This window comes from Rhopalosiphum padi, chromosome 4 (assembly GCF_020882245.1).
Source record: "Rhopalosiphum padi isolate XX-2018 chromosome 4, ASM2088224v1, whole genome shotgun sequence".
Lineage (NCBI taxonomy): Eukaryota > Metazoa > Arthropoda > Insecta > Hemiptera > Aphididae > Rhopalosiphum > Rhopalosiphum padi.
In genome coordinates this window covers 25960445-26020768 of record NC_083600.1, presented here as the reverse complement: position 1 = coordinate 26020768, position 60324 = coordinate 25960445, and the positions used below count along the sequence as shown (strand labels likewise).

Sequence of the window (60324 nt, the reverse complement as noted above, 5' to 3'; positions counted from 1 at the left end):
TTATTTATCCCTTAAATTACAAAAATTCCTATTTAATTCTATAAGGAAATAGTCAAATATTGCATTCACAGTTGCTATCATTGCCAATCGCTATAACTCTTCTTTCAAGTAAAACACCGAAAAATCTCGATAGATTGATTATATAAAATTATGCTGTACCTAAAGTGAAAACAAATATTACCATGTATTAAAATAATATAAACAACCAAAAATATTAAATACAAACGAAAACATCGAAAAAAATATTATCTGACCTTACCTGATAGCTAATAAATAATGACAGTCTTTATATTTTATTAAAAAAATATTAAAAAAAAAAATATTAAATCATGTTTAAATAATTTGTTATTTTAATGATTATACATTTTTGTTTGTCAGTGCTTGATTCGAAAAGGAACTGCAGGAAAAATAATCAACAATATAATATTTTATAAGATTACAATTTTTTAAGGAGTTCTGTGTATACAACTCTGACGACATGCATGTGGAAAGCATAATAAAATCTGTATCTCATAAATCGAACGTTTTAGATTTAAACGATTGGCGTCGCATGAAATTTGTAAGTTTTATACTATTTAATATTTATACTATACACGACATATGTTTTTAATTTATGTTGATCACTCAAGATTAAACAAATAAAAATAATGATTAATGTTTTCAAGTTCTATTGTATAAAAATAATTAAATACAATTTTAAGTTCTTAGTGAAGAACTGAAGAAATGAATGCGTATTCTTTGATACCGTGCATTAACTCGTCACAAAAATTGAATGATCGATTTGATTTAATTTTACCTAACCATTTATGGTTAATTTCATTTATTCATTTTCTTTTGTGTTCAGTATTTTCTATCATAAATTGTGAGCACGGTCATATAGATCTATATGGGTGTGATTGTGGGTAAGAACTAAGAGTGATAAAATTAGTCGACCCGGCCAAAAAATATCTTTGGAATGAAATTTTTGGGCAAAACATCTTTTATACTAATTTTTATCAACTAATTATAAATAATTATATTTGCGTTAATTTTGCGATAATAGTTGATAGTTTACTAGGTATTTGCTATGTGTTTTATATTTAAACATATGTTGTATATACTTGTATAGAGTATACAAATATTTATTTTATTCTAAAGACTACATTTGTGTTTCTGTTCGTTAATTCGTTTCATTTCTTAGTATTTTTAATTTGTAATAAATTGCTTTGAAACACAATTATTTTAGAAATTTGTTTTACAATATTTAATAGTAGGTAAATACTAATTTTAATGTAATTTAAGTATTTTTATATAATGGTACATTTTTAATATATAATTATATATGTGTTTAAAATGTTTAAATTCTGAACTAAGATGTAGATATTAAATAGATTTTTAATAATAATACAACTTTTTAATGTATATAACCAGTGGCGTGAGCGGGGGGGGGGGTGTCAGGGAGATGACACCCTCCCTAAAAAATAAGTATCTGTTCAAATTATGAAACGATGATTAAAAAAAAGGTCAATTCGTGCATATAATTATGATTTATGACACCCCCCCCCCCCTTAAAAATCCTGAGTACGCCACTGTATATAACATGTGATTAAAGTTTAAATTGCGATAAATGGATTAGGTTTTTTAGTAATAATAATAATAATAAATATTTAATTTATACTATTACGTATATAGTAGTTAATATAGTTATAATATAATAATTTAACAATACAATATATACTGCGGGTATATTTATAATTTATTCATTTACATTTAAAACAACGAATTAAATTAAATACAATAAAACAGATTTTAAAATAATCGGTTAAAAGATAATTTGACATAATGAAACCATAAAATTAGCCATTATACGCAGAGCCGAACCGTGGGGGGGTCTAGGGGGCATGCGCCTCAAGCGCATGGTTTAAAAGGGCGCCAAAAAAATTGAAATGCATAATGATAAATAAAATAGGGGGCGAATATTTTTAATTTTGCCCTGGGCGCCAAATCTTAACGGCACGGTTCTGGTTATACGTATGATGAAAGGCAATTGAAAGCTTTCAAAACCATTATAGTTGTCCTATAAAATGTATTAGTTTTGTCATATATATATTATATAAGTAAATAATAGCCAGTACTCAGTAGGCAGTAGGTAATTATTTTAATTATTTATATGGTCACTTCGAATGGCTTTTTTGCCTACAATTTTGGTTAAAATACAATATCATTGAACACATATCTTACATCGTGGTTGAGAAAAATATTTATAAGTTCAGTGGACGCATCATTTATTTCATTTCATTCAACAAATGTTATGAAAGTGTAGTGTGATCATATTCGATTTGTTCCCAATTCACTGACTTACAATTTTCTAACATTAGGTTTTTCAACCAAAAAATCAGTTTTTAATAGTTTTTTTTAAAGAAGTCCAATAAGTGGCATACCTGGGTGTGTATGTGGAGAGGGTGGGTAATCGCCTTCTCCAAATGGACCGTATAAGTATAATATGTATGCATAGACATGTATTATACTATATTTAAATAAATAAAAAATTTGTATTTCATGTATTATACAAATTACAATGTTATATTTAAATATTTTACAAGAATAAAATAGCCCAATTCCTGTGTCTATAATTACACGAATTAAGATATAGGTATATATATATATGTGGTATATTAATAAAATTATTTTAGTTGTGACGTTACTTTTTTAAGTAATTTTCTATTTTAAGAGTGGGTGACTGTTGTAAATATATTTCGCCCCTCCCCCGTTAGAAAGGCCTAGCCTCCTAGATATGCCACTGAGCCTATTTCACTTACAACGATGATAATTTTTGCTGCATATACTTTTACTACTGACATAGCAATTTATACAACTATTATACTATATTTTATTAGTTTTTTTTTATTTTTATTAGTTATCTGAGTTATCTCATAATTATAACTTTATAAGTACCTACCACATGATTATTTGGGTATAGGTACTAAACATAGACCTATAAAGATTTTTATAGGTCTATGGTACTTAACTAAAATAAAAAGCTGTTTGTTTCATTTTTGAAATATATACAACAACATATTGTCGTAAGGACCCTGGCGGGGATCTAAAAATGAAATAAGCGGAGGAGGGGCTAGATGAAAAAATTTACATCAAGTAGGTACATAAAAGCAATGGGAATTAAGTTTAAATTTGAATAGTGAATAAAATATTCAAAATGTATGCATATTAAACTCAAGTAATGATAATATATTAACATAATTACTAACATAGTACCTACCTGGCTACCTCATAACTCGTACATTTATCATGACAAAATACAATAATGTATTTTGTCAATTTGTCATGCTGTATATATAAATGTAGGTACGTTATGTTCACAGTGCTGAAATTCCACCTAGGCAAACTAAGACGATGTCTAGAAATCCTTACATTTTCAGGGCCCAGGTATTCAAATAGGCCAAATACAAAAAAAAAATGCTCCACAAAATGAATAAGTATTTCATGTATAGAATATTATTTATAATTTATATATAAATAGACTTATATAAATATTATTATGAAGTAGGCAGTAACTTGGAAATTAATATTATGTTACACTATATTGTTATGGATCCGATGGATGTACATTGTACAGTGGTGGCTATCCTTAAAAATATAGGTGTAATGAAACATAAGAAGTAACCACCCACCCTCAATAATATTCATTCATATAACATTCCATCTACTGAATAGTTTGTACAAAAAGTTGAAAAAAAATATTTACTATTAAACTATTAAAATATTTCAAAGTATTATTGTATTATTCGCTTACGAAAAATTATATAGACAACCAACCCTATCTACCTTTAATTGAAGGTGTAGCGGGCACTACACCTTTACTACAGAATAGCCGCCACTGTGGATGTGTAAAGTGATAATGTATATCTGATACATTTTTAAAAGCAACAAATTAAGAGTACGTTATACCCATGACAAAATATATATTTTGTCATGTCCCGCAAGTGTTTTTTAAAAACGATACCTATAAATTACATTTTTTATTTTTTAAATTAAATGAGTATTATGCATCTTGGCTACACTGTACACGGAACGTTATTTTTTGAATTTTCAAAATGGACGAATTGAGAAATAGTTGATAACGATAACTGAAAAAAAACAAAAAACAACATTCTAAACAATTACAAAATAAGAAAAGTAAATACTAAATGCTATATTGTAATAACGTAAAACTGTAGAAAAATTATTAAATACTAAAAATTAAAATAATTTTAAAAAGAATAATAATATATTCTGTGATTATGCCTGTGTAAGAAAATAACCAAGTTAAATGCTTCTTTTATTTACTTTCATAACCGTACCAATATTATGAATTATGATATTGTGTTGATGCCAAATATAATTTAGGTATTAAATTAGTCAAATTATATTTTTGTGGATTCAAATTATAGTTTTTTTGAGGTAAGTTTTTATTTTTTGTACTTGTATGGCCATATCTAAATTATAATTGTGCAGAAGATACATCCTTTCTAATTGTAAATCATAAAAATTTTTATCAATTTATATGAATCACAAGATCTTTGGTTTTATTATTAAAAAAGATGTCTTAATAAAAATAATGATACCTATACCGTCATAATTGATTCAAATTTACTTTTTTATAATTATGAAAGTTGTCAAAGTTTTTTTAATGATCAGTAATTACATTTTTATTTTATAAGTAGTTAAGGAAAGTAGTGTCAATTGATACTCCATTTCATCATGTTGCTACATCTAGTAGGTACTCTATGTTATGTTATTTACTCATTGTATTATTTGTATTATTCTGTATATACAGATAGTAAGTATCTTTCTTATACATTATTGTAGACTTGCTATTTTTTAATAAGAATTTTTAAGATTTTCAAGATAATACTAATATTACTAATATGGTGTAGTTACATTCCGTCTCATATTAAAATCAGTCCAAGAAAAATTTATTTCGATTTGCTGGCTACACATTTGACATTTTAAACGCTCAATATTGAAACAAAATGTGTTGATTCTTTAATTTTTTTTTTTTTTATTATGTATATTTTACTTTGATTTTTATAATTTAGTCATTACACTTTTCTTAATATAATTTATACATCCTAAAATATAAAACTTAGCTCTTACTAATGCTTGGACTTGTGCTGCCGTGCTGGCTGTAACTAATTCTAATATTAGGAACTTTATTAGAATAGTATTTACATTATATTTACTTATTATATAAGTAGTTAAATATCAATTAAACAATAATAATGTATAGATAACAATTATAAATAGATCATGATTTGTATATAGTGGACTGTTTTGTATAAAATTTTAGTTGTATACAGATTATATTATTGTGTCTGAGCACTATTAAATTAAATTAAATTTTAAGTAGGGTATGATGAACCATAGTATAGAATCCAATTTCTACAATGTTGAAGAAAATGAAGGAGAGACTGATAATTATGTTACATGTCCATTATTGCAACTAAAATATTCTAGATCAAGAAAACCAATAACTAGGTAAGTTATTACTGTATTTATATAAAAAAAAATAAAAAAGAGATATGGATAGCTATTTTTCATATATTATGTATATTTAATTTTTAATCTGATATTATAAAATCCTTATTGTATATTTAATAATCTATAGTTCATTTTACAATAAATATTTAAGATGAATATATAGGTTTTGTTTTTTTTTCTAGTCGTTTGGGACAAAAGGGTAGATCTTTAAAACATATAAATGAGAATCGACCTTTATTTGAAAATAAAACTGCAGAAGCTGATTTGGGAGGTTCATTTCAAATACGTACACCTGAAAATTTAGTTGGTGGTTTTGAAAAACTTGACTTAGTTCATGATACTCCATTTGTCCGTCCAGCTATTAAAAATCAAAATGATAGTGATTTAGAAACTCCAAGTGACACACTAACTAATATAAAAAATGTAAGACCTAATATTGAATTAAGCACTAAACGCTCATTATACAGCAATAAGGAAAATTTACCAGAACAAATAAAAGAATTAAGAACACCTGAATCACAAAAATTAAACAAAAGCAATATTAGTACACCATCACTCACTATAAAAGAAATTTCAAATAAATCATCAGAGAGCGTGAAAGATGAGACATATTATGTGTCACCTGAAACTTCAAAATACAATTATGATACCAGTTTATATCATAGTATCAGAGAAACAACTGTTATACCAGAAACATCACAATCATCTTTTTCAATAAATAATTCTTTAACAACTAAGCAATTAGAATGTCAACCCCTAGATGATCAACCTAAACATACTGCACTTGAACTGTCTCCTGCAGCAAATCGTAACAATTTTGTAATAAGAGCTCGATCTCCTATTCGCCATATTCCAGTTGGATTTATTCAAGATGGAGAATTTAAACGGCCAATTAATTCATCAAGTAATGTGTGTGTTAAATGCGCCAATGAAAACTATATATCTGTTAAAGGAATTAATTATAGTATACTAAATACACTTGGCCATGGTGGTTCTAGTGTTGTGTACGAGGTAAATATATGTTTGTTAGGATATTTATACTATTATTTCTAATATATTTTTGAAATTTAATAAGGTTTTACATCCGGACACAAACCAAGTGGTTGCAATAAAAAAGGTAGATTTATCCGAAGTTGAAGATATTATTGCAAAAGGATATTTAAATGAAGTTACTTTGTTACAAAACCTGCAATCATGTGAAAGTGTTATACACCTATTTGACAGGTAAATTTAATGTATCTAATTAAATTCTCATTTCTATTTATCCAATTTATTTCATTATTTATTTTTTGTTCAAAATCTAAGTATACACATAGATATTATATTATTTCAGTCAATATACTACTAAAGAAAAAATACTTTACATGGTTATGGAAAAAGGTGATACGGATCTTTCAAAACTTATTCGTAACACAAAACATATGTCTGTTCATATGATAATGTACTATTGGTCAGAAATGTTAATTATTGTTAATGAAATACATGCTAAAGGTAAATATATTGTTATATAATCTGATATTCAAGCCAAGGTTGAAAACTTATCTATACTTTTGTCCACTATTATATTTTGAGGTTTTTTGTAGTGAGATATAATTAGTATGTGTACTGTAGTTTAAAAAAGAAAGCATGGTATATTTTACTATTAGACATAAAAATAAAATTTTAAATTTAAAAAAGTGAGATTATCAATCTTAATTCTCAAATTTTTTGTTATTTAATTAATTTTATTGGTATAATAAACTCTAAATAATCAATAAAAACACACAACCCTCCCCCCCTAAAAAAAAATATTTTACTTGGAATTAAATAATTTATTTTTCCAATAGGTGTCATACATTCAGATCTTAAACCTGCAAATTTTCTGCTAGTCAGTGGTCGTTTGAAATTGATAGATTTTGGTATAGCTTCAAAAATTCATGGAGATATGACAAGTGTGTTAAAAGATGTGACTACGGGAACTTGGAATTATATGAGCCCAGAATGTATAAGAAGTGGCGGTTCAAATTTTCAAGGACATAAAGTGAGTTGGTTGAATATTTTAGATTTAATAATAAATACTGATATTTTTTTTACACTCTATTTAGATAAATCAAAAATCAGATGTATGGTCACTAGGGTGCATATTGTATAGTTTAATTTATGGCAAGACTCCTTATTCACATTTGACAAACACTTGGCAAAAGTTACAAGCCATTGCAGAATCTACTCAAAATATTAGTTTCTTGAGTCACAGTAAAATATTTACTCAAGGTATACCTCCTGTACTAATGCAAACAATGAAGTTATGTTTGATTAAAGACGTGAAAGCCAGACCTAATGTAGTCGATTTACTGAAGCTTATTGAAAATACAGTATTTAAACCTATGACTTAAGTACTTTTTTTATATTATATGTACTAAAATGTTGTATTTATAATTCATATTGTTGTTTCAAACGTGTTCTTCAAATGTATATATTATTTTGAGTATTGATAAACATACAGTACCTTAAAATAAATTGTGATGTAATTATATAAATAATATATATAATTGTTTTATCTTAATGAATTATTGTTTACATTATACATTTTATATTGTTTTAGTGTTTTAACTTAAGTTATTTTAATTAAATTTAAAATTAATTTAACAAAATTGTATATAACTCGCATATTATTGGAATTATAGTAATAAATTAATAATGAATAATATGATGAAAATAATAATTTTTAATACACTTAATTACTTCCATACTGTCAATTTTCCATTTTCGAATATCAAACAATCAACAGGCCATGCTATTGATGATTTATCAAATGGTAATAAATCTTCAAAATCTTTGTCAGAGTCCTAAAAAATAATGTAATTTATATCAATATTATAGTAAAATAAATTTCATAGGAGTTATGTAAATATATATGCGGTTTTTTACTGCCATTATTTATAAAATTTATCAAAATAATTAAATTATAAAATTCATTAAGCGCATATAGGTGTATACAGTAATAACTGCAATACTGCATATTATATAAAAAATATAAAGAGATTTTTTAAATAAAGGAGATAATTGTATTGATATATAATGAATTTAGAAAAAAGAGTTAAGGTGATATGGAAATCAGGATAATTGGAAAGTATGTACTAATACGTGGCATTAACAAAGAAAACTAGAAAAGAGTAAATCATAGAAAGAATTACTAAGCGTTGAAATGATAGTGGTGATTAGGTATTAGAAGTTAAAAAGATGGTAATCAAGGTGTGACAGGAAAATAAATTATAAAGATATTAAAAGTTAAATACACAAAAATACTTAATATTGTATAAATATAAAGCAATTTTAAAAACTTTTAAATTTAAAAGGATGTATAAAAAAAATATGGTAATTTTAGCTGTGTAAATCAATTTCTTTTTTATAAAATAAAATATAAATACATCTTACCTTGTATAACTCAATAAAATTTAATAAATCTTTTGATAATAACTCATTTGATTCCACAAGTTTCATAACACTATTAATAAGAACAAAAAATTTAGAAAATTTCATTTACATACACTAATAACATGGTTTAAAAATATTATTTTTATATATAAGAATATTGTTTAAGTTACAAAATTATGTTTTATTTTATTTTATCAAGATAAATATTAAAATTAATTTTGAAATATTATTTTAAGAATATCCTGTAAATTTTGTGAAAGGTCTAAAGCTAATAATAAGCATTAATATTCAACAATTTCTTATTTGGTAGGCCGAGTAATGTTGGTAACCATTTCCAATGGTCTACGATTTATATTAATAAGTCTTGGGTCAGTGTTATTTAAGTTAAATTGTGTAGGTAAATTTTTGTTTTTTGTACAAGTAAAAATATGTAAAATTCTCTATTATTTTATAGGATTTTTAGTATTAAGTTGAATGATATAGAATTATAAACTTTTAAGGTTAACCCCAATAAACAGACACATATATATATATATATATATATATCATGTTGCATCATTTAATTGTTCAAGAAAAATCTTGTAAATTTACATTCAAAAGTTCCAATTTTGTATTATTAACTTAAATATTGGTTAAATTGATCTATTATCAAACTTATAAGAGAATATTATCTATGTTTTATAATTGTTTTTTTCACAATATTTTAATTTTTAAATGTAAAGATTAAAAAATTAAAATATAGTACAAATCCAAAAAGAGGACATGTATAATATACTTTTGTTTAAGTTTAATAATAATTAATAGTTCAATTCATTCCAATATAAAGTATAAAAAAATAGAATGATAACTGATGAAAATTTGTATTTGCTGTTGTCTTGTTACCTAATTCACAAACAAACATGATATTCTTTTAAATTTGTACGTGTTGATAATAAAAACAAAATGTGTCCCTATTTTTCCTGTAAGATGTGTCAATACATTTATTCCATTATCTAATTTGAACTATGCATTAATTTAAAAATTAAATATATAAATTTACTTTTCTTCATTCCACATTTGATTTTCTACAATATGTTTACAAATGTTTTGGTTGATATCTGAATTAAAAAGTGGCACACCAAAACAACAGTCTAACAAAGTCCACTCTGATGTATCATAAACAGGTTCTAATAGCAGTGTTTTCTTTATGCACGTTGCATCATTTAATTTATCTAATTCTTCTTTTAAGAGAGATACTCCATTTTTTTGAAAAACAGGTGAAACATCTATTAAAAATAAAAAAATAATAAATAATTAATTGATTGATTAATTAATTAATTAATTGTAAAATTTGCTAACCACTGGACTGTTCTGAAGTAAATTTCTTTTCATATTTAGTAGGTGTTGTTACACAAGTTATGTAACCACATGTATTTTCAATGTTTAAAACATTTGATAGACTTTTTAAAAAATTTTCTTCATATAAAAATGAGTGTTCTAAACAATAAATTATATTAATTAATGTAATAAATTCTATATTAAATGCTTAAAGGTCAATATGTCAATATTACTTACCATTTTGTAAATGGTTCATTTTTGGGAATGGTAATACACAAGTATTTGGATTACAAGCCTAAAAACATAAAACTAGTACTGACTTGGGATAAATATATATATTTTTTCAATTACTTGTATAAGAACTGGTGATTCTTTTAATGTGTCATTAATAATGGTTAATAAGTTCTCAATAGATATAAAATGTGGATCATGTCCCCAAGTAGTTATCATTACTTTAGAACAATGTCGAAACATTTTAGGAACATTCCACAAGCGTACACCTATTAAAACCATTCATTAAATAGTAATAACAAGTAACAATTTATTTTCTATATTTATTATTTACCTCTAATCAAAAGTAGTGATGGAGGTCCATAACATGTTTTATGATATAAATATAATTTAAACCAAACTGAATTAACTTCAGGTATAGGAGGACCAATATGTGGTAATTTTGGTGATGTTAAAAGAGGTGTTTCTTTGTTTAAAGGAGCCATTGACATTAATAAACTAAAAATAATTAAAATATATTTACTAAACAAATTTAATAAACCAAGATAATCTCACTTGTAATTTTTTTTCAAAAATCTAACACATGTATCTGCTGTTAAAGACTTAAGACTTTCCCATCGAATAAGATCCAGTTTACCGGAGCAATTTTCTGATCTCAATGCTTTCACAGTACTTCTGAGTGTTAATGCATGTTCAAAATATCGTCTAGCTTCACCTTCACTCTCACCTGCACTAGGAGTTTCACTTCCAAAAACACAACTACCAGAACTATAACCGTCTGCAACTTTATCAAGTTCATCCAAAAACACATTTAATGCTTCATCAGTTAATTTGCCAGCTTCAAATAATGTAACTGCATGATCTTTTAGACTCTAAATTTGAATGTTTATTTTAATGAAAATATAATTTAATAAAAAATGTTTAAAATAAAATTGTATACTTACAGGGGACAGATTACCCATCATTAAAAATGCTGTAAGAGTTGAATCAAACAAAAAAGCCATTCTTTTTTCAGCATTACTTTTATCTGGCGATGATTCAAGAATATCTGGTATTTCAGTGGGTAATATTATTGAAGAAGATACATCAGATACATTTTCTACATTTACTATTTCTAATTTTGGTATATTCTTTGAACCAGACCAGGATAAATGAGTAGAAAAACTTTTAGGACTTTTCTTTTGTGCAATTTTCAATCGGCAAAATAAGGAAACTGCATTTTTAACAGATTCCAAATCAATCTCTAATACTGTAGCCAACTTTTAAAAATAGATATTTTAAGTATATAAAAAATGTTATGTATTAGAAAAATAATTACCTCACTAACTGAAGTGTGTTCATCAATAGATACAAAAATTTTGTAAAGGAGATTTTCAAAATTATCACCAAGCACTCTGTTCATAACAAAACCACCAAGCGTTGATACTATTATATGGTCATCATCATATATTGGAACATCATAGTAAATTAAACCTTTTCTATAAATAAATTAAAATCATATTATATAAAATAATTAGTTTTAATATGTAGTAAAAATATTAATAATTATTTACTTGTAAAGACTATGGAGTATATTGTAATCTAAGCTTCCAGCCATTTGTTGTCCATTATCAATTATATGGTCAATAAATTTTTTTTCGTCTTCATTGATGGTCTTTAAAATAAATTATAAAAATTTAATTTTTAACTAAAATAAAATGATGTATATTCTTGTAGTGATTTAAATTATAGTAATTAAATTATAATATACTTTAATATCATCTTCAAACAAACATCCAACATCAACAGTCCACCAAGGATCTGGATTTATATCTATTGGTTGAGATGGTAACATTGGTCGTATCTCATTTTTCCTTCTAAAAAGTTTATTTTTTGTTCGGCATTGATTCATTAATTCAATATACTCGTTACGACCAATTCCTAGTATTCTAAGACCTAGAAATAGAAGTATAAATACAAAAATAAGTAAATTAAAAACAAAATATACATAGTTAAATTTTTGTGGCATATTTATAGTAAAGGAGTGATTAAATCTTTTATATTTCTAGAACTTATATAGGAAAAACAATTTTCACTGATTGTGTGATCATCTGTATATTTATAATTATTTTTAATTTATATTGTTAATAATATAATATATAATGACTTATAAAATTATTCTTTACATCCTTCTTCACTGTAACTAACAATCAAAAAACAATAAAATAAATACACCACTGAATCAATTTAATAAACTTCAATAAATAAAACTAATTTATTAGGTATAAATACAATCAACTGCTGTGAAATTTGGAATTGAATCATAGCTTTTGTCTGACTCCATAACATGTATAATCGTTGATATATAAAATTGAAATGGTGTTATTCTTAGTCCTTTAACAATTACATCAGATAGATGGTATGGATAAAGCATCAAATTTTCTCTACTATATGTCATCAAATCTTCATAGTAATTTTGTTCGTTTCTAACAACTGTTCTCACTGCAATAAAATAACAATTAAAACATACTAAAACTATTACTAATATTATAAGTGTAGTGTTACCTAAATTTGTTTTGTATCGAACTTGATTCCTTATGCTGTACACAGAAATACATTTTTTGTACTCTTTTAGAGAATTTCCAACTCCCTGAAAAATATAAATATACTTATTAACATTTAATATTTTGTAAGAATATTTAAAAGTTGAATATTCAGTTTAAAAAGTTATATATGCACAAAGCACCACAATAATGATACCAAAAAATTCTTGGAATTACAATTAGTTAGTTTAATCATTATTTTTCATGATTTTATAATAAGCAGGTAAGTAAATTGTGAGTGTTATTGGTTTTCAAGTGTCTGGTTTTAAGCAATACCCAAATTTTATTAAATCAAAATTATATGTAATATTTAAAAATTACTTGTTTTACGGCTGGTGGTAAATTAGCCCAAGGAATATTTTGAAGTACACATTTTTCCATTTCTTCGTTCATACTTGGCAAATTTAACATACAATTTACAAAAGCATTTTCGAATTTTTAATTCAAATTTCAACTATTTAGCATTTGCTATTTGTCAAATGTTATTTACTTTAACATATTGTATTGATATATTTATCACTTATCAGACTTCTAATCATTACAAACCACCAATGGACAATAATTATTACGGATTAAGGTATCTTATTCCGTGGCACAGTTTTAGATAGTACTATCTTATTTTTAGTATATAGATATAGCACAGAATAGATTATAGTTATAGTTATATAGATATAGTACTATATTCAGAGTCAATAGAAATTATGCAAGTAAATATATATTATTACTATATTAAAGTATATTACTCTATAGTCTATGGGTGAATGTAATGAACTAAATGAACTGGTGTCCAAAACTTTATCAATGAATTTCAAATGGTTCAGACAAGGTGGATTGTGAATATGATATATTATATCCACCTTGGATTCAGAAACAAGTTCAAATAGGAAATACTAAATTATTAACGCCGTCTAACGAAAACTTATATTATAATAATATAACTACTACTAATATTATCCTACAGCCGTAGCACAGAACAATAGTTAAATTTAAATATAATTTAGAATTAAACCACCGGGGCCGTTGCCCGTTGATATTCTAATAGGTAATTACAAAAGGATTATGTAAAGTCTCGGTAAAAATGTATTTTGTAAACAATCTTAAAGATATTTTCAAAGACCGTGATGTAAACTATTCTATTTATACAAAAAAAAAAGAGAAGCTGTTGATTATAATAATAAAATAAACTTTAAATGGGATAATAATAATACTAACAACTTGCTATACAGAGAAAAACGTTAAATTAGTATTATTATATATATTCTTATATTATATTATATTTTTATTTCAAAATTATATTTGTTTCCGGACAATTCTATCTATATTCTATAGTTCTGCTTTCTGCCATTCCTAATCACGAAAACTAAGAACGACATAAATATACATAGTGTAACAGGACTATTTAACAATTATAGAAACATTTGTAATGGAACTTTATTAAATAGTCATTAGTCTTGTTACACTTTATAATGTAGACGTTATTACGGTAATCACAAATCAGTAATCACCTTATGTCAGTTACACTTTACACACTTACACCACAGAATATAACAACCCTATTACACACCAGCACTTAGATCATATATATATATGTATATAGTATATGTATATTATGATCTAATTATCTAAGCACCAGCAATTTCATACTTTCATACATTGATTTGTATTTATAATTTATATATATATATATATATACATTACGGGCAATGTAAACCATACATTTGTTTAACCAACTAATATTATTTTTTATTTTTATTAAAAATTATAATTTGTTATTATCTATTTATAATAATTTATAGTATTGATTTTTTTTATTCATATCTCATAATATTATTACGATTATTTTTATGGAATAACAAAAAAAATAATAATTTAATGACTTTTTTGTTTTTGTTTGTTTTAGATTGTTATTAACAAAAATAAGTTTATACACAGAATTTCAAAAATTTTATAATTTATTGTAAAATTGCAATTATTTGAAAATTTAATTTAATTTATTTTAAAGATAAAATGATAATATTAGTTATTCCAACAAAATAATCGTAATATTATGACACACGATGAATAAAATTAATAATCATTGTTTTTAATAAAAAATCAATACTATAAATTATTATAAATAAAAAATAGATAATAATAGATAATAATTTTTAGTAAAAATAAAAAATTATTAGTTGGTTAAAAAAAAATTCATAGATTACATTGCCCGGGCAAATGTGTACCTACTACCTACTACCTACATTGCTCAGTATATTCCTGCAAATAGCCCTTTTATATACATATACATATTATTTTCCTACGGATGTGCCAAGAACGACAAGAAAATAATTTAGGATTTCGATTAGAACAATGATATAGTGACTTATGATGACTAATAATGACTTTGGGAATTAATAATCTGCACGTATATAATATTTTCAATTTTGGTCTACTTATATAAATAATTTCTAGGTTAACTTCATCTCCTCCTTGATGTCGACTATTTTTTACATAAATCGTGATAGTCAGGGCCGACGCCGGGGCGGAAGCCCCGGGGCCCTCTAAAGTACCAAAGTAAAAGGGGCCCAACAATTTAAGGTTTTGAAAAGCATATATTGTTAAAAGGGCCCAAATGAAATTTCAGCCCCGGGGCCCAATATGTTCTTAATCCGGCCTTGACTATCTGTCTATCTGGTAGTTCGAATTAGTGTGGTCGTCTTATACTGTTTATATAGGGTTAGGTGTACGATGCAGATGTCCGCGGCATCATGCCACATGGCTGAACCCATTCAACACAGGCACACAGCACGTACAATTTACGTTTAAAATAAGGATAATGTTGGTGTATATATTATAAAATATAGGGGAGACTGGCTTAATATGACATATTAGGGTAATATGACACATTGATGTTTTGATTAGAATTATTGACATTTAGGAACCAAAGACTCTTTAAATACTTGACATATAACCTCCTACTTATGATTGTATACAGTGACCACATGTTTTGATCTTATCAGAGAATTTGTTTACAAAAATGTGTTTTGTGTCTTATCAACTTTTTTTTTTATCATTTTTAAAAATTAATATAAAAATACAAATTTTTATGTTCCTTCATTTTTTTTTGCTAGAAGTTGAACATAAAAAGGTAAGCTATACTACTATTATTTTATAATTACGCTTATTATAATACTTTTACCATAAAAACTTTGAAAAAAACTTGTATGGTATCAGGCAAAATGACATAGCTGTGTGTCATTTTACCTATAGTATAATATATTATGACTATAGGTACATTTTTACCTATTATTTATATTTTAATTTTATTATAGCTCTTATAGATTATTATGGTTATAGGTATTATCATATTAATTAATTGTTTTTTAATTTATTCACTGTAGTTGAGAATGGTATCCCACTATGCAAGAAAAACTAAACGACAAACATGGTCGGAAGAAAGTATGAAGAAAGCTATATTGGCTGTACAAAATAAAGAAATGGGGTGGCTTAAAGCTTCCAAATATTTCAATATACCTCAAGCTACACTTCGTCGTCATTTTCATAATACAAATAAAATAGCAAAAGGAATAGTGAAACATCTTGGTCGACCAAGTTGTTTGCCATCTATGGTAGAAAAAAAATTGATTGACCATATTTTAAACTTGGAGTCTAGATTTTTTGGAATGACTGTCCAAGAAGTAAAGAAAATGGCTTATGATTTTGCCGAAGAAGCTCATATTCCACATAACTTTAATAAAGAAAAGAGAGAAGCAGGGTGGGACTGGTTAGCTGGGTTTCGTAAAAGAAATCCACAGCTATCATTACGTTCTCCGGAACCAACATCAGCTGCCAGAGCACAAGCTTTTAACAAGCCACAGGTACACAAATTTTTTAATCTTTTTTTTGACACTATGCGCAATGAAAACATATCAGTTGAAAAAATATATAATATGGATGAATCTGCATTGACAACGGTACAAAAGCCATCAAAGATATTTGCTCAAAAGGGCAAAAAACAAGTAGGTGTATTAACAAGTGCCGAACGTGGGCAGCATGTTACAGTGGTTTGTTGTATAGGTTCATCTGGGCAATGTGTACCCCCTGCTCTCATTTTTCCCAGAAAAACATTTAATGCTAATTTGTACGATGGAGCCCCTCCAGGTACTTTGAAAATGTATCAGGACACAGGTTATATGACTGGGGAATTATTTATTGAATGGATGAACCACTTTATAAGGAATGTTAAACCTAGTCTTGAAGAAAAAGTGTTATTACTTCTAGATGGCCATTCAAGTCACAAAACAGTAGATGCACTTGAACTTGCTAAAAAGTCAGGTGTTGTTTTACTTTGTCTACCTCCTCATTGCACGCACCGACTTCAACCTTTGGATGTTGGTATTTTTGGTCCTCTTGATGTATATTTTAACCAAGAAATAGAAATTTGGTTAAAGGCTAATGCAGGCCGAACAGTTGGACTCTATCAAATATCTAACATTTTTGGTCGTGCTTTTGTAAAAACAGTTACAATGAAGAATATTTTGTCATCATTTCAAGCCTGCGGTTTAAATCCATATAACCCAGATATCTTTCCAGATCATTTATTTGCTCCAAGTTTGACAACAAATAATTTGAATTTTGAAGAACCTACTAATAATACAAATATACTTTCTGAGGAACAAAATGAAGTCATTTTTCCAAGTACTGAAGATACTGAAGATAATGTGAATAATGTGACTGTTGTAGACATAGATACAAATTTTCAGACTTCTCCATTACTTTTGCCAATGCCTGCTTGTTCAAACACAGAAACAAACCTAAATACTGAAAATATTTCTAAAATAATACAAAAAATTTCACCTTTGCCTAGCTGTTCCTTTGCTGGCCCTAGAAAATCAAATAAAAATAGATCTACAGGAACTCAAGTGCTTACAAAAAGTCCACTCATAAAACAATTAAAAGAAAAACAAAATGAGAAAAAAGATAAAGAATTAAAAAAGTCTATGAAAATCAAATCTAAAAACACTCAGGCAGTTATGAAGAATCCACATATTAAGAATATAAAAAAGAAACAAGAAAAAGTAATTAGAAAATCAAAAAGACCAGTAAATCGCAAATTATTTTTAGATGTTCCAACTGAAAACGATGCTCAAAGTGAAGCTGATGATGTTGATAATGATGAAGATGAAGTTGCTTGTCTTTATTGTAATGATTTATACAAACATTCTAAATCTAATGAGACATGGATACGTTGTAATTTCTGTAAAAAATGGGCGCACACAGCCTGTGCAGGTATTGATTTTGGAGTAAAATATTTTGAATGTGAGTTATGTCAAGAAGACTGAATTTTAAAAAAAGACTGAATTTTAAAAATTAACTAAGACTGAAATTCTAAAGTTAGTCTAAGGAAGACTTATGTTTTATTACCAAACAGCATTTTATTTGTTGTTATTATGTTTTTATAGAATTAATCTAAGGAAGACTCATGTTTTATTTTTTATTACTAAACAGCATTTTATTTGTTTTTATTATGTTTTTATAGAATTTTATATATAACTAAAGTCTTGTTATTTATAATAATAATAAAAAAATTAAACTATTAAATAAACTATTGCATTCCAAAAAATTATAATTTATTTCTATTGCCAAGTATACAATGGTTGCTTATACAAATGGTGTATGCCATTTTATCCGACACTCCGGGTAAAATGACATAGTAGATACATTTTAAAAAAAATGAATTAAAATAATTTGTTTGTATTGAATGTACAATTAGACTTCAGAAATATGTGTATAATATAAATACAAATATGTTGCTCAAGTTTCATGTGTTAACTAACATTATTTCCTTCAGTATTTTTTAATTAAAAAATGGTATGTCATATTAAGCCAGTCTCCCCTAATATGTACGTAAATACGTAATTAATACTCTTATAAATGCATAATATACGCAATATTACGTGTATTATTGGGGTATTAGTAGTTGGTTGAACTTAAATCGATTTACGTGTAAGAATACATGAATATATTAGGTTTAAAAAAAGTTGATACATACCTATATTCGAATATTTTCCGTGGAAATATTGCATTTAATTAACGTCGATCATACGTGTATTTTTGGTTGGTCGTACTTTAGTACTTATTCTGGTTATAACTGAAATAAAAAATACCCTAATTTTCTTTCAAAAAACGTTGGGTTGATACTTATGAAGTTACAATAAATTACTTAATGAAAATTGGTCTTTGAGATAATGTTGATTGTTGAGTGCAAACATTTTATTTTTGATTGAGTATGTATGAGTTAAACCACTTTTTATTTTATCTTAAACATTTTTAAAATTAGAAGGTTAAGGTATCACATGTATGACTGTTGATTTTTTAATAATATTAGAGTAGTTGTGATAATTTGAATTTTTACAGTAGCCGATTTACTGCTTTGATGTTTACTTCTGTTCCAGTATGTTAGACTAAACATTCTAATAAATAAGCAAGCTAGAATACTAAATAGTCAAATTATTACGAGAGTAATGTAACTAGAGACCGAATTTCCGTACATTTGCATCTTTTAATGACGTGCTCTAAATCCTATAGAAACAAGCTACAAAACCAAATCAAGAAATGTAGATTATAGATTAATTTGTAGAAAGTTAGTACAAGTATTTTTGCTTCAAAATCTATTAAAACATTTATCTACTCTGTCATTGGTATATGATATATGAACTATGAAGTAGCAGATATAGTACTTTTCTATCCGTAAACTGCAGCAGCCGTAGTTAACTCGAATTTCACAATTAAAATACATTAGGTGACAGAAGCCATAATTTTACAGACAAATCTTGGAAATGTATACATGATAATAAATTTTAATCAAATATTGTAAATCAGATTACTATTATTTTATTAAAATTTTATATTTTAATATAATACTTAATAGTTAATACAAACTAATAAATAATAATATTATAAAAAATAAATAGCAATAAAAATAAAATTTGAAGTAGTTACCTATAATGAAAAAATTGACACAATTTCTAATAAAAATTTGTTTTTGGCGTTTTTGCACAATTTGTCATTTTATTGCATGTTTTTTTTAAGTGTTTCATGCACAAAAATCTGGTCTAACTAAAAATTATGATCTTTTGTTTTACAATTACCGTAATTTAGATAATTTCAGATCTATAGTGTTTTCGGTGAGACTGTAGAGTTAATATTTTCTTTAAATACTCTATTAATTTATTTAGCTCTTCAACATGTTTTAATGTTTTATACATGTAAGAGAAAGGGATGTTTGAAATATATTTTCTTCTCACAGGACAATCCCGAAAAAAATTTATAATATCTTTAATTGTTCCAACTGTAATACGAATATCTGAAACATCATTTAAGTTATTAATTCCTAGATTAAATTTCTGTAAATTATAACGAAAAAAATGGGCGTTTAGAAATTAATTTTTTTAGCTTAAGTCAATTTTTCAGCCATAGTAGAACAATTATTATACATGCTTGTCTTATAAATTTTGACAAATCAAGTTCAAAGGTTGTAAGAATAGACAAAATTATAATAAATAAAATATTATATTATATTACAAAACGTACATTTTGAGTAGGATAGTACATACATTATCAATTAAATATTATAAATAAATAAATATACAGTACAAAATTATACAGCAATTTAAATTATATTACTATCTATCCATTGTAATATGACTGGAGGTAGTCTGTAGTATATATTAGAAGCTGTCTTCACTTTATCTAGATTGACTGAACACTTGTACAGACGGTATTCTTTTAAAACATTTTTATTCTCTATAACTGCTACAGGTAGTATTAATTGCATTACCTAAATTAATAAACATAATTAAAAAATGTAATTATAGAAAATAAAAAAAAAATTATAACACTAACTGATAATCTTTCAAAAGCTTTTATAACAACTTGTCTTTTTGTTACAAGTAATGTTGAATTTCGTGATGCAAATTTACTATATCGATCATAAATCATTTCAAAATTAAATGGTTCTTGATCATAGATTTCTGAGTGATGGCAAATTGAAATCACTAAACAAAATTCTAGAACTGATAGTCCTGTGAAAAAAAAAGATTCTAAAACTGTATAAAACATTTTTTAAGATTTTAAATCTTAATGACAACATTTTACCTAATAAATTGACAAGAATCATATCTTTCTTAAACAATGTAGTGTAGCTATTTGTTAAATCTTCAACAGTTAACATTTTGTCTTTTGATAAATTTGAAAGTGCCATAAACTGAAAAAAATTAAACATTCCTTTTTTATTTTATGTATATTTATAGGAAATCCTTTTTTACAAATGAAAAATAAATATAAATATACATTAATTAATAATTTGAATACTTACAATGAGTAAATTTAGTTTTGTATTATTATTGCTTAATTTAAATAGATCTTTAATCAAATTTTCTATTCTTACATCTGATATTAACAAATCAATATTATTGTTCCAGTTTTTCAAAACATCAGCTTTTACTTTGCAATGTTTGCTAATTGTAAGAGAATGTTTAAATCTTTCTAACAGTTGAATAGTTTCTGATGGAGGTTTCAACATCATTATATTATGTGAAAACCTAGATTTAACTCGTTTCTCGAGTAATTCAATAACATCAATTCGTGATGTTAAGCCAATAATACACAATGGGTTCTAAAATACAAAATAATATATTAAATGCTACATAATTATCACAGTATAATTTATTTTTTTACTTGTTGAGATTGGACAGAGTCAAACAAATTATACAACAATGTTTGATTAGTATGAGAACAAAACATATCAAATTTATCTAATACCATAATAATTGATTTTGAAGCTGTTTTGTTCCCTGTTCGAAAGCTCTCCAATAAAAAACTTATATTATCTATAAAAATAATTATTTATTAATATTAGTATAATAATATTATTATAGTTAGTTTTATAAATACATATTGTTCTATGATTTAAATAATTTTTTTCTCTTTCTTCTTAAGGATTTGTCAGCTATCAAGACCATCTCGACAAACGTAATTTAAAATTTAGTTTTGAGTTAACAAAAAAATACTTAAGTATCTATTAGAAAACACGGTTAATATAAGATAGAGTCACATTAGTATTATCTAATTATATAACAAATTCAACAAGTTTTTAAATTTATTTTCTTTTAATTTTCAGTTTTGTTCAAATTGTGACTGTTGTTGTACCAACAATGATATTCTTAGGATTTTTTAGTAGAGGATAGAATTATTTTAAAATAATGAAAAACATCAAATATTTAAATACTGATCCTCTTACAATTTATACGTATATAATACAGATGTTAAATTAGATATAAATAAACTCATAACTTTGAAACTTTGTCTGACCTACAAGTTCTGACTTCACTATTTTACTTAGCACTAAAGTCTAAAAGGTACATTAAAAAAAACAAATGTTTGATTTTAGTGAAGGGGATGCTAAAGTGGATTTTCAACAAAATATACAAACCAGCATAAGATCCTTGAGCAAAAGTTCCATCCAAATTTTCCATTTGAAGTTGTTGTATAATACTTTTAAGAGCTAAATTATCATCAGTATGAATGAGACCATTTAATAATACTAGTGTATGAGATTCAGGTGAAAGAGATTTTATAACTGATTCCATTAACTGAAAGTGTAAATTTAAAAATAAAAATTTACATAATACATTATAAAATTAGAATGTATTAGATAATATCTAAATATAATATAAAATACACACCATTGATTTTCCACATCCACGAGACCCAAGTATAATGACTGAGTCGCTTTCTCCAAAATCAGTAGTTTTTTTAATAATCTGTAAGAGTTCATTTTGTTCTTTGTCAAATCCATAAAGTTGGTCATTCAAAATAAGTTTTTTTTTTATATCTTGAATACAAACACTAAAATCAAATCCCATGATCTAAAAATAAATAAATAATTTAAAGTTTGTATGAACAGAATTATTAAAACTTAGTTTGATATGAAAAATTGTATAGAAAGATACAAATTATAATGCATGTAGGCCACTGAAAATCTCAAAAATTAAATACTCTACTAGATTCTTAAAAGTTTACTGAGTTTACTTGTGAGTTAAGAATTGAAATTATAAACATAAGAAATAAAGTTGTTGGGAATGAATTCTAGAATAAATCTTTTAAAGAATAAAAATAACTATGGGAGCAACCATATCATAAAACTTAAGACTTACAATGGATTTTTTTCTATGAACCGTATTTTCTATTTATAATAGACAGGGAAATACGGATATGTTTAAAACGCTTGATCTGAAAAAGTTTGTAAATTAAAAATTATAGATCACAAATTGTTTTGTATAAGTGTTGGACATCATAAAAAATATATATTTATCGTTTATCTGCAATACTTCTCGAAATCTCGACTAAAACCAGTTTTAACTTATAAATATATTAGAATTGAGTGGTTGAGTTTACAACTGTACTATATTATTGACTATGACTATTATTGTGGTCTGAGAAGACATTTGATAAGGGAATGTTTGGCGGTAAACTGATGATACATTGATAACGGACAAAGATTGGCGTTATCAGCACACGATAGCCTTAGTAGTGGTTGGCGGCACTGGGTTCGCATGTCCATATGGTACTACGCAAAATGGCGTTTCCACGATACGCCATAGTCTATACTCCATACGCATAGTACGCGTACTACACCGATTGTACTACGTTCGCGTTCGGTACTTCGGTGGCAACCTATACCCTCGATTGCCACCACGGCCCCACATCATCAGTCGTGTTTCTGGCTTTTGGTGTTTTTTTTGCGTGCGTGAAATGTCATTTTGTTTTTCTTGACAAAAACAAAAAAAAAAAAAAATGAGCCGTACTAATAAGTTTAAATTTATCTCTTGAATTCGGTCGTCCTATCTGCGCCGCTCTTCACCCTCTCACTCACTCTATCTCACTCACTGTCATTATCTTTCTTTTGTTTTTCACCATCAACAATACATAGTACACACACGGAAGCAATCGGGCTGCCGTACTCTACAGGATGGATGCGGACGTATCGAAAAGGTAAAATAGATATTACCTAAGTGTTGTTGACTTGTTGTCAGTCGGACAAAACTGAATTGAAAAAACGTAGTACAATTACACGCGTCGCCTTTTGTGTTCGAGTTACGTTACATGTTTCGCCTAGGATTTCGTAACCAACCGGACCGAGAGTAAATTTATAACTCATCATTGCACATTACGGAAGCGTATCAACAATAACAATTATCGCTATCCATCTTTCTTCGACTGACGCAGTGACGCGGCACTTGCGATTTTGCATTTCTGTCTTCATGTATATTGTTTTTGATCGTTGCTCCGTTTTATTTCTTGAACACTTTAATTTCTCTCATCCCTATCCTTTATAAAAGCCATCACTTGTAATCTATCGAGCCTTTAATTTTGTCATCTTTTGGACACTAATCTTGTGTTCCACACGAACTGCTTAATTAAGATAACATAATGTCGAAATTCGTTCATCTATTATAAGTATAGGTAACTTTATATATATCTACTCCCTTTTTGCCCACTTAATTATAAGTTTTTTTAATAAATATTTACAATTGAGTCCTATTTGTAGTACAATGTTGGTACTTTGAATATACTACCAAACATGTATAAAATATTCTTATCAAATGGAATTCTTGCATATTAGTGTATTTAACTACAGAGAACACAGTGTCTACATTGTTTTACTTAGGTATGCTATTATGTGTCTGGAATTTCAATAATAACAGACCAAGATGTGTATTGTGTGATAAGTTTTGTTTTATCTTAATACTTCATATTGTGGTCATGGTTGTAGTTAATAGTACTTACCTGTCGGTAAAATGTCTAAAATTTCTTGTATTGTATATGAACGTTGTTATACTTTAATTAATAGCTAAATCTATTAAATATGTTTTTCCAAAAACATTTGATTTGAAAATGTTTGATTAGATAATAGGTACTATTACTCATTTGTCAATTAAATCTACAGTTTATCAATTGTTTTCACTATGATTAAGACCCATATAATATCTTTATAATATTTAGAATTTTGTATTGTAGATTTATTTTATAGTAAATAATTAGTAATCGACAGGTGATATGATGGTTAATGAGATAATGTATTTAAAAATATTTATCATCATCAAGGTTTATTTCATTAAATAGGTACTAATTGTTCTCTGAAAAATGTCTGTTTAGTATACAATATAATCTGTATTATACCTAAAAATATTTACTTACACAAGCTTTAACAAAGATTTAGAGCTAAGTGTATATAAAACTTTAATTATATAGAATCTTGTCAATACATTATTTTTGTTAAATATGGTAGTTAATAACAATTATTAAATGTTTACTATACTTTTGCTGAGTTACATGAACAATTAAACAATCACAAAACATCTTACAAACCAATAATGCGCTAATAGTCTGCAAAACATGATTTAGTGACCTATATTTGAACCATTAAATTATTCTATTTTTCATGCAGTCCAGTAATTGTATATATATTTTTTTAATCCATAATAATATTGATTTTTATCATTTTTATTGAGTTTAATTCTAATTATTGTTGTTTTGTTTTTAGGATGAAATAAATTGTTGATGGGTTTCCTGACCTGCTTTTTAAATCTGATGATAATTTCTGAAATTCTCTAATTTTTTGTTGTCATTAAGACCCAATTTTAAAACTTAAAAGTCCTGTTTGTTTTTAATTTTCATTTAATCAATTAAGTTATCCTTATCCAGTCTGCTCAATTAATTTTTATCAATGGCGGATCAGTTGAATGAAACTAGTACTACAACCACTGATCATGGGAATAATTGGCCAAACACAAAACTACCAGCAGATGGTGATGTTCCTGATGATGTTTCTAATGGCCAAGAAACTCATAGTTTTGCTGATATATTAAGCACTGCATTCACGGCCACTGGACCTGTGCCAAGCCCACCAGCAGATACAGAGTCAAATATGCAATTAGGTAAGTACAATGTTAATTTAATTGTTCTATATCATTTTCATTATCATAATATTTAATTTTATTCTTCCATTAAATTATTTACAAAAATATTTTTGGGTATATTATTTATTGTAAATTTTTATTGATGATTAACATTTTGGTGAATTCAGTAATTATGCTGGTATGCATCGATAGTGTCTATAATTAGTGTACTTGAATTTTACCCCTTTAGGATCGGTTTCCTGCTTAATAAACTTAACACTCATCCAATTTTCCTTACCCTGACCCCAAAAGGATAACATCCCCTCTAGTTAGATTATTTCTACTGCCCACTAGGGTTTGATAGTGAAAAGCTCTCAACTGAGAGGTCTGTAGGACTAGAACTGGTAGATATATGGAAGTGACTACTTGTTATACTTTAATTTTCCTTTTATAGATTAAGTCATTTAGTCAAAATTTCAATTGCTGTATTTTTAACACAGTTCATATCAAAGTTATATACGTTAAACGTAAACTTACTACTACACAACCATACATTTGAAAATTTGAAACTTCTGGAAAAAAAATTGTACTCATTAATTTAATAATTTCACCAAGAACTTCCTTTGTCAATGTTGAGTCACTTTAATATGTAAATGTTTGAAATAACTTCTTAATTTAAATTTATGTTTTTTATTAATATTAAAATTATCAAAAAAAGTAAGTATGATAGGTAATTTCTGATTTCACCAAAATGTTAAACATGAAAAAACAAATATTTACAAAAAATAAAATATCCAAAAATGTTAATTTTTTGGTATTTTAAATTTAAACTAACACAAATTTTGGAAAAATTAAACATTTTAAAGTTTTTTTGACTATAACTTTCGAAATAATTTTGAGACTGAAGCACCACCCATCTAATTAAGTAAGCAAAAACACACAATTTAAAAAGAAAGTTTCAAAAAAATCACTTAGGAATTAAATTTCATTTGTCTCAAAATGTTATAACTCGATATGGTCAAAAGATATAATATCCTCCTTGTAATTTTTAGTCATACAAGATAAATTCTACTTTTGTATGTCTTATGTAGTTACAATTATTTGTAAACTATCCAATTTCACATATAATATATTAATAATTATTCATTATTTTGTTTTATTCTCTTGCAGTTATATATTCTATTGTTACAACTAAAATCAAAATTCCACTTAAATATAAATGTCCAAATCTGAGTGAAAATATCTTATACTCAGTCAATACAGATGTTAAATGGTTTTTTGTTTCTTAAAAAGTAGTGATTTTGACTAATTCATTTTTATCATTTAATAAAAAGTAATACTAAAGTATAAATATAAAATATATGTTAAATTTTTATTAATAATAAAATTGCATGGTTATTCATTTTCACAATTGGTTGAATTATTATTATTATTTTTTTTTGGTTTCATTTAATTATTTTTGATAACTATCTTGATTAATCAGTTAAATGATAGAAGCACATTATATTATACCATATTCAATTAAATTAATATTAAATTATATTTTAATTCATATTATGTTTTCTTTGTTAATACAATTCTAAACTATGATTTATAAAATTCCTTAAATACCTATGTTTAAAGTATATAACAATTCTTGGTATTAATTTTAAAATTAAATTAAATATGTATTTATAATTCTTTGAATCATTTATTTAGCTTTAGTGGATACTAGATTGCCAATTTTTTAGCAAATATTGTCATTTGAACAATTTGGTTACAAAATGCATCATATAAAAAATTTTATTCGTATATTTAAGGCCGGGCGAGCAAAAAAAAATATCCTGGTATTCTAACCCATGTTTGTTCAAGTATAAAATATGTATTTTGTATAATATTTTTATTTATTATTCATGATTTTATAAAAAAATAACAATATCAGTTGATGCGTTGACATTATATTATTCTATAAAATCTGCCCAAATCCTCCTCGTAAAACTTTATGTCAACATTGATTATATACATGTTTGACACATTTATTAAGTATACTTTGATGACAATTCTCAATTATTATTTTAAAATAATAAAAGTGTTATAAAGTTAATAACATAATATTTTATTAAAAATTATTAAATTATATTTTTTAGGAAATGAAATGGATTATGATCCATTATTTGCGGATGGAAGTGATTTAGAGACTGAAGATACACCACAAGAATTTTCTCCATTAAACTCTGATATATGGCGATATGGAAATACGCTTATAGAAACACCTTGGTCTGTACCACGCACTGATGAATCGTCCAGTCGAACTGTTAACCATCCAGTTCCATCTACTCCAACATCATCTGAGATGGGAAGAAAGAGGTACTTAAGACATATTTGTTTTATCTGTTATTTGTTATTATTATTTTTTATTTATTATTTTGTTAGATCATTGCTGTCTGGTGATAACAACTTACGAATGAAAACTGGTAAACCTGATACAAATCGTCCGTTGACTTATCCCAGACATCCAATGTCTAATCGAATGTTTAGACCACATCGTTATGGTCAAGAACAAATGTCTTCATCAGCATATACATCCATGAGTAATCATGGAGGAAATTATAAATACACCCAGCGACCAAATTCTCAGGTTCATACTACTACAGCTCCAAGTGATCATTCAATACCAAGTTCTTCAAATCAAAATAGAATGATTAACCCTCAATCATCATCAAGTAAAATATACATTTTTTGTTAATTACACTTATAATAGTATAATTGCTTGTTTATTATAATATGATTATCAATTAGCTTGTAACTTACAATTTAATAAATAACTTATAGTCTATACATTAAAACCTCAAAAGTTAAAATAAAGAAAGTATTCTTTTTTATGAAGTATTTAATTATACTTGTTATGCAGAAGTTTATAAAAAATATAAATGTTCCTAAGATGTATTTATTATTATTCATGTAACATTAGTAATCTTGATTTTGGTAATGTTTTAAATGTTAACAAAGCTAAAGGAGAAAAAAATTAGTAATAATTGTTTTAGTATACCCACCCCTTTCTTAGACAAATATCAGGATAATAAAAATGTTTAGCTTTTCTTATAATTTTTTTTGTTTTAGCTGAAGAATACACAGTCTACGGAATGAATAATATGGGCGCCCCTCAACCCGGCCGTTTTAATAATGATCCACGTAGAGCAGAATGGACAAATGTGATGGATGCTGATGATGATGAAGACAGTGGGATAGAGTTAGTCACAGTCAACAATTTTCAACAACGAAATATAAATCAACTAGTAAGTTGACCACTATCTCAATTTATTTCATTTTAATTATATATTTAGTTGAATTATATAGTATACATTAAAAATTAAAATACAAATTATAATTTAACTCTTAAGAATATTATACTTGTTAAATATTATGAGTACCTAAAAGTATTAATATTTCAACAGCCAACTGGTCCACCTGTAGTAGATTTAACTCTAGAGTCTGAAGAAGTCAATGATCCTTTAATGAATCATTCAGGAAGAACACCTCAAGCTGACATATCTATGGGTCATACAATGTTTAGTAGTCGTTTCCCAATTATACAACCACAACGACAGTATGTCAGTCACTCTGCTATGCGTTCTATGCCTGGATACACTCAACAATTTCCTCCTAATCCGTCCCCTCTGTATCGAAATGATGTCATTTTCATGGATCAGCCTCCTCAAGCTCCTTGTATACACACAGCTCATCCACCTCCAGGTACTCCAGGTTGGCCGCCACCGTGTAGTCAGTGTCATAATACATCTAGGGTTGTATTTGGAATGGGTAGTCACATACATCCGGCACACCACCATCATCATGGTATGATGGCTACACATCCAATGACTCCATGTGTACCTTCAAATGTACCTTTATACCACCAAAGATTATGGTATAATCAACATAGAATACAAGAAATGCAAAGAAGAAGAATGGATATGATGAATGGGTAAGAAATTTGATTACTGTTTAAAATAAAATGTATACTTGCAATTAGTCGTTTAGATTATAAAAAAAAAAATGTTATGTTTAATATTAAAATAATCTTTCTTTTTAAAATCTCCTAATTAATATTATTTTTATTAGGTTATTAAATGATCTTGTGTAATAAGATGTTTTTGTTTTTGTGTAAAAACTGGTTTTAATATTTTTGTATTGACTTTTACAAATAATCTTATGCAGATAAGGCATTGTTACATTTTTCACTTTTTAGCAGTTCTGTACGTTCGTTAAGGAGTATACCGCCAGTGTCATGCATGCAGGGATATCAACAACCACCTCAACCAACACCTGTCCATCCATCTATTCAAGCAATTCATACAGTGTTACCTCCACCTCAGCAACCAAATGTGTTCAGCCGGCCAGAAGTAATCACTTCACGTAGAATTGGTCCTACTGCTGTCATTGTAAGTAAAAGTTTTTGCATCCTTTTTTATAGACAAGACTCGAAGTGTATTGAAATAATATTAATGTTCTGGTTCATAATATTAGTTTTTGCATCAGGTCCTGTTTGTTAAATTAGAATTTAAGGATTCTGGATCGAAAAAATATAAAAATTAAAGAAATTTGCTATTCTTTAAATATTTCCGAAAATATCACAATCAGGGATTAAAATTATTAATGATTATTTTTTTAAAAATGCAAGTACCTATGTAAAATTAAGCTTGTTACTGAAGTTAGTACATATTTTGAGAACTATATCTATTGATTATATATAACTATATATAATATATTATGGTTAATAATTTTGATTGTAACAGAAAAAAAATATACTAATTATAGTCATATTACAATCCTAGAATGAATTAAAGTTAAGAATGCAGTCGAAAAAAGTCTATTTTTAATTGTGCTGAAACATATTCAAGAAATTCTAAAAGACCACCCTGATAAACTTAATAATTTTATTATTTATCTAAAATAAAGTTTATCTGCATTTACCATTTTGTATTACTTAGATTTAAATTTTAAAGTTGCATGTAAATGTCATTAATACATCACTAATTTCAGTTAGTTACTGGTTTATAATAATATATTTTTTTTACATTTATAGACCTTATCTCCTCCTACCGATGGAATAGAACAAGTACCTACATCATCACTACAAACTGAAATTGTGGTTCAAAGTGGGTCTACGAGGTATTTATTCAACTTTTATTACATTTAAATATATAATATAATATACTTATTTTGTTTTTTTTTTTCAGTGATAGCGGTCATCCTCATATTCATCATTATTATAATTATCATCCTCCTGGACCACCAGGTCGAATGCATCATGTACGCATTAGTATTGGAGCTCCGTCAGGAACTATTGTTAATGTAATTTGGAATGTTTTTTTTCTCAACTAAACAATATATAATTATTTAAAAACATATATTTTTAATATAGACAACTCCGGGCTCAACAATTCCATCACAGCCAGGTACTGATATACCTACGATTCCTCCATTAGGATCAATACCCATGTTAACACGTCATTTGTCATATCGGCTAGAAGATTACTTACGATTAATGGAGCAACGCCGCATTCACATGATGAATCGTGGGGCCTCAAAAGACACAATAGAAAAGAATACTTTCCCTCATAAATATAAACGTGTAAGTATTTCAATTATTATAAGTATAATAGTACAATATTGTATAGTTAATTATTCATAAATTATGTGGTTATATGATAGATTAAGAGATCATCAGATGAAATGGAAGATAACACAGAAAAATGTACTATTTGTCTTTCAGACTTTGAGGATACAGAGGATGTTAGGTAAAAATTAAAAAGATAATAATAAACATAATTTAAAATAATAAAAATATTTGATTAATTTTCTAGGCGTTTACCATGCATGCATTTATTTCACATTGAGTGTATTGACCAATGGTTGTCATCTAACAAACGATGTCCTATATGTCGTGTGGACATAGAGACCAAAGAAACTAAAGATGCTGCTTCTGGCTCACCTTTGCCGTCTGAAACTCCATTCATTGTTCCAACATGACACGGAGAACTGGTGGTTTTACCACCAGCTAATTCGTGTTCAACCTCTTCTCGTTGAATTATGTGTAAGAGAAGAGGAACGAGAATGCATCATTGTTTTGCTGTAATAGTATTCCACTGCTAAATATTATACTTCTACAGGTTTTATTGTAACCATTTAATAAAATTTGTTACCCTCACTATATACTATAGGGTCTTGCGTGTGATAAAATTTAAAACAAAAAAACCAGTCACACTAGTGTGCGCGAGCTTTTCCATTCATATGTGATAACTTTTTTTTTAGCAATTTTGCATGTTTTCGTTTTAGTAGAACTTTTAACTTTTGTGTTTTATCCGTTGTGCAATTAGTTGTCCCTGCCCTGCCTTTAATAGTTATGGGTATTTTTTTTAAATGTTGAAGATTTTAAAAATGTGTCTTATACATTGTATTATAGATTATCCACAAAATAATACTTTTATTTTTTAAACATTTACATACAACAAATACCTAACATTTTTTGTTGATTTACTATGAGAAAGTTTATAGTTATTAGATTTCTTTTTTTTAACTATTCATTATTTTTTTTTAAATTTAATCTCTTAATGTTATATAAGAGTGCTTTTCTTTCCAACTTTGACAATATTTACCATTTATTTTTTACAACATTTGAATCAAGAAATCATTTTACTTTTGTGACTTGTTGGCAGTGTTGAACTTTAACTATTTTTAACTTAATCGCTCATTATTATTACTGAATCATGTAGTCTTAGGTATCATTATGTACGTATTATATATAATGATAATAAGCATTTAAATTTTATTTTTGTCCACGGTCCCCCTTATTTTCTGAAGCAACTGCACGTATCGAGTATGAAAATAATGTGCAAAAAACATATCCGAGTTTTTTTAAATTCATTGTTTTTACTTGATAATTATTGTTATCAGAATAAATATGTTGTGGTCGTGAGTAGTTATTATGTTATATGTAGTGATATATATTTATATATATATATATTAATAATTATTACATAATATTATAGTTTAGATATTATTTTTACTATTATTATTTTGTATTTTTAATTAATTGTGTCACACTTATCGAATTTACCTATACCCTAAGTACCTGCAATACAAATTATTTAAAATAAATAAATATTGAATATCAAGTTTAACTATTTAGTATCGGTCGCTTTATATAATATAATCTTTGGATATATATAATATATACATATATTTTTTGTCGTTTTAACAGATCATCGTGAATAATTTCTTATTAATAGATTTTTATCAGAAAATATTTATAACATGCATAATTTTAATATTAATATGTATAGTAAAATTTCTTTTAATTAAATTACCAATAAAATTATCGAAATATTCATGTTAAATTAAATGTTTCTACCACTACCATTACGTGCTCGTTAATATTTTAATTTATAACGCTATGTTTAGAGAATATCTGTTGTTTGCATAATAAATTACAGCTAAATGTTTAGCCATTTCGCATTAAGAAAAAATACTATTTTCTATCCAGAGTAACTTAATAATCATTGACTATACTATTGCTGTTTCTCGTCTTTTTTAATTGATCTCTTTAGTTTTTAAGCACATTTGGAATATATATTTTTAAAAAATAAAAAAAAACTTGCGGCGCAAAATCACAATAATTGTCAACAAAACCAACCTTTTCCCCAGAATATACTAATATTGTTTTTTTTTTCCCCCAAGTGTATTGTGATAATAATTGAAAACTTTTTAAAGAAATTTGTATGTTTTTTTTTCTTATTATTATGTAACATATTATTACTTTATTATGATAATTATTACCTCTTCCAGTTTCCATGTAAATGATGTTGCTTTATTATTATTATACATATTATTTTTTTTTTTATTATTAGTTATTTGTATGCATTTATTTTGTATAACTATATTGTTATATAATTATTTAAGAAAAAATGGAAAATCAATTAGATTTAAAGTCGCCTACTTATGTGTGACAGTTTTTTTTTAATGATCAAAACATAATTGAACATACGCACATTGAAAATAATTATACATCTTGTGTAGTGTATATATGCCAAATACAACATGAAAGGCAAAAAAAAATAATTATTAAAAAATAATTTTGTTTATTAAAAAAAAAAACAACACTTATAACAGCCATACACCACTGCAATTATTACATAAATATAATATAGAGACATTAACTGAGACATTTTTTGTTGCTATGTGACCATCTTGTGTAGGCACGATAATTATTATAATATAATCTTTGAATGACTAAATTGATTAAAACTATTTTTATTTGTTTGTTCATTACTATATTATGCTCAAAAAAAAATAATAATAATAAAATAATTATAACAAATCTTTGTTTTTCACCTATAAAAAATTTAATATAATCATATACCTTGGTGTTTTTATTTATTAAAAAAAGTAATGAAACAAGTTAATAGTAGAATCCTTGGTAAGTTATGATTTTGGTCGTTGGCTGACATCTTGTGTGTTAATGCTTCTTATTTTAATTGTTTTTTTTTCCTTATTTATTTTCAGGTTGTTTTGGTTCTTAAATTAATCCTCATCTTCACCAGACTCAGATTCTAAAACAAAAATGATTAACTTGTATAAGTACTAAATACTTTAAGCAAAATCTACCATTTATCTAGAAGAAAAAGAAGATTATTGTGTCATTGAAAGTTATTAATCTAGATTTTGATAATAATAACATATGTTAATGTTGTCATGTGCAATTATTAAAATATAATTTTTATAAATTAGAGTAGTTTATTATTTATATTAATATAAATTATAAGTAAAAATGTGATATAATGAAATTATATGAACACTAGAGGGTGGAACTCAGACGAAAATGTGTGAGCACCGAAGGCAACTGTTCATTTTCTATATAATATTCCTCTGTTAAGCATTTGATCCATTGCAATATTGAACATAGGCATCACCAAGACAGAGGTTATAATAACTATAACTTATGGAAAAATTGACAGTAATTAATTGAATAAAATGGTATGTTTATTGAGATTGTATGAACATAAGAGGGTGGAACTCAGACGAAGGTGTGTGAGCACCGAAGGCAACTGTTCATTTATTTAATAATATTCCTCTGTTAAGCATTTGATCCATTGCAATATTGAACATAGGCATCACCAAGACAGAGGTTACAATAACTATAACTTATGGAAAAATTGACAGTAATTAATTGAATAAAATGGTAGGTTTAATGAGATTGTATGAACATAAGAGGGTGGAACTCAGACGAAGGTGTGTGAGCACCGAAGGCAACTGTTCATTTATTTAATAATATTCCTCTGTTAAGCATTTGATCCATTGCAATATTGAACATAGGCATCACCAAGACAGAGGTTATAATAACTATAACTTATGGAAAAATTGACAGTAATTAATTGAATAAAATGGTAGGTTTAATGAGATTGTATGAACATAAGAGGGTGGAACTCAGACGAAGGTGTGTGAGCACCGAAGGCAACTGTTCATTTATTTAATAATATTCCTCTGTTAAGCATTTGATCCATTGCAATATTGAACATAGGCATCACCAAGACAGAGGTTATAATAACTATAACTTATGGAAAAATTGACAGTAATTATTTGAATAAAAATGGTATGTTTATTGATATTGTATGAACATAAGAGGGTGGAACTCAGACGAAGGTGTGTGAGCACCGAAGGCAACTGTTCATTTATTTAATAATATTCCTCTGTTAAGCATTTGATCCATTGCAATATTGAACATAGGCATCACCAAGACAGAGGTTCAAAAGACCAGTCTTGTTTTATTTAGATACTTAAAACAATTGCTGTTATTAATTCTACATTCAAAAACTTACAACTTAGTAAGTAGGGTTATTAACTGTGGCTTATAACATAATTTGCCTTTAATATCATTGAACAGATAGGCAGACATCACTATCAATGAGGGTGGTAGAAAAATAACTGTCATATTTAGTATGAAATTAGTTGTATTTGATATTTACCTTCCTCGGCATTCTGTAGCCATTCAATGAATTTTTTCATTTGTTCCAAAAATGTTGTTTTACCCTTAGAATGTCCTTCCTTGTACCATTTCAAAATTACTTCTTCAGTCAACACATCAGCTATAAAATAATATTATTTAAATTTAAAAAAAATAATTTTTAAATAATTATACAATTCAGTAACAATTAAATACTTTTATAGAAGAGTAAAATTATTTTTTGGAAGACTCTCATGAAATTCATATTTTCGTAGCAATATTCTTGAACCTTGAGCATGAGTGCCAATTCAGAACGTGCAGTAGTTGAGAAAGCAGAAAACAGTGGTGAATATTGCTTCAAATGTTTAAGTGCCTGGTCTGCTAGAAGTTCTTCTTTTTTGTTCCACTCAACTTGTGTCATTACAACTGTCCATACCTGTAAAACAAATAATTTCTTTCTTGGTTAAACTTAATTTAGCAAACAATAAACTAGACTTTTTTGATAAAAATATTAAAAGAAATCATTTGAAATTCCTGTCCTTAATTCAAAAGTCAATCTGTCTGGTCTATTAAACTTTCAGCTAAATCAATTTTTTTTTTTTTTTCGTATGGCGTATTCAGTTCGGGAGTAAGCCCGGCGCCTGATTGGCAGAATTTTTAATGGGGCACCCGTAGGTTTCTGCCATGCCCCGGGGTGGGGGGATGGCAGCACTTGTTCTCCGGACACCGTGACTTACCCGGAGAAAAATGCCGCCCAGTGGCCGAGGATCGAACCGGATCCAGCTGCTCCGCAGCCGACGAATTAGACCGCTCGGCCACCCCGTCCCCCGGCTAAATCAATGAACTAATTTTAATGAAATTTAATAGATAGATTAGACCAGTGATGCCCAACTTTTTTTGTTCGGCGTGTCACTTAGGTAAACAATATCTCCAAGCGGGCCACCAAATATAAAATAACAAATAATCCCAATCTTAATCTAATAATATAATTTTATTATACGTAATAAGTATACAATATATATATATATGGTGTATATCTAATCTTTTATTGACTATCGAAAAGATCATGGATTGAAGTATACATTATAATATATACATACAATGATAAATATATCAACAAATGAAAAAAAAAATAATTTATAAATTTGTGACAGCTACACAGACCACAGGTTGGGCACCACTAGGTTCATTAGAGAATGACTAGTTAGTCACAAAAAGAACTCAAACAGAACAAAAAGTTGTGACCTTGAAAGTTTGTAGTAGTGTGTTGTACATTTTACAAACAGTACTAATGTGTAGTGTTAATTTTACTCATATCAGATATTAAACTTAGAAATAAATAATAATTACCAAAACAATAATTTCATGTTCAGGAATGTCATGCTTAGAAGACAATTCTTTAATATTTGAAATAATCTCTTTCATATTTTTGTTGTCATTAAAGTCATCATTTAGCTGAATTTCCAAGTTGCGTTTAGCTTCCTGACTGGCCTGAGCTAAATGTAACTTAACCACATCACTCAATCCCTTTTCTTCAAACTGTGCACGGAGATTTTCTTCAGTACGTTTGTTGGGAGGCAAGAAATCCATCAACCGACCTTCGAGTCCTCCTTTTTTCAATACGGTTAGTAGATGGGCATTGCCTACCTCTTGTTTATATGTCACAAATAGTTCAATGAGAAACTCTAATGCCAACCCATCTTTAATCAAATGCTCCTAAAAAATGTATTTATATTATAATTATCAGTCAAATAAAATAATTATCTAGGTACATTATAATGAAAACATACATTAGTAAGTACTTGAAGAACAGTAGGTGGGATTGAACCATTAGAAATCCACAATGTAGTCATACGTGCAAGTTTAATACGTTCAATGTCACTAAAACCTTTAATGAACAGCAATATTTTTTTCATCTCCTCCTCGAACATTTTCTCCAAATATTTATATCGGCGCATGAGTTTGATGAACACCTGTTCATAGTTTCGCATAGATACCATGTCCTCGGGCGCCTCAAAAACACATGCATTGGTCTTCCATAATTTGTCTCCATCCTGAGATATTGATCCATCTTGTGATATGGATCCTCCCGGAACTAAAAAAAATTGTAATAAATAATGTGGTCAATGAAAACTTGAAACAGAAAATATTAAAATAATCTCACCTAAAAGACCTCCAGCAATCAGTATATCAAAGAGGACTTCACCGTAACGGCGATAATCAACTTTAGAACCAGCTTGATCAAGGAATTTCCAAATTGCTTCTAGGTCAGTGCCGGCACCATTGAGGCCCCCAAGGATGTAGTCCCGGAAGCCGAAAGGATCGTATTTTTCTTTTTCATCTTAAAAATAAATAAAATAAAATTAATAAATATTTAACCAAGTAATAAAAATGTTCAGTTTTTGTAACCAATAATTACACTACTTCCAGAAATATATCTTAGGTATATTAAATAAAAGCAATTAAAAATTAACCTAGAAAACATGTTTACCTCTTTTTCTGGTCTTGATGCGTTGACCTGACAGTACCGGTTTTTCTGTTTTTTGACTCATACAACAACTCGCTGAAAAATATTTATGTTTTAATGAAACAAATTATTATAACAATTATAACTAATTAAAAATCTAGTATATAGTGTATTATTCTTTTGCTGGTCAACAGCAGTATGTTGCATATAAGCTACTGTGTAGAGGATGAACAAAGAAATTTCAATTGAAAGGAAAAATGTATTTCATCCATATATGCATGGAATACAAAAGTATAAATCCAAATAGAAATAACTTTTAAAGTTTAAAAGATTAATAAAAGTATACATACATTTAAAAAGTGTTAAATTCAATGTTTAGAATATTTTGTGATAGCTTGTTTTTGTTTAATTACCTAGGCATTAAAAATTGGTAAATATTTTTTATTTATTCACAAGGACATTAGAAAAATGTGTTGATTGAAATGGAAATTAGATAATTATTGTTTCTAGTATACGAACAGATTGTTGATGATTGGTAATCAATTCATCAGAAAAAATAAGATTTTCATGTCATGATTTCATCTAAGTAACATTAAGCTTATACTATTTTTTTTTTTTGCATACATGACCCAACGATATAATTGCATATTGAAGTTAAATTATTAATATTTAATTACATTGAAAAAATTATTTGAGTTTCAGTAGTTACTAAATTAAGTGCTTAAGAATTTGAGCTCTACCTATAAGTAAAATAATAACTCATAATAAGCACCTATTCTTTCATGAATATGTGTTTAGTCATACAATATTTAAAATTTTTCTTTAAAAACCTAAATTTTTTAGCACATAGACAATTGTAAAAAAAAAGGTTATGCATCAAACACTTATAAAAAGTTAAATGAAATGTTTTACTCTTTGTACCTAATTTTAATAGAAAAAATAAATACCATCTTAATATTTTATAATTGATAAATACATTATAATGGTAAGGTTATACCAGAGAAATAAAATAGGAACACAAATCTATAACTTTCCTAATAAATATATCGATATTAATCCATATTATTAATACAGCACTTAAAGTACTAAAATTATACATTTAATTTAAATCAATTATAAATTTAAGTACAAGTAATGGAATACAACAATACTTTTAGTTTTATAATTAAATTAATTGTCACACATATGTGGGTCAATTTTTAATTATAATAAGTAGAAATATATTTTATAATTTAGTTTAAGTAAACAAAAATCATGGATAAATATTGAGTTATTTACTATGGGATATGAATTATTTCGTAAATTTGTTTTTTCATAGTCAAACTGCAAGTATTTATTTTAATATTAATATTATGTATATCATCTTAATTGTTTAGAATTGAAAATCCACAGAATGTTGATTAATATTTATACATTTATATCAGTTTTTTTTTTTGCACAACACTGTTTCATACCAATTAAATATTATTTTATTTATATGTGGGTATCTAAAATCTATTTATTGGCATATTTAACGTTTTTCATCAGGAAGAATATCAAATAAACAGTTGGTACTAACTGCGATAAAATGTTGAATGATTAACAAGTAAAATATAAATGTAGTTGAAAAATTTTCACTGATTAAACACAAAAAACAATGATAAATCTTTTTATTTTTGTTTTAAAACAAGAATAAAAGGTATATTATATAGTCTGTCTCACGAAAGAACGGTACTGTTTCGCGCATGTAGACTGAGGCACAATCTGGTGTCAAGTGTTTACTCCCTATCACGACTGCTGCCAAACGCCGACGATCGTGGTACTAGCGGAGTGGAGATGCGCAAGAAAAACTGAATTTTGTCAAGACACGGTACCGTTCTTTCGTAAGGCAGACTATAGAAATACATTTATTTAAACTAATGCATAACATAAATCAAAAATGTCTACTCTGAACTCGCTTCCACTTTATACAAAATTTTACTCAAACACGTTGGCCCACTCAAATCTATCCTCTCTTGCTATCCTAGATAGGACTTCTCAATGATTAAATCTTAATTAGTCAAGCGATATCTTAAAGGCATAGTTTTTGGTTTAAAGTACTAAAAAAATTTTAAATTAAAAAAACTCATTCAAGCTGAAGTAGCATTACTGAACTGAGCCCGCTTCACTCAAGCCATCAAGCCTTGTTAAAATATGTTATATATATTGCTTATTGTATTTTTGCTATATACAGATTGTAAATATTCGTTTTAATAAAAAAAAAAAAAAAAAACATAAAGCAAGCCTTTAGATAGTCAAACATTTTAATCAATGTTTTACTTAGAAATTTCAATAAACTAGGTGTAATCTATTTGTTTATAATTCGTAGGCATGTATCAACATATATGTATCTATACAAGCCAAACATAATCATACATGCCTAATTTAAAACAAAAGATTAGTCTAAAATACTTAAAAATCATGACTCATAGCAGTAAGTAATTATAAAAATACTCAAGATTTTAGAATGAATAATCTTATGCTATTATTCTATATATTGACTAAAAACTGATTATCATAACTGTGATTTCAAATTAAACCCATTATAATGGTATTTTAAGATTGCACATTGAAAGGACTCTGTAGTGAGGGTCAGCGAATAAGATTGGACAGTCAACAGGTAGGATGATATAATCAAGAATAAAAAGAGCACCTACACTATGAGTATGGGTAACGAAGTAACGGAATACAATAAGTTATTTTAGGCACATGCCATACCAGCGTCCAGCAAAATGGAGTGGAAAAATGATACCCATTGTTAGTGGGCACACACATTATGTCTGGAGATCAAAATGACGCTGCCGTAGAGTATCCGGCGCTTAGGACAGTAAGAGCAGTGAATCCCTCAAAATTGACCCGTTGAAAAACTGTGGGTACGACTAAGTAGGTTATACCTATGTTATAACCAGCCGGGGTAAAATTAAGCTTCATTGGGGTGGTCGAGGGGTAACGTTACGCGCACATGACCATGTGACTGACGCATTCGTCACACCATTTTGATCGCCCTAGGCGCCATTCCGGCATACGCGGAACGGAAAAAGAAGTTCAAAGAAACTGAAAACGATGTCAAGGCCGTACGAGGGCGAACTCGGTAGCAAGAAACGACGGATTTCCGTGGCCATTGCCCAACGGTCATCACGCACGCACGCGCACAAAGAAGTACGCGTACTCACCCGATATGCAAACACGATAGAATGAGCGAGGAAAAAATGTTACGTGCGCTCGATGGCCGCCATTGGTGTCGTGCGAACACGAAAACGGACGCAACCGACAACCGCCGCGTCAGGGGGGGGCCGCCGCAACATCGAAATGGCCGTTCGTTCGTTCGGTCGGCACGACGAACCGACGGCAATGTTGCATCGGTCGGCCGGCCGTGTCGATCAAAACGTTTTAAAGTTTTAAAAGCAGTCTCTACTTGGTACTTACAGATTAACCTGTTGTCGACGCACGGATGTAGTTGAAACGGCGTGAAACGATCGAAAACGGACGCGAAACGAACAACGGGACAACGACCGGACTGGTAATGATCGTGCGTAAAATTGTGTGCGTCGTACTGTTTTTCGTTCGTTCCTGGTCGTCGTTGGTTGGCTACACATCTCGGTGGTCGCGGTACCGCGGGGCGGGGTGGCGGAAGTCTCCGCGCGGCCGTTTATAGGTGGACGGTGTTTAGGCGGCGCGGGAAGTGATGCTCCAAGCCCGAAAACCGCCGAACTTTCTAACCGAAAATCCCTTTTTCTAGAGAAATTGTCGTCAGCCAGTAATCCCGTGCTGTGGACCCTGGCTGTTTCGGCCAAACGTCCAAAAATTTTCTGAAAAAAAATTTCCACGCGCAGTATGTCCAGGTATCGCGACGGTTGCCGCGCCTGCCTGTGTTCGAAAACGGCACACGGTAACCACGGGTTGTACTCACGGTATTTAATATTTATTGTACCGTCATCGTGTCGTACCTCACCGATCGGCAATCGCCGAAACTGGTGAAACTGTTGTGAGTTGTGACGTCGGGCCTCCTCGTCTGTTGACGCCTGACGGTCGTCCGATGAATCGCATGCTTCGTGTCTCGTCAACCTGCACTTACAGCTCATTTGATAATACAGATACAGTAGAACTAGAACATGACAAAATGTATTTTAAAATATTTTGTCATGCAGTAGAAGTAGTAGAACATAGAACCTCGTTGGACCTTATTAGACCAGACAGCTTATTAAGGCTGTTTTCATATTTATTTTATTCTAAAATACAAGTTTTAACAAGTTCTACAAATTTTCTACATGTTATCGCGATTAAATTCCAATTAAATATTGTCATTCGCGTTTTTCTTTATTCGCTTTTCGCCTAGTACTATGTGTGTGTGTATCTTGTATATTATAATTTATAATTCATATTCTTAAATCTATAATACCTAAACGTCTTTTAATTATTTTGTTTTACTAGGACTTGCATTAAAATGGACAACCTAGAACCCCAATTAGTCCGAATTAATGAGGTTCTACTGTAATTTTTTTATACATATTATTATTTATTATTATTATTATCATCGTTCCCTTCTTCCACCACCACATTAACACGTACACGTCATAATATGTTGCTTACCGACGACATAATAATTCATATACGTGTTCCGTTCCAATCCGCCAATGTGTAATATCTATGCTATTAAACTTTAATATTAAGCTCCTAAAACATCATACAATTTCGGAAAATACGTTTTTTGAATCTTTATAGTTTGGAAACGATAAAATTGGAATGTACACACCTTGAAACTACTATTTCGGAAAAGACGTTTTTTGAAACTATTTATTTTTGAATCTTTATAATTTGGAAACGATAAAATTGGAATGTACACACCTTGAAACTAATATTTAAGAAAAGACGTTTTTTGAAACTATTTATTTTTATTTTTTATCTTTATAATTTGGAATAAATTACATAAATAAATAAATTAATTAAATTAAATTAAATCAATAAGATTCTATAATTAGTTTAAATAAATAAATAATAATATTCTCACACAACTTGTATTTTTTAGTATATCGTATTTGTGGGTAAATAGAAACAGGTTTACACCTTTCAGATGTTACGAGTATATCTGGATCTAAAATTCTAAAATATGTACAACGCTGTGAATTACATCAAAATTTGGGTCTCGCCGTGTACTACATGATAGACATTTCAATGATTACCCAACTATAAAATTTGATTTTATAAATTTTCATATAATTTGTTATTCAACCGTAATGCGGACAATGCGGTTGAATAGAAACAAATATTTGATTTTTTTTAAAAAAACCGTTCAAATTAGTCAAAATACTACCGTAATACATGAACTATAAATTAAAAGACTTACTTATTTAGATATTATTACTACTAAAGCAACAGGACACTACACTATAAATATTTATAGTACCTTTAAATTTATAGGTGCCTATAGGTCAAACCCCTGCCATTACAAAAAAAAATATATAATACTATTTACTAATTATTGATGTATCTACTCAATATTTTTTTTTTTCAAAACCCCCCTTCATCACGAAATCCTAAGCATGATCCTCATCAGAACTGGAACCAAATGGTAGATCAAAATATCTAAATTTATTTTAAAAAAGAAAATTATAAGTGATAATTTACAGTAGGCAAACATAAAATGGTCTTCTTTTAATAATATTAAGTTGTAAATTATTATATTAAATTATAAAATATTCAGTAATTAACTAAATGTTTAAAACTATACAAGTAACAAGTATACAACCGAAAATAATAATTTTATTATGGAATAATTTGGATTATCCCATGTACTACTTCCTTACCCCACCAAACATGACCATTTGGTATAAGCAGCTATTACGTTCCCTGTATTTTTATTTTTATTTATAGATTTACTTATTTAAATATAGGTAAATAAGTGGTATTTTCAGCTATTCTAAATGTCAAATGATAATAATAATATTAGTTATAACTTATAATATTCGTTGGTTTCGATCGTCGGTTACATCCGGGAATACTCGGTAAAATGTCCCCTGAACTTCCAACACACGATCGTTCAAATCTGTTATGTAAGCATTGTTTTTTTTAAGCTAATAACACCTTTTTTCTAGCCTTTTCGGCACTGCCTAATATTTTTTTTATTGCTTTTCAAATCTTTTTTTTTACATTTATAATTATTTATTGTGAGGTGACCAAATTTAAAATAAATGTATATAAATTCGAACCAAAAAAGTAATTCGTCAAATAACATACATTCATTAGCTAAAATTGAGTGGTCCGCGTACAAATCGTATAATTACTAAAATTGTTACAGACTACTATACTACATACACTAATAATAGTGACGTTATTCACGTTAGATATAAAAAAAGCGACTGACATAGACCACTCGTCGTTAATCGTTATCGTCAATTATCCTACACTTTCTATTTTTAAACTATATTATTAAAATGTTAACAACACTCGATGTATATGCTGTGGAGGTTGAGGGGTTATAACCCCTTCCGAAATTTTTCTGAGGCCTAGTATAATGGGGAATAGTAAGTTCCTATACACGACGGGAAAAATAACATAATAATAATATGTATATATGATATATAATATATAAATGAGATATTCTGTATCAAAATACATTGAAGTGCCACAGCCCCAACAGGCGCTATCAATATAATATAAATATATAATAATTTAAATTTGTTATTGAAACTTTATATACTAACCTACTAACCTTTAATATATAACTTTTTTTGAAATTCTCAAACTTTTTCAAGTAAATACGTATATTAAAATAAGAACATTAAGAACCACAAATAGTAATACAAAACCAAAAATCAGTAAAAAATACGCCGAAAAAAAAGATTTCATAAATGAAAAATTTTCAGATTACACAACAAACAAAATTAATCAATGCGATTATGTTAAATTTTTTAAGTTATAGAAATAAACCTCATAAAATATAAAATGTTGCATTATGCAATTTTTGTTATATTTTTTAATCATTATATTATATTTATTCGTGAAAATGCGATATGCGATTTTTATTATATTTTTTAATCATCATATATTTATTTTTGAAAAGTCTTATATACTTATTTAATTGTGTATATACATATTATGTACCCTTTTCCGCTGTGTAGGAATTAACGGGCAACGTGGAATTGGTTCCCGGGTCAATTAATTGTGTACGAATTGGTTCCCGAAAAAAAAACTTTCCAGTATACAACTATTCGAATTGGTTCCCGAATAAAATTACTTATCAGTTATCAGTCTACAACTCATTGTTACAAGATACGTATATGTATACGATTATGTTGAGTTGATGGCTATAAAACCAGTACACGAAAAACTTAATACAGTTTTTGATTATGTACTTGAAAATTATATTGAAAATGATAGTGATTTTTTACCAAAACTTGGGCAGATTTTTCAGGCACTTCAGAACGAACAACAAACTGTTGCCAATCGTTTCATGGAAAACTGAATTCTAGATTTTATTCTGTCCACTCAAATATTTTTTTATTGATCGAACAATTAAAAGCAGTGCAGTGTGAAACATATATAAAGCAAAGAAGCTCACTTAAATTAAAGTCGAAAAAAATTGTTGAAAAAGAAAAGTTTATTGATGAAAATATTAAAAAATTAAGACGGCTAAATTTCGAACATACAGTTCGTTAAAAATGTGTGTTGTAAATTCATACCACACTAATTTGTTTCTAATATTATTTACCTATTTTGACTTATTATTACATTATTATTACTTATTTATTACAACCACAATTATTATTATTGACAAATACGTATGTAGCGTATATTATGTATATATTAATTATTAATATATTATACTGAGCAACATTTTTAACCATACATATGCATAACTTGATAGCTTAGTTGATTAATTGCATTATATTAAATATAATTTTTATAACAATAAATAATACCTAACGATAATTATAGTTATTATATTTTGTTTAACAAAATTACAGAAAGAAACTAATCACGAGTAAAAAAGAAATTATGAGTTTTTTTAAATAATTGTTTGGATGTAAGACTAAAAGTAAAGAACATTTATGTTATATACGACGACGCATAACATAAATAATTGTATCATATGTATATATACTATTATACCTTTCTACATTCTTTAAATTAATTTTTTTTAGTCTTTTTTAAGTTGTGCTGCAGAGTGCAGACTGCAGTGAGGAGCAGCTTCCGGTGGTATTGTATATACTATATAGCATCCCACACCAGAAACTTCACATTAAGGACCTTTTACCTATGTTTTATCACATAAAATAAATAGATATAGTTTCATAAAATATTTATATATTTTTTTCATTTATTATTTTTAAAATATTTCAGCACATTATGCGTTATTACAATTTCGATTAATTTTTATATTAATTATATTAATGATAATAATTCATAATAATTCAATATTAATAACACTGGTAATAATAATAATGTAGTAAGTATATGTATTTATAATAATGATGATGATGATGATGATAATAGCGTTTGTTTATTTAGGATTATTCATCATCTTCTGATGAGAGCTCCTCAGTGTCTGTTAGGAGGATGTCTTGGCCGTCTTGGAGCAGTTAAGGTCACAGTTGTCTATTTCGGGTTTTGTTTCCTAGTTGGTAATAGTTGGCTCACATCGTGGAAGAATGCCCAGTACGCAACTTACCAGGCGGAATGAAACACCCCAACAAGGTTACAGCAGTGGCAACAAAATGGCTGACCAATCTGGATATTAGAGTCTAAGACCACACAAATAGTATCCCGACTCACCATCCGGTTGTTCTTATATATATTTTATATTATTTTATCTATATTTAATTTAACTAACTACTACTACTACTGTTTGATGTTTTCTTATCAAAATTTTACATCTATATTTTATATTTCTTATTGTAATATTTGTTGTTGCTATAGTATTAACTAATTTTAATAATTAAAATTAGTGTTGGATTAAACCATACGAGAAATAATAATAATAGTTGGCTTTGTCCGAGTCTTTAAGCTTGGCGTGGAAGTCTACATCGAGTGTCGAGTGTAAATTCAGATAATTATTAGGGATATTGAAGTGCCCTTGTGGATCTGGTGATTTCTCATAAACCATGGTGGTTTTAAGCTTATCCTAAGAAATTTATTTTGGAGTTAAGATTTTTTTTTTAATTTTAGTTGGTGAGGCTATTGCCCAAACAGGGTGGACGAACGTTACGATTATTGATTATATTGAGGTATTTAATAGGAGAAGTGATGATTTGATTTACAGTGTTGATTTATAGTCGATTAAAGGGTAGATAATTATCATGTTTGTAGGTATAGCCCTAAGCCCTGTACGAGTTTTTTGTTTATATGAATGTTCCAAGTAAGTTTTTCATCTAGATAGACACCTATGACCTATAGATAATTGACTGTATCATCTTTTTTGTTCCATTGAATGATTGGTTGTTTATGTGAATGTGTTTGGGATCATTATATCTTTTTAGGGTGAATATTTTAATCTCCCTTTTAGACTTTTAGTTGGATTTAGGTTCATCTTCCATTTTTTTAACCAGGTAGTTATTTCATTTAATGATAATTGTAGTATTTGAATTGATGAATATTGACCTCAATAGAGTATTATGTAAAAATTATAAAATTGTTTGTTTTAATTTTTTTAATAAAAGGGGGAGAAATCCACAGCTGATTTAGGGGGTGGGCTAAGCCCCCAATTTGCACCTCTGTGCTATGGTAGATACCTAGGTAGAGGTGGGTACTATTGTTACTTGTTAGTATATTTACTATTTAGTACTTAAATTTAATACCTACCTATTATTTGTGAAAATTAAAAATTGTATTAATAGGGAAAAACAATAACAAAGAAAAAATTAAAAATCGTATAAAAAAAAAATATATGTAATATAATATATTTGTTTTATTTTCTTAAAATAATAAAATTAATAAAAGTCAATTTAGTTTACATTTCCCAAGGCAATTCTATAATAGTTTCAAGTTTGGCTAATATATAAATTCGCCTACATTTCCCATCGAAATTAGGAAGAATAATTGTAGAAGATACTAATTAATACTTATCAGTTATCAATGCACATGTTATACGATAGTCCATTTTAGCTGTTTACTGTTAGAATTATGGCTAAATCCAGTAAATCCTAAATGTTATATATAGGTATACTATTTAGATATGGTTAAAATGTTCGTTAATTATAAATACAGATTAAAGGCAATAGAGATGATTCATTAATCATTAATCATTTAATCTAATTGCTGTATTGCTGTAACACAATAATACAATTATAATGGCATATAATAAAAATTATAATTTATAATAGTAATAAACTAATAAACAATATACTTCAATCGGTAAAGTGCGCATAAGCCATAAATAGTAGGTATTATGCAATTTATTAAATTATAAGGTTTTCTACTACAACGACGGCCATGATAACGAAAAAAAAATGAATACAATATTACAATTACAATAAATATAAAATATGTTCGAAATTTTTTGCAGTTAAGATACTTAGATATTATATACTATAGCACAGAACAATAATAATATGATAAAGATAATAATAATCTATAAAGACGCAGTAAAGAATACAATACTACACTACGTAAGCACTGCGGTCGCATTTAATATTAATGAAATAATGATTAATAACATTATGACGTGTGATGTGTCTATCCATTCGAGTATTTGGCCATTCCGTTCTTCGTATGGTGTCTTATGGTGTGTGCAGTGTGCCTACTGGCTACTGCCTAGTGAAAACAATACAATATCATGACAAAATATATTTTGTCATGTTCAATATATTGTTCAATAACATATTCGATAGGTGATAGACTGATAGGTATAAGTACTTATCAGTTATCGTATTTTCAGCACACTTTCAAAGTTTCAAATATTTAAATCGGCTAGGAATTTAATGATTTTTGTTATGAAGAATAACTATTTTTGTGTAATTTATATTATATGTATGATACTTTTTTTGTTTTCATTTGAGTATTTGACCACCACCAGACAGTGGGTATGTTATAAAGTATCTAAATTCAGCTTCTACAACTGTATTAGCGTATTGCTATTATTATCACTATTACTACTAAAAGACAAAAGTTACAACTATGAATAATAATAAATTATTTTTATATCAAGGACGTGCAATTTTTGGCTATTTAATTTTGTTTACATTTCTAATAGACATGGCTTAATTTTGTCACAAAGTACAGTATACTTAACTTGAATTTTAGTATATAGGTAGGTAAGTATGGACTACTGTTATTAACACTATACTGTGTTATTAATTAGTATTAATATAATTTTATAGAAAAATTAATACAAGATCTTTTAAAGTACAAAAAAACTTGTATTTGGTTATGTTAGGATTTTAGGAAGGAGAAATGATAATATGTATTATGTATAATTTAATTTAACTGTTACTTAACTAATTTATTATTTAGAATTCAATTATTTTTTAACCAATTGTCAAAAAAGCATAGGACATGGTAATTAAACTAAAATTGTTGTATACAAATTGTAAAAAAATAAAAGTTATTTATAAATAAATAATTTAGTATAGGTAGTGTGAAATATCAACAAATCAACATCTAATAACAAAAATAAATATAAGTCGTATTAAAATACTTATTTGTGTACAAAACACAAACAAAACTATACATACATGATACATGTTAGTTTTATTAATTCAAAAATTAATTTTTCCTACAATAAAATAAAATATAAGCTTCTGAAGAACAAATAGTTGAAGAATCAATTTCATACACCCGTATGTCATCAAATTTATACCATCTGTAAAATAAATAACAGATTGTTTATTAGTTTATACAAAATATTTAAAATCTAAATAACTAAATGATTACTTGTTTATTGACTTTTTAAGACAACTAGCTGTATAATGCCCACCATCAAGTGATCCAGAATGATTTGATACACCATATAAACAGTACTTCCAATTACGGTGTTCTAATCCATTAATAAAATTTGACATATCTAGATCTGTTTTAGAGAATTCAACATTTGAATTCTTTTTGTACCCATTGCTTGAAAATCTAAATAATTAAATAATCAGTATAATTTTATTTCTTATAAAAAAAATCAAAAAATACCTTTTCAAATGTATAATTAAATATGGAGGTAGCCTCATTATGTCTAATTTTTTTGTAGCATCTCTGCTGCGTTTACATCTAGGACAATGCCAACCACATATTGATTCACCATTCAAGTATAACTGTAGGCAATCCTAAAAACATATATAATCATATCTTAATTTTATTAGCCACAAACATAATATAATATTACTTTAATTATTTGAATAGTTGTACATTTAAATATTTTAACATTAAGAAAGTTTATGGGTTAATAATGTATTACATCAAAACAGAGGATAGGACACTTGCATTTTTGGATTGATTAAAAAAAGGCGGGCAAGTGGGTATCGGTCTGTTGTATAGTAGAGATGGAGAGTAGGTCACTGGTCACTATATCGGATGTGTTAATGAATGCAATGACGGGTATCATTGTATATGAAAAATGATTCTGAACGGAGATGATTTGTCAGTCAATGATAATTAGTAACATATATTATATTATTATCTATATTTAAATTGTAATATATTGTTATTTTATGTGATTTTGTAGAAAATTAAATTTCATACCCTCATAAAATTTTTTCTATATTGACGTTAGAATTTTTTTTACAGTTACTTGAAAGAAAACTTATGAATAACCTTATATTGGGTTTTTGAACCTTAGGTATAAATCATAAAAATTTTATAAATTTTCATTTTCAAAATTTCTTTTATAGTCATTTCAAAAAAAAAACTTAGAAAAGTTGAAAATTTCAATTGTCTATAAGTAGCTTAAAAACGGTCAAAAATATTTTGAAAATTTAATCATAAATAAATAACGCTTATATAAACATTTGGTAAAAATTTCAAGTATTTACAATGATTCGTTTTTGAGTTACAGCAAAATCAAAAAATCAATTTTGTCGAAAAGTGGTTATGCGTAAAAATTCCCATTTTTCTGTTATTTTTTCAGGGTTTTTCCCGACGCTTTTGAAAACTACTGGAAATTTACTTTTGACCCCCCCCCCCCCCAAAGTACCAACTAGATGAATTTTCCTTTTCAAACAGGGACTGAAATCAAAAACCAAAGCATTATTACTACTCCAAAACGTGATGCTAGACATAAAAAAAAAAAAAAACACATCATTTTAAAATCAATACATTCATCACTGTTCAGATTTTTGCTAATTTTTAGTTTTGTTACAATTTTGAGAAAATTATTTTTTTTTTTTAAAGTTTTTACAATAATGTTTGTTTTATAATCACAATTTAATACTTTTCTTAAGACATAATAAGCAACTTTTTAAATGGTTATAAAAATAGTTTGTAACTGAATTTCATATCAAAGCACATATTTTAGAATATTACATTTTTAATTAAAATAAATTTAAAAAAAAGTAATTTTTCTTATAGCATATTATTTGGAAAGTAATTAAATTTGTTCAATGTTTTATTAAAATCAAAATACAAACATGATGTTACAAAATGTTTCATGTTATTCAGATATTTTATAACTTATAATAGATAAAATAAAAAATATAATTATGAATATTAAGAATAATACTTACTGAAAGAGTGCATTTGTTACTCTCAGATGGCAATGGTAGACTAAGACTTGAAAATGGTTCGAAAGTAACAGACTTTTCAAAACATGTGTCACAAGATACTGTTGACTTTTGCTGACCATAAAAAAGTTGTTGAATAATAGAATTGTTTGCTTTCGTCCAATGTCCCCAATCTTCTTCACCTGTTTCTTTTGAAGCACCTAAAATAATCCTATTGTCCTCTGGCTAAAACATAGATAATATAAATTATAAAACAATTATGACAATAATTTAAGTGATATTATTTTACTTGATTTAAATCGTCGTGAAGCCAATCCAAGAGAATAGTTAAAAACTCGTGAGAGTCTTGTTGATCATAGTGTTTAAACATATCTTTATATTCTCCAATACTATCCTAAATTTTTTTGATATTTATGTAAATAAATTTGTTAATAAATTAAATTTTGTATTTTAATTTATGTAAGTTTAATATTTATGTCATTTATAAAAAAAAAAATTTAATACAAATATAAATTTTAATTGACATAATTAAATTATATGTTGTGAAATCAAATCATTTTTCTAACCTTAAATTGTTGACACTGAAAACTCCTGCCAGATTGTGACCATAAGTTTTTAATGACATTACTAAATTCTTTGGCTACTAAACCTTTTGTTCTACTTTTATGGTTCACAAATTGACTATAAATGTTCATAAAATATTTTACAAGATCTTCAGTGCTACTTAAACATTGCAGTATTGAATTCATATAACATGTATTTCCTAAATTTTGCAATCCCCGTAACCCGTCGCCTCCCTAAAATTAAAAAAAAACAAAATGTTAAAATTAATATGATGCAAGTATAATTATTGGAAATATAACTTTTACAGTATGAACCAGTAGCAGCACAAACTTGCTTTATTTATGAGACAACAAAATTTGATTGACCCACCTACAGATTTACCTCAAACTAATTTAAAGTTCAGTGTACCACAAATTCAAAATTTTAATCAGGTGTATCTCATTAAATCATTGCTAGTACAGCACGTCATGTAACTGTTATAAATATAACCCTGAATATAACCAAATCAAAATTATAGTAACTATGTCAAATTTGTAACTGAAGGATTTTTCAAAAAATTTAGATATCATTATAATATAAATATTGTTATGATAAGCGATTCTTTTGAAATAAAAAAAACAAAATTAAAATAGTTTTAATCTAAATTGTCATAAGAATCTCACTTTTTTTTGTAAATCTACATTTTTAATTTAAAATATTTTGAATCAGAATATATCTAATTGTAACTTTATATCCAAATGGTTAGAAACCAAAAACTTTAATTTATATTTTTAATCAATAAAATAAATTTAATATATTATCTGTATTAAATAGCTGTCACGAGGACATATTATCATTATTCCAAATTCCAAAGGTTAAATAATGAATACTTCTCAGTGGATGCATTTTTATAATTTTATAATGATAATAATAAAAATTGTATTTATTTCACTAGTTGGATCATAATTTGAATATATCTGGATTATAATAATGAGTGTAATACATTAGTAGAGTTACCAAATTTATCAAGTGAATAAATTATTTTTTAAGTTATTATGAATATAGTAGTTTAGAAATATGAAAGTCTTACAATGATTTTTGTTCTAGAAACTATTAGTAAATCGTCTGATGGCTTAGTGGAACGGTCTACACGTGGAATTGAATTTAAATCTAAGTCCTAAAAAAAATTATTATTTATTAAATATTTATACTAAAAAATAAAATATTAAGCATAATACTTGATTTTTGTATTCGTGTACATAAGAATCAACATTTTCCAAAAAGCTATTCTCTAGTGATAATCTTCTATTTTCTAGTTGTTCAATATTGTTTGGTAACTATAGAAACAAATAGTAGTTATAATATTTTATTAGTCTGTTTCTTAAATTTATTTTACAGAATTCAATACTTCATTATTTTCATCATCCAATTCATCATTATTTTTATATAATGGTTTAATGATCTCTGGGTTCTTAAATTGATTAATTTTAACAGGTGGCTAAAAATTATAAAATACATGTTAACATTTGTTATTTATTATAGATATTTTATTTCATATTTAGTTATCTTAATAGTTAATACCTTTGTAGATCTATCAAAAATGGGTAATTGGGGTCTGTTAATTGGGATATGAGTTAATTCTTGAGAATCTATTTCTTCCTCACTGGAATAATTATCCTTATGATCCAACTTTGATTTAATATCTGTTGTTAAACCATTATAAAGAGTTGATTTAAGTTTTAATTTGGCCAAATCATTCTGTACAGTACCTAAAGATGGATACTGAATTTGCTTATCTAATAATGAAAAAAAAAAAAATTAAGTTTAATTAAAATAAATATTGTTTATTCATTACTTTCAGATTCTTCATATTCAGGTTCTGGATCCAATTCTACATCCGAAAGAGGTCCAACATCATTATTTAATTTTGTCATATTATTTTGAGAAGTTTCCCAAGGACATAAGTGATTAAAATCTTCATATCCACCTTTGAGAAACTTTAATTTTTTGCTATTATCACAAGATGGATCCCATTTAAGTAAGGCACTTCTGAGATTAAGTAATCTTTGATCATCATCTATATCTTCTGTTCCTTGATCTAGTATTACGATATAATTATAATTGTGTCTATTTGTCCATTTGTCTTTAAATGGTTCTTCTAATTTGGATGTTAACATGGCAGGTGTTAAACTAGAAATTATAATTTTTAATTAATTTAATAGGTTATATTATAACATTATGTAATTTTTACCCTAGAACTAAGTTCTCTTTTGGTATGTTAATTACATCACAAGAATTGATTTTATTTTTATAAAAGATATCTGATGGTCTTGTATCAAGTAAACAAATCTTTTTTCTATCTGTATTTTCTAACAGATATAATAAGTTTTCATTAGTTATCGTACTTTCAAATTCAAAATTTAATTTTTCTTCAGATTGTTTTCCTTTTGGGTTAGAATGTTTAGGTAATTTGCTATTATCTTCTTCGATTGTTTTATCATTATACCTAAAATAATATTATTATTAGTTAATAAATAATAAAAGATTTAAAATATATTTCTTTATATTAATTACCTAATGATCAACATACCTAATTAGATTCTATGATTATATTAAGACATCCAATAGTAAATATTTATAAAATATTGTTTATAGGAGACCAGGATTTAAAAAGCTTGTACAAGAATTTAACACCAGATGTGTTCTACTCTACTACAAATATATCCATAAAACACTTAATTTTAATATTTATTTTTTGCCATTGAGATCATAAGTATCACAATTTTTTGAGTAATACCAAATAATAATTTAAACTAATAAATAATTGTTATTAATTTAGTGTCCAATTATTATTGTTTTGTAATAAGTAGATTCAAGATGAATCATAAAATTAATTAATACTAAAAATAGAAATTGGAAATATATTATAATACCTAAATATAAATTTTATTAGTTTTGCAATAAAATGTAAAATAAGTAAAATGTCAAGTATAAAATTTAATTAGAATAAATAATGTCATATAAAGATAGAAAAAATATGAAAAATCTAATGAATGGTATATAAGCACTAACATTTTGTTGTTAACATACATACATTTAGATGATTCATAAAATATTTTTTTCTTATTTAGGAAATTGTTTGTTTGTTTTAATAATTGATTTTTCACAATGTTATAATTAAGATCAACAGAAAATCGTACCTTTTTTCCAAACTGTCTTTAATATAGGTCAGCATATTTAAAGCTTTTTTTAAATTTTGTTTATACATACAATTGATATAAATTGTATCATCAATAAAAGTTTTTTTCATAAATTGTAGAATTTGACAATATCTCATTAAATAAATATATACAACTTCTTCATCATTATCATTATTTGCCGTCATAGCTTTTTCAAACAACATTTCAGCTTTACTTTTTAGTCTGTAAAAAATATTAATTATATGTACAAATAAACATTTGTTTTCAATTATTAGTTTTACTTACGATAATACATTCAAACCCTTTATTTTCTCTGGTATTTCTGTCATCATGTTTAAATCTTTTAAACACTTTGCAACGTAAAGGTCTTTTTTATTCCTCATGATTTGACTAAACATTATGTAAATTAACATTATTAATTGTGATAGCTTAAATTGTTATACTATTTAGATACAGTAATGTTAAAAGTATTGAAGGACATTGCTTACCTTTGGTTTTGATGAGGCGTTTTTAGGTCTTTATATATGCCCTTTAAACAATGATCTTCACTGAATTTATTTTCAGTACAGCGGTTTGTAATCTTCAAAATTAATTATTTACGAGATATCGGTGGTATTCATTTGCAAACAGACACTGAATATAATTCCAAAGAGAAGAGTGCAATAAATAATAAATATTAACTATTAAGCTTTTAAGTTTTGACATTATCAATTTTCTCAGTAGATAGATATAAAATAATATTTTAAAATGATAATATCGGAAGGCCAGTTGTCAGTGTTAATGTATTATATAGTGTAAAAAATTAGCCCTCCCCAAAACCAGTGTTTTTTTAAAGTTTTACAACTGGTATTAGTATAGCACAATATTGACAATTTAAATTAGGTTTGCTTAATTTTTAAATAAATTGATAAAAATTATGATCTTTTAAAGTTTTATAAATTAAAAGTCATTGTTTTTAATGTTTTTAAAACAATTTTCCTAATAACAAAAACCATACAATTATTATTCGTAAATTTATTATTACAATTTCTGGTAGCACTGCTACCCGGGAAAATATCAAAATAATTGTCCACCAAAAATAAATGGGTCATATGCCCGCCATCCAGTATTATCAGTTTAAAATATTTGGGTACGCCCACGATTAAGATAATAAACGTTTAGGTATAATCACAGAGTAATACGTCATGTATATATTAATTATATACTTATAATTATTACTCTATATCTCAGGGTATGCAATGAACGTGTAATAACTTAAGCACGTCTGACTTCACGGCACAGATATAGATAATATATCTGTGCTTCACGGTGAGCCAAAAAATCTAGCGCGATCTTGTGTATTATTTATATACTAACTCCCGCACATTATTAATTCGTGAATAATATTACAGTATAACAATAAATGTTAATAATAATTGTTAGTGTTATACACTAACAATATTAGCTATAAAGTTAAATGTATAAAATTGCAGCTTTGAGTCTTGTAAATTATATTTCATAACTGAAATTGATCAATATTAATTATATTATTCATTTGAATTTGGTTTATTGAACAATTTTCAGTCAACATGTCGCTTTGATTAGACAAATGCAGCATTGATAACTATATGGGAAGCACTAAATCCAGACTTAATTATGCAATAGTTTAGTTTCTTGAATAAAAATTTAAAAAAAATTTGTTAATATCATATTAATTTTTAAATCAAAGATCTAAATTTTGTGGCGATTTTGAATTTTAAGTAAGTACTTATAAAATTCAATAATTTTAATTAATAATAAAGTATTTCTATATCAGTTAAAAACTATTCTTAATACAATTTAAAATAGAATCGGAAATATTTATTTAAATATAAATTGAAGTAATGACGTGTACAATGTGTTAAATGATACAGTAGACAGTACTAGATATGTTTATAAAAAGTTTTAAAAATAAAAATAAATTTGATATAGATATATTATAAATATATAAAATATATATATTTATACAACAAACTAAATGATCTAAACACTTAAGGTTTAAATTTTAAATATTTAAATATCTAGATAATAACTAATTAAGATGTATTTTTTGCATCACCCAAAATTCATATTTAATTGAAAAAAAGGTAGGTAAGTGGATAACGTTATGCTGATTGCTGAATATTAGGTGCCGAGTTAGGTCACTATCATGGATGTTAAATTTGAATTCAATGATATATCATTGTATACGAAAAATGATTCTGAGCGAAGACAGTTTTGTCATATAGTGTCAGTCTTATCAATTATCACTAAGTATAATATATTAAAGCCATTTATTTTACTTTTAGTAGTACATTATGTTGATATAATTTTTACCAAAAATATTGAATTATAATTAATATTTAATTATTATTTAACGATATGTATTTAAAATTTTAAATCATATTATATCAACATATATATAACTCAAAATTGAAATTGTATGTTTCTGTAAATTACGTTACACAGCAAAATATGTTCATAGTATATAAAAATAAATATTAATATCTTAAAATAAATAACGTGTTTTCCTTAATTTTTTGTTAGTTTTTTTTTCGATTATAAAAATAAGTAAATTTGAAAGTAAATGAACATTTTAAGTTTGACCCCTCTAAAGTAAAAACTAGATTCAACTTGATATCCAAAGCCACTCTTATTTTTAAAAGTCGAAGCATTTTATTGACAACTTATTGTGTAACATCCAGTTATCCACAAAATAAAAAAAACATATGATAGTAAAATCTGAAAATCAATACATTCATCGCTCTGCTTTGAATCTAAAATTCTGAATTCATTAAGCTGTAGGTATTTAACTGCGCAACTAGTTAAATCCATTTGAAATTCTTTTAAAAGTTCTATCTCTATTATCTCCATCGGTAGTAAAAATGAGTTACATGATTACTGTTATTACTATTAAATGACAGTTTTTAGTCAATTTAAATATTAACATTTCAGAGTAATATTCTAAGGCATGTTAGTATGGCAATGTGTCATTCATAAATCCTAAGTAGGTGAATGAATTGTACTTGTACCTATATAGTTTTTAATACAGTTAGAGGTTATAGAAAATTATAATTGTACTCTGAAAACTGACTGACTGAAGTTGTAACTTTTAATTATAATTATATTTATATTTTAATAATTATCATTTATTTTAACATAGACAAGTCGCCAGAATGCCTGCAGTGCTGATCAGAATATTATATTTATAGCTATATAATTAATGAGTAATGACTATATGAGTCGATATGAGTATTTTATACTAAACCAGTGCCAGTGATTCTCAACCTTTTTTTCACGACAACACTCTAACTTAAATAACTTTTAAAAAAATGATACATTTATATAATTAAAACCAGAATATCATAAACAACATTTTTTTTTATGTGAATCGACATACAAAACGATACTATACGTCTTGATCTTGGATAAAACGCCAAAGACGGATTGCTGTAAAACAATTTCACTTCCGCCATTTCGATGTAATAACACTTATTCACCATTCAAAAATATTCAAGATATTATGATGTGTAATGTGCTTATAGGTTAAATACAGCTATGGTAATAATTTTGATTTTGAATAAATACTAATAAGTTAAAAGTTTATTTAGGTACAAATAAAAGTGTTTTTATTTTTGTAAATATACATTTAGTATTGTTTAAAAATTTGTTCTGATGACATATGTTATTCTCACAATAGTGAGCGTGTGGACTTACGTGTTTGTGAGGTTTATTATAATTTGCAATCGTAGTTAATGAAAAATGCACACGGATAATACCTATCAGTAGCGTGCCCAGGACTTTTCAATGGAGGGGGATATATGTTATAAGAAAAGACCGGATTTAATTGCATTAAAAACATACAAAAATTAAAATTAAATCTTTTATCGTTTAAAATATAAACATATTTTTTTATACAAAAATAAACATATTTGTAATGTTTAAAAAATTCAATAATTTAGGCGTTATATCTAAATAAACATCTGCTTTACCTGACATAGTGATATGATTTCATAGTAAGGTTTAATAGTTTTATATCCTTTATATTTTTCAATTATTTACACACATTTATCTTAATTTTTTCCCCCATTTTACTAAGAATATTTGCTAAAATATCTTCAATTTTTCTAAAAATATTCATACCTTTAAGTAGGTTACTATTTGATTCTTCAAAGTTTGTTTGATTAATGGATAACTTAGATAATTGTATATTTGTATGAATGCTATAAACCACATTTGACTGCATTATTTTGTACAAGCTAGCTGTTTCAGCTTTACCACACTGCAGATAGGGATTAACATCGTTTTATAAACTTTTAATCACAAGTACAATATTTTCCAAATTATTTACATAGAAAAGTGTAGCATTTAACCATGTTTCCACCTTGTAATAATAGATTCGGGAGGTAAAGGTATAGGTATTCGGCATTTTTTTTTCTATATTTATTTATTCTCGATATAGTACTTTTAGGAAAGGTAAT

General features: G+C 26.8%; 7 protein-coding genes across 13 annotated transcripts; 3 read left to right on the top strand and 4 right to left on the bottom strand.

Moving 5' to 3' along the window:
• Positions 1 to 4159: 4159 nt before the first annotated feature.
• On the top strand, positions 4160 to 8201 carry LOC132929434 (dual specificity protein kinase TTK-like). 2 transcript variants are annotated; one of them, XM_060994774.1, is made up of 7 exons: positions 4160 to 4437; positions 5387 to 5514; positions 5700 to 6528; positions 6593 to 6741; positions 6851 to 7008; positions 7344 to 7537; positions 7602 to 8201. In XM_060994774.1, the coding sequence occupies exons 2-7, from the start codon at positions 5390 to 5392 to the stop codon at positions 7887 to 7889; spliced, it is 1743 nt and encodes a 580-aa protein (XP_060850757.1). In that variant the 5' UTR covers positions 4160 to 4437; positions 5387 to 5389; the 3' UTR covers positions 7890 to 8201. The 2 variants fall into 2 exon arrangements, with proteins under 2 accessions (XP_060850757.1, XP_060850756.1); XM_060994773.1 differs by having other exon boundaries at positions 5384 to 5514.
• LOC132929433 (protein FAM91A1) lies at positions 8004 to 13580 on the bottom strand. The gene is made up of 15 exons (XM_060994772.1): positions 13383 to 13580; positions 13024 to 13108; positions 12751 to 12960; positions 12230 to 12414; positions 12033 to 12133; positions 11798 to 11957; positions 11424 to 11738; positions 11035 to 11351; positions 10814 to 10977; positions 10600 to 10748; positions 10486 to 10543; positions 10270 to 10407; positions 9971 to 10196; positions 8932 to 9001; positions 8004 to 8342 (listed from the first exon to the last, which is right to left on the bottom strand). The coding sequence occupies exons 1-15, from the start codon at positions 13470 to 13472 to the stop codon at positions 8235 to 8237; spliced, it is 2376 nt and encodes a 791-aa protein (XP_060850755.1). The 5' UTR covers positions 13473 to 13580; the 3' UTR covers positions 8004 to 8234.
• A 2504-nt stretch (positions 13581 to 16084) lies between these two features.
• On the top strand, positions 16085 to 18855 carry LOC132930667 (uncharacterized). Its single transcript, XM_060996656.1, has 2 exons — positions 16085 to 16185; positions 16439 to 18855. Exons 1-2 carry the CDS (start codon positions 16144 to 16146, stop codon positions 18377 to 18379), a joined length of 1983 nt encoding a protein of 660 aa, XP_060852639.1. The 5' UTR covers positions 16085 to 16143; the 3' UTR covers positions 18380 to 18855.
• Positions 18856 to 20590: 1735 nt separating this feature from the next.
• LOC132929778 (origin recognition complex subunit 4) lies at positions 20591 to 23687 on the bottom strand. 2 transcript variants are annotated; one of them, XM_060995339.1, is made up of 8 exons: positions 23255 to 23687; positions 22784 to 22966; positions 22531 to 22690; positions 21777 to 21928; positions 21415 to 21714; positions 21195 to 21303; positions 20943 to 21121; positions 20591 to 20877 (listed from the first exon to the last, which is right to left on the bottom strand). In XM_060995339.1, the coding sequence occupies exons 2-8, from the start codon at positions 22961 to 22963 to the stop codon at positions 20710 to 20712; spliced, it is 1248 nt and encodes a 415-aa protein (XP_060851322.1). In that variant the 5' UTR covers positions 22964 to 22966; positions 23255 to 23687; the 3' UTR covers positions 20591 to 20709. The 2 variants fall into 2 exon arrangements, with proteins under 2 accessions (XP_060851322.1, XP_060851323.1); XM_060995340.1 differs by having other exon boundaries at positions 21487 to 21714.
• Positions 23688 to 23953: 266 nt separating this feature from the next.
• LOC132929776 (E3 ubiquitin-protein ligase arkadia) lies at positions 23954 to 33878 on the top strand. Of its 2 annotated transcripts, none has more exons than XM_060995336.1 (12): positions 23954 to 24092; positions 25645 to 26038; positions 28126 to 28345; positions 28412 to 28701; positions 29099 to 29274; positions 29434 to 29960; positions 30228 to 30417; positions 31062 to 31147; positions 31216 to 31330; positions 31401 to 31610; positions 31691 to 31776; positions 31843 to 33878. In XM_060995336.1, exons 2-12 carry the CDS (start codon positions 25828 to 25830, stop codon positions 32006 to 32008), a joined length of 2277 nt encoding a protein of 758 aa, XP_060851319.1. In that variant the 5' UTR covers positions 23954 to 24092; positions 25645 to 25827; the 3' UTR covers positions 32009 to 33878. The 2 variants fall into 2 exon arrangements, with proteins under 2 accessions (XP_060851319.1, XP_060851318.1); XM_060995335.1 differs by having other exon boundaries at positions 30225 to 30417.
• A 218-nt stretch (positions 33879 to 34096) lies between these two features.
• Positions 34097 to 42049, bottom strand: LOC132929777 (protein krasavietz). Its single transcript, XM_060995337.1, has 8 exons — positions 41890 to 42049; positions 38470 to 38541; positions 38143 to 38319; positions 37769 to 38073; positions 37329 to 37694; positions 36195 to 36414; positions 36001 to 36120; positions 34097 to 34587 (listed from the first exon to the last, which is right to left on the bottom strand). Exons 2-8 carry the CDS (start codon positions 38528 to 38530, stop codon positions 34559 to 34561), a joined length of 1278 nt encoding a protein of 425 aa, XP_060851320.1. The 5' UTR covers positions 38531 to 38541; positions 41890 to 42049; the 3' UTR covers positions 34097 to 34558.
• Positions 42050 to 50062: 8013 nt separating this feature from the next.
• Positions 50063 to 56567, bottom strand: LOC132929905 (ubiquitin carboxyl-terminal hydrolase 8-like). Of its 4 annotated transcripts, none has more exons than XM_060995538.1 (15): positions 56335 to 56567; positions 56132 to 56236; positions 55847 to 56068; positions 54898 to 55152; positions 54502 to 54836; positions 54228 to 54442; positions 54055 to 54144; positions 53885 to 53983; positions 53737 to 53823; positions 52670 to 52900; positions 52393 to 52497; positions 52107 to 52328; positions 50578 to 50711; positions 50332 to 50520; positions 50063 to 50260 (listed from the first exon to the last, which is right to left on the bottom strand). In XM_060995538.1, exons 2-15 carry the CDS (start codon positions 56227 to 56229, stop codon positions 50164 to 50166), a joined length of 2379 nt encoding a protein of 792 aa, XP_060851521.1. In that variant the 5' UTR covers positions 56230 to 56236; positions 56335 to 56567; the 3' UTR covers positions 50063 to 50163. The 4 variants fall into 4 exon arrangements, with proteins under 4 accessions (XP_060851521.1, XP_060851520.1, XP_060851522.1 ...); XM_060995537.1 differs by having other exon boundaries at positions 54043 to 54144; positions 56335 to 56554; XM_060995539.1 differs by lacking the exon at positions 53737 to 53823 and having other exon boundaries at positions 54043 to 54144; positions 56335 to 56556.
• Positions 56568 to 60324: the final 3757 nt, after the last annotated feature.

Bases quoted from the DNA above. Each gene is read 5' to 3' on its own strand.
- LOC132929905 (XM_060995537.1), bottom strand. From the start codon at position 56,229: ATGAGGAATAAAAAAGACCTTTACGTTGCAAAGTGTTTAAAAGATTTA. The intron at 55,153-55,846 runs GTACGATTTTCT...ATATTATTTTAG, and splicing joins AAAGACAGTTTGGAAAAAAG to GTATAATGATAAAACAATCG. The intron at 54,145-54,227 runs GTATTAACTATT...TATAATTTTTAG, and splicing joins TTTTTGATAGATCTACAAAG to CCACCTGTTAAAATTAATCA.
- LOC132929776 (XM_060995335.1), top strand. From the start codon at position 25,828: ATGGCGGATCAGTTGAATGAAACTAGTACTACAACCACTGATCATGGG. The intron at 29,961-30,224 runs GTAAGAAATTTG...TTCACTTTTTAG, and splicing joins AGAATGGATATGATGAATGG to CAGTTCTGTACGTTCGTTAA. The intron at 31,777-31,842 runs GTAAAAATTAAA...TTAATTTTCTAG, and splicing joins GAGGATACAGAGGATGTTAG to GCGTTTACCATGCATGCATT.
- LOC132929777 (XM_060995337.1), bottom strand. From the start codon at position 38,530: ATGAGTCAAAAAACAGAAAAACCGGTACTGTCAGGTCAACGCATCAAG. The intron at 36,415-37,328 runs GTAATTATTATT...TTTGTTTTACAG, and splicing joins AACATGAAATTATTGTTTTG to GTATGGACAGTTGTAATGAC. The intron at 34,588-36,000 runs GTAAATATCAAA...TTTTTGTTTTAG, and splicing joins GCTACAGAATGCCGAGGAAG to AATCTGAGTCTGGTGAAGAT.
- LOC132929434 (XM_060994774.1), top strand. From the start codon at position 5,390: ATGATGAACCATAGTATAGAATCCAATTTCTACAATGTTGAAGAAAAT. The intron at 5,515-5,699 runs GTAAGTTATTAC...TTTTTTTTCTAG, and splicing joins TCAAGAAAACCAATAACTAG to TCGTTTGGGACAAAAGGGTA. The intron at 6,529-6,592 runs GTAAATATATGT...AAATTTAATAAG, and splicing joins GTTCTAGTGTTGTGTACGAG to GTTTTACATCCGGACACAAA.
- LOC132929778 (XM_060995339.1), bottom strand. From the start codon at position 22,963: ATGGGATTTGATTTTAGTGTTTGTATTCAAGATATAAAAAAAAAACTT. The intron at 21,929-22,530 runs GTTTGTATATTT...TTATTTTTATAG, and splicing joins TGCTCAAGGATCTTATGCTG to ATAATATAAGTTTTTTATTG. The intron at 21,122-21,194 runs GTAAAATGTTGT...TTTTTTTCACAG, and splicing joins GATTCTTGTCAATTTATTAG to GACTATCAGTTCTAGAATTT.
- LOC132929433 (XM_060994772.1), bottom strand. From the start codon at position 13,472: ATGTTAAATTTGCCAAGTATGAACGAAGAAATGGAAAAATGTGTACTT. The intron at 10,978-11,034 runs GTGAGATTATCT...AATTATTTTTAG, and splicing joins TTTTTGAAAAAAAATTACAA to TTTATTAATGTCAATGGCTC. The intron at 8,343-8,931 runs GTAAGATGTATT...ATTATTTTTTAG, and splicing joins ATTTTATTGAGTTATACAAG to GACTCTGACAAAGATTTTGA.
- LOC132930667 (XM_060996656.1), top strand. From the start codon at position 16,144: ATGTTCCTTCATTTTTTTTTGCTAGAAGTTGAACATAAAAAG. The intron at 16,186-16,438 runs GTAAGCTATACT...TATTCACTGTAG, and splicing joins TAGAAGTTGAACATAAAAAG to TTGAGAATGGTATCCCACTA.